We start from the raw sequence: 72089 nt of genomic DNA on the forward strand, positions 1-72089 counted from the left end.
GATACTTGGTCCTTACCAAGATTTATTACTTGCTTCGATTCGGTCACACTTGCCGAGGGTAAAACAAGTTTGTGGCGCCATTTTTCGGTGTTCATGAATTTGTCAACAAGTTTTTGACGCCGTTGTCGGGGACTCTGGTTTAACTAGTATATTTGTGTGATTTTTAATTAATTTTTATTTGTTGTGAATATTTTATTTTTCTGTTTTGATTTTATTTTATATTATTTTATTTTATTTTATTTTATTTTTCTGTTTTTATTTTATTTATTTTATTTTATTTTTCTATTTTTTTATTTTATTTTATTTTATTTTCTGTTTTTATTTTATTTTATTTTTCTATTTTTTATTTTTATTTTATTTTATTTTTTGTTTTTATTTTTTCTGTTTTTATTTTATTTTATTTTATTTTTCTGTTTTTATTTTTATTTTATTTTATTTTTCTGTTTTTATTTTTTCTGTTTTTATTTGATCTTCTCTCTTTCTATCTATTATCTTCTTATTCCTTATTTTATATCTTCTCTATCTTTTATGCTAACAAATTTTTCTAGGGATTTGTTTTCTTGTATATGCAGGAAGCAATTCAAACTAGAAGCAAAGAAACCTCGGAACCTCTCTTGAAGGCTTAGACGAGAGTAGACGGAAGAGAAGATTCCGTACATCTAGAGAACTTTTCCCTCCTCCGGAAGATCTTTTACAACCTTCACCACAAGGTTCTCACCATAGCACTGAGGAGATGGAGAATAATAATAATGTTAGACGGACTCTTGCAGATTACACCAATGTGGTTGGTCCTCAACATTTTAACCGCATAGCAAGACCGAGGGTAAATGCAGCCAACATGGAGGTGAAACCGGCGTTGATCCAGCTGGTTAAGAGTAATCAATTTAATGGGTTGTCACATGAAAGCCCATATGAGCACCTCACAACCTTTAATGAAATTTGCAATACAGTTGAAGATAAATGGGGTGCCTGACGAAGCAATGAAACTTATCTTGTTTCCTTTCTCATTGGGAGGCAATGCTAAGCTTTGGTTGAACTCTTTTCCAGAAGGGAGCTTTACAGAGTGGGAAGCTGTTGTGACAAAGTTTTTGAACAAATACTTCCCACAATCCAAGGTCAACAAAGGGAAGCAAGAGATCTCTTCTTTCAGGCAAGGCATGGAGGAATCACTAGGTCATGCATGGGACAGGTACAAAAGCTTATTGAGAAAGATTCCCACGCATGGATTTGACGAAGTAGAAGTAGTCCTATTCTTTCTTGGAGGACTTGGTTCACAAACCAAGTTGATGCTAGATGCCTCAGCTGGAGGCAATATTAAATGGAAGACTCCAGAGGAAGCAACAGAAATAATTGAAAATATGGCTACTAATGATAATGAGCTGAACAGTGAAAGAGGATCTCCTATTCAACCGAAAGGGGTTCTACAATTGCAGTCAAATAATGCCTTGCTTGCTCAGAATAAAATTATAACTCAACAGCTAGAAAATATGGCAAAGACACTTACTCAATTGCCAAAGGAATTCAAAACAGTTGCTCAAGTTCAACAACAAATGTGTGAGCTATGTGGTGGTGACCATATTAATGGTCAATGTGCTTTGCCAATGGAGGCCTTAGAAGATGTAAATTTCATGAATAATCAATTTTCATACTGTCAAGGTAATTTCAACCAAGGTTGGAAATCTCACCCAAGCATGGGTCAAGGTCAGGGACAAACTGGGCAAGCAGGACAATTAAATAAGCCACAACAACAACCATCATTATGGCAACAGGTGGCTACACTCACTGAAAAACAATCAAAGACGGAAGAAATTCTTAATCAGTTTATGAAGGTAACCCTCTCCAGCCTTGATAGCATGCAAACATCTCTTAGAACTATGGGGATGCAAATCAGACAATTAACTAAGAAGTTGGAAGAAAGGTCTGATAAGAGTTTAGGGGCTAATACTGAGGTTAACCCTAGAGAAGAGTGTAAAAGTTTAGTGAGTGTAGATGTTGAAAAAGTTGAGTTAGAGAGAAAAGAAGAAAAAGAAGAGAGAGTGGAGGAAAAAGAAAAGAGAGTGGAGAGAAAAGAAAAAGAAAGAGAGGTGGTTGAGAGAGAAAAGAGAAAGAGGGCGAGAGGAAGAGAGAAAGAATCATATGAAAAACCTCGACCTCATCCAAAGAAATATCATAGGAAAGAAAAGAAATCTGAGCACTTTATGGAAATCTTCAAGAAATTGGAGATTAAAGTTCCTATGATTGAGACACTACAACAGGTTCCTAGGTTGATCAAATTTCTGAAGAAGTTCAGTAGAAAGAAGAAGAAAAAGAAGATGGAACATGAGCTTTATTGGGTCAAGCTAGTGACGTTAAAAGAGCGCTTGCTGGGAGGCAACCCAGTGATTTAAGAACTTTTAATTTTGGTTTGATGATGTAATTTTGAACTTTTGGGTATTTTTGTTTTTGTTATAAGTTTGTTACAGGGTTTACATCTACTGATGGATGTTAGGCGGAAGAGTATCTACTGAAGGATACTAGGTTTATTGACAGGTTTGTTACACCTACTGATGGTTGTTGGTAAGAAAGATTTGCACCTACTGATGGGTGTTGGTGTATTTTGGGTCAGGCTCGTGACGTTAAACAAGCGCTACCTGGGAGGCAACCCAGTTGATTTAATTTGTCTTTATTGTTTATTTTGATCTTGCTTTAGTTGCATGGGAGGAAGATACAGATGACAGCACAGGCTAATGAGGAGTTGAGATAGCATTTATTGATGGATGCTATCAGCATTAGAGCAGGATTTTTCTTATCTTTTGTTTTGTTGAACTTATTTGCTTCTGTTTTTAGAATAGGGTTTGATGTACTTAATTGGAAACTTTATCTGTTTTGGTGGTTTACTTGTGACTATTGTGTGATAAGTATTGCTTGATGATGCTTTGATCTTGATTGATGTTGAGATTGTGCACATTATATGCTTATACAGGTGGTTCACGAACTATGTGAACAAATGCATTATGTTATGATTGTGATTATGATGCTAAGCAGGATATGTATGTGGAATATGGATGAGCTTATTTGTGAGGTTTTGAGCTCCAGAGTTGTTGTGATTGAATGCTATTACTTTGAAAGCATGAATGACTTTGCCCAAGTTTTCTATAATTGAATCAATTGCTTGTTTGCATCATATGATCAAGGCCATTTGTTGGTAACCCTTTTGTTAGCCAAATGCATGAATAAAGCCCACAAAAAGAGAACATTATGTGTTCTATCCTTTGAACCCTTAGCCTTGAACATGATTTGAAACCCTTTGAAAATCTTTACTTTGAGTTAAGTAGAAAATATTCTGTGGTATTGATAATTGTTCAAGTTTGGGGTTGTTCAGAAGTTTTGAAAGGGAAAATTGAACGCATTGAGCTAAGAGCTAAGCATGTGAAAAAGAAAAGAAAAAGAAAAAGGAAAGAAAAGAAGAAAAAAAAAAAGCTCAATGCAAAGGAAAGTTGGGAATAATTAAGAATGATTGTGTTTAGATGATTCTCTTAACTCAAGGGTTTTGTGATCCAGAAAAACCAATTTTCTTGTTAGCCCGGCCACATTATAAGCCATTGAAAAGTCCTTGTGATGATGCTTACTTGTGAATGCATTTGATTGTGGTTAAATGAAAGGCTAAGTCGATTCATGTGACATTGTGATAGTAGAGTGAATGAGTGAATACCTCTTATACACTTGTGTGTTTGAGTGAAACACTTTATCTAAGGAGGAAAGATTACATGAACACATAAGAACATCCATGCTTAGTTGATTGATCATTCATGCAAAGTAGCATTTGTTGGATATTAGGTGATTGTGTGAACACTAAAGCATGTGCATGTCTTGATTGAAGTCTTTGTCATGAGCTTAATTGAGTACTTACTTATCTTGAAAAGAGGATTTTGAATGTGGTGAACCATCATAGTGATTGGTTGAAGATTGAGTTACATCTTATTTGCTTGAGGACAAGCAAAGTTCTAAGTTTGGGGTTGTGATAACAGTTGAAAAACTGTTATTTTTATACCTAAAATTGACTTCAATTACAACCTTTATGCCTTAGAAATTAGCTTGAACTCATGATTTTGTTGAATTCTTGGAAATAATAGAGTTGGACAGGTTTTATGCTTGATTCTCTTGTTTTTGCAGGTTTTTAGATGAAATTGATGAAAGAAGTGAAAAGGGAAAGAGAAGGAATCAGAAAAGGGCACAAGTAGTGCATAAAAGGAGAAGCCGTAAGTACCGCTCAGGGGCACTTTCCCCCTGAGCGGCGGCACCGCTGAGGGGCGTTTTCCCCCTCAGCGCCAATTTCAGAATGCGTTAGAACCGCTGAGGGGCAGAAATGCAGTTGAGGAGAAGAATTGACTACGCACTGGTACCGTTGAGCGGTATTTTACGCTGAGCGGCATTATTTTGGGGCTTGGGCCTACTTTTCTGTAAATTTTAGAACTCTATATAAGGTTTTTGGAATGATTTGGAAGAAGGATTGAAAATCAAGGAGTTGCAGTGCAGAAAAGTCAACAGAATGCAGAAAATTCAACCAGAATGCAGAAAAGTCAATCAGTCAACCAGAAAAGTCAACCAGTCAACCAGAATGCTGAAAAAGTCAACCAGAGCGAGTTTGGGCCAGTTTTATGTGAATTTATGATCTGTTTGGGCCTGGACTCGTTTTCTATTATTTTAATGTCCTATTTAAAGACCCAGATGTCTTAGGGTTTGTATCTTTGGCTGGGAGGAAGCAGAAACACACTTTTCACCCCTTGGGGTAGATTGGGAGATGGTGACGGACTCTCCTCTTCTCTTTCCCGGGTTTTTCTATCTCTTCCATTCTTTCATTCCATTGTTCATCTAGTTCTTCCATGACGATGGAGAACTAAACTTCTTGTTGTTGGGGAATCAATGTAAATCTTTAGAAACTCTCTTGTATGGAATTTTGTTCTTCAAGATCATATATATGATACATGCTTTCTTTTCATTAATAGTTAGGGTTTTTCCTCTTTGCTCATAGCATGCATAGTTTAACTCATTCGATGTCATGATTATTGATTTTGTCGATACGGAGACGTACGGGGAAGTCTAGATTGGGGAATCTTCCCAAAAGTATATTACCAACCTAGAGATAGGAGTATGATAGTTGGTTGCCTTTAAGCTTCTGTTCACTATAATGCATGATTGATTGCTAGGGAGACAAGAGATTGTAAACTAGTAATTATGATTAGGCTTTCTTCGCCGAGAGATCGGGTTTAAAGTAAATTAGAAAGTGACATTAACATTAATGAAAAGATTGATGAATTCCTAAATACAAGAGAGTGGAAAAGATTTACTTGATAAACCCCAACAACATATTCATCCATACAATTCAACTCACATTTGTTTCTTTTTGTCATTGATCATATTCATATGCATTCATATTTAATTTTCTGTCTTTTGCATTCTAAACACAAAATACTTTGTTTCTTTTCAAGTCTTAATTAATTGATTAATCACATAGATCTCTAGGCCTTGAGTCTTTTGAAACGATACTTGGTCTTACCAAGATTATTACTTGCTTCGATTCGGTCACACTTGCCGAGGGTAAAACAAGTTTGTGGCGCCATTTTTCGGTGTTCATGAATTTGTCAACAAGTTTTTGACGCCGTTGTCGGGGACTCTGGTTTAACTAGTATATTTGTGTGATTTTTAATAATTTTTATTTGTTGTGAATATTTTATTTTTCTGTTTTGATTTTATTTTATATTATTTATTTTATTTTATTTTATTTTTCTGTTTTATTTTATTTTATTTTATTTTATTTTTTATTTAGTATTTTTTTTTTTTCTGTTTTTATTTTATTTTCTTTTTTATTTTTTATTTTATTTTATTTTTTTTTTTTAGTTTTTTCTGTTTTATTTTATTTTATTTTGATTTTTTTTGTTTTTTTATTTTTATTTTATTTTATTTTTTTTTATTTTTTTTTTTCTTTTTTTTTGATCTTCTCTCTTTCTATCTATTATCTTCTTATTCCTTATTTTATATCTTCTCTATCTTTTTATGCTAACAAATTTTTCTAGGGATTTTTTTTCTTGTATATGCAGGAAGCAATTCAAACTAGAAGCAAAGAAACCTCGGAACCTCTCTTGAAGGCTTAGACGAGAGTAGACGGAAGAGAAGATTCCGTACATCTAGAGAACTTTTCCCTCCTCCGGAAGATCTTTTACAACCTTCACCACAAGGTTCTCACCATAGCACTGAGGAGATGGAGAATAATAATAATGTTAGACGGACTCTTGCAGATTACACCAATGTGGTTGGTCCTCAACATTTTAACCGCATAGCAAGACCGAGGGTAAATGCAGCCAACATGGAGGTGAAACCGGCGTTGATCCAGCTGGTTAAGAGTAATCAATTTAATGGGTTGTCACATGAAAGCCCATATGAGCACCTCACAACCTTTAATGAAATTTGCAATACAGTTGAAGATAAATGGGGTGCCTGACGAAGCAATGAAACTTATCTTGTTTCCTTTCTCATTGGGAGGCAATGCTAAGCTTTGGTTGAACTCTTTTCCAGAAGGGAGCTTTACAGAGTGGGAAGCTGTTGTGACAAAGTTTTTGAACAAATACTTCCCACAATCCAAGGTCAACAAAGGGAAGCAAGAGATCTCTTCTTTCAGGCAAGGCATGGAGGAATCACTAGGTCATGCATGGGACAGGTACAAAAGCTTATTGAGAAAGATTCCCACGCATGGATTTGACGAAGTAGAAGTAGTCCTATTCTTTCTTGGAGGACTTGGTTCACAAACCAAGTTGATGCTAGATGCCTCAGCTGGAGGCAATATTAAATGGAAGACTCCAGAGGAAGCAACAGAAATAATTGAAAATATGGCTACTAATGATAATGAGCTGAACAGTGAAAGAGGATCTCCTATTCAACCGAAAGGGGTTCTACAATTGCAGTCAAATAATGCCTTGCTTGCTCAGAATAAAATTATAACTCAACAGCTAGAAAATATGGCAAAGACACTTACTCAATTGCCAAAGGAATTCAAAACAGTTGCTCAAGTTCAACAACAAATGTGTGAGCTATGTGGTGGTGACCATATTAATGGTCAATGTGCTTTGCCAATGGAGGCCTTAGAAGATGTAAATTTCATGAATAATCAATTTTCATACTGTCAAGGTAATTTCAACCAAGGTTGGAAATCTCACCCAAGCATGGGTCAAGGTCAGGGACAAACTGGGCAAGCAGGACAATTAAATAAGCCACAACAACAACCATCATTATGGCAACAGGTGGCTACACTCACTGAAAAACAATCAAAGACGGAAGAAATTCTTAATCAGTTTATGAAGGTAACCCTCTCCAGCCTTGATAGCATGCAAACATCTCTTAGAACTATGGGGATGCAAATCAGACAATTAACTAAGAAGTTGGAAGAAAGGTCTGATAAGAGTTTAGGGGCTAATACTGAGGTTAACCCTAGAGAAGAGTGTAAAAGTTTAGTGAGTGTAGATGTTGAAAAAGTTGAGTTAGAGAGAAAAGAAGAAAAAGAAAGAGAGTGGAGGAAAAAGAAAAGAGAGTGGAGAGAAAAGAAAAAGAAAGAGAGGTGGTTGAGAGAGAAAAGAGAAAGAGGGCGAGAGGAAGAGAGAAAGAATCATATGAAAAACCTCGACCTCATCCAAAGAAATATCATAGGAAAGAAAAGAAATCTGAGCACTTTATGGAAATCTTCAAGAAATTGGAGATTAAAGTTCCTATGATTGAGACACTACAACAGGTTCCTAGGTTGATCAAATTTCTGAAGAAGTTCAGTAGAAAGAAGAAGAAAAAGAAGATGGAACATGAGCTTTATTGGGTCAAGCTAGTGACGTTAAAAGAGCGCTTGCTGGGAGGCAACCCAGTGATTTAAGAACTTTTAATTTTGGTTTGATGATGTAATTTTGAACTTTTGGGTATTTTTGTTTTTGTTATAAGTTTGTTACAGGGTTTACATCTACTGATGGATGTTAGGCGGAAGAGTATCTACTGAAGGATACTAGGTTTATTGACAGGTTTGTTACACCTACTGATGGTTGTTGGTAAGAAAGATTTGCACCTACTGATGGGTGTTGGTGTATTTTGGGTCAGGCTCGTGACGTTAAACAAGCGCTACCTGGGAGGCAACCCAGTTGATTTAATTTGTCTTTATTGTTTATTTTGATCTTGCTTTAGTTGCATGGGAGGAAGATACAGATGACAGCACAGGCTAATGAGGAGTTGAGATAGCATTTATTGATGGATGCTATCAGCATTAGAGCAGGATTTTTCTTATCTTTTGTTTTGTTGAACTTATTTGCTTCTGTTTTTAGAATAGGGTTTGATGTACTTAATTGGAAACTTTATCTGTTTTGGTGGTTTACTTGTGACTATTGTGTGATAAGTATTGCTTGATGATGCTTTGATCTTGATTGATGTTGAGATTGTGCACATTATATGCTTATACAGGTGGTTCACGAACTATGTGAACAAATGCATTATGTTATGATTGTGATTATGATGCTAAGCAGGATATGTATGTGGAATATGGATGAGCTTATTTGTGAGGTTTTGAGCTCCAGAGTTGTTGTGATTGAATGCTATTACTTTGAAAGCATGAATGACTTTGCCCAAGTTTTCTATAATTGAATCAATTGCTTGTTTGCATCATATGATCAAGGCCATTTGTTGGTAACCCTTTTGTTAGCCAAATGCATGAATAAAGCCCACAAAAAGAGAACATTATGTGTTCTATCCTTTGAACCCTTAGCCTTGAACATGATTTGAAACCCTTTGAAAATCTTTACTTTGAGTTAAGTAGAAAATATTCTGTGGTATTGATAATTGTTCAAGTTTGGGGTTGTTCAGAAGTTTTGAAAGGGAAAATTGAACGCATTGAGCTAAGAGCTAAGCATGTGAAAAGAAAAGAAAAAGAAAAAGGAAAGAAAAGAAGAAAAAGAAAAAGCTCAATGCAAAGGAAAGTTGGGAATAATTAAGAATGATTGTGTTTAGATGATTCTCTTAACTCAAGGGTTTTGTGATCCAGAAAAACCAATTTTCTTGTTAGCCCGGCCACATTATAAGCCATTGAAAAGTCCTTGTGATGATGCTTACTTGTGAATGCATTTGATTGTGGTTAAATGAAAGGCTAAGTCGATTCATGTGACATTGTGATAGTAGAGTGAATGAGTGAATACCTCTTATACACTTGTGTGTTTGAGTGAAACACTTTATCTAAGGAGGAAAGATTACATGAACACATAAGAACATCCATGCTTAGTTGATTGATCATTCATGCAAAGTAGCATTTGTTGGATATTAGGTGATTGTGTGAACACTAAAGCATGTGCATGTCTTGATTGAAGTCTTTGTCATGAGCTTAATTGAGTACTTACTTATCTTGAAAAGAGGATTTTGAATGTGGTGAACCATCATAGTGATTGGTTGAAGATTGAGTTACATCTTATTTGCTTGAGGACAAGCAAAGTTCTAAGTTTGGGGTTGTGATAACAGTTGAAAAACTGTTATTTTTATACCTAAAATTGACTTCAATTACAACCTTTATGCCTTAGAAATTAGCTTGAACTCATGATTTTGTTGAATTCTTGGAAATAATAGAGTTGGACAGGTTTTATGCTTGATTCTCTTGTTTTTGCAGGTTTTTAGATGAAATTGATGAAAGAAGTGAAAAGGGAAAGAGAAGGAATCAGAAAAGGGCACAAGCAGTGCATAAAAGGAGAAGCCATAAGTACCGCTCAAGGACATTTTCCCCTTGAGCGGCGGCACCGCTGAGGGGCGTTTTCCCCCTCAGCGCCAATTTCAGAATGCGTTAGAACCGCTGAGGGGCAGAAATGCAGCTGAGAAGAAGAATTGACTACGCGCTGATACCGTTGAGCGGTATTTTACTGCTGAGCGACATTATTTTGGGGCTTGGGCCTACTTTTCTGTAAATTTTAGAACTCTATATAAGGTTTTTGGAATGATTTGGAAGAAGGATTGAAAATCAAGGAGTTGCAGTGCAGAAAAGTCAACAGAATGCAGGAAAGTCAACTAGTTAACCAGAAAAGTCAACCGGTCAACCAGAATGCTGAAAAAGTCAACCAGAGCGAGTTTGGGCCAGTTTTATGTGAATTTATGATCTGTTTGGGCCTAGACTCGTTTTCTATTATTTTAATGTCCTATTTAAAGACCCAGATGTCTTAGGGTTTGTATCTTTAGCTGGGAGGAAGCAGAAACACACTTTTCACCCCTTGGGGGTAGATTGGGAGATGGTGACGGCTCTCCTCTTCTCTTTCCCGGGTTTTTCTATCTCTTCCATTCTTTCATTCCATTGTTCATCTAGTTCTTCCATGACGATGGAGAACTAAACTTATTGTTGTTGGGGAATCAATGTAAATCTTTAGAAACTCTCTTGTATGGAATTTTGTTCTTCAAGATCATATATATGATACATGCTTTTTTTCATTAATAGTTAGGGTTTTTCCTCTTTGCTCATAGCATGCATAGTTTAACTCATTCGATGTCATGATTATTGATTTTGTCGATACAGAGACGTACGGGGAAGTCTAGATCTGGGGAATCTCTCCCAAAAATATATTACCAACCTAGAGATAGGAGTATGATAGTTGGTTGCCTTTAAGCTTCTGTTCACTATAAATGATTGATTGCTAGGGAGACAAGAGATTGTAAACTAGTAATTATGATTAGGCTTTCTTCGCCGAGAGATCGGGTTTAAAGTAAATTAGAAAGTGACATTAACATTAATGAAAAGATTGATGAATTCCTAAATACAAGAGAGTGGAAAAGATTTACTTGATAAACCCCAACAACATATTCATCCATACTATTCAACTCACACATTTGTTTCTTTTTGCCATTATCATATTCATATGCATTCATATTTAATTTTCTGTCTTTTGCATTCTAAACACAAAATACTTGTTTCTTTCAAGTCTTAATTAATTGATAATCACATAGATCTCTAGGCCTTGAGTCTCTTGGGAAACGATACTTGGTCCTTACCAAGATTTATTACTTGCTTCGATTCGGTCACACTTGCCGAGGGTAAAACAAGTTTGTGGCGCCATTTTCGGTGTTCATGAATTTGTCAACAAGTTTTTGACGCCGTTGTCGGGGACTCTGTTTTAATAGTATATTTGTGTGATTTTTAATTAATTTTTATTTGTTGTGAATATTTTATTTTTCTGTTTTGATTTTATTTTATTATTTTATTTATTTTATTTATTTTTTTTTTTCTATTTTTATTTTTATTTTATTTTATTTTTCGTTTTTATTTTATTTATTTTATTTTTCTGTTTTTATTTTATTTATTTTTCTATTTTTTATTTTTATTTTATTTTATTTTTTTGTTTTATTTTTCTGTTTTTATTTTATTTTATTTATTTTTCTGTTTTTTATTTTTATTTATTTTATTTTTTCTGTTTTATTTTTCTGTTTTATTTGATCTTCTCTCTTTCTATCTATTATCTTCTTATTCCTTATTTATATCTTCTCTACTTTAATGCTAACAAATTTTCTAGGGATTTGTTTCTTGTATATGCAGGAAGCAATTCAAACTAGAAGCAAAGAAACCTCGGAACCTCTCTGAAGGCTTAGACGAGAGTAGACGGAAGAGAAGATTCCGTACATCTAGGAACTTTTCCCTCCTCCGGAAGATCTTTTACAACCTTCACCACAAGGTTTCACCATAGCACTGAGGAGATGGAGAATAATAATAATGTTAGACGGACTCTTGCAGATTACACCAATGTGGTTGGTCCTCAACATTTTAACCGCATAGCAAGACGAGGGTAAATGCAGCCAACATGGAGGTGAAACCGGCGTTGATCCAGCTGGTTAAGAGTAATCAATTTAATGGGTTGTCACATGAAAGCCCATATGAGCACTCACAACCTTTAATGAAATTTGCAATACAGTTGAAGATAAATGGGGTGCCTGAGAAGCAATGAAACTATCTTGTTTCCTTTCTCATTGGGAGGCAATGCTAAGCTTTGGTTGAACTCTTTTCCAGAAGGGAGCTTACAGAGTGGGAAGCGTGTTGTGACAAAGTTTTTGAACAAATACCTTTCCACAATCCAAGGTCAACAAAGGGAAGCAAGAGATCTCTTCTTTCAGGCAAGGCATGGAGGAATCACAGGTCATGCATGGGACAGGTACAAAAGCTTATTGAGAAAGATTCCCACGCATGGATTTGACGAAGTAGAAGTAGTCCTATTCTTCTTGGAGGACTGGTTCACAAACCAAGTTGATGCTAGATGCCTCAGCTGGAGGCAATATAAATGGAAGATCCAGAGGAAGCAACAGAAATAATTGAAAATATGGCTACTAATGATAATGAGCTGAACAGTGAAAGAGGATCTCCTATTCAACCGAAAGGGGTTCTACAATTGCAGTCAAATAATGCCTTGCTTGCTCAGAATAAAATTATAACTCAACAGCTAGAAAATATGGCAAAGACACTTACTCAATTGCCAAAGGAATTCAAAACAGTGCTCAAGTTCAACAACAAATGTGTGAGCTATGTGGTGGTGACCATATTAATGGTCAATGTGCTTTGCCAATGGAGGCCTTAGAAGATGTAAATTCATGAATAATCAATTTCATACTGTCAAGTAATTTCAACAAGGTTGGAAATCTCACCCAAGCATGGGTCAAGGTCAGGACAAACTGGGCAAGCAGGACAATTAAATAAGCCACAACAACAACCATCATTATGGCAACAGTGGCTACACTCACTGAAAAAACAATCAAAGACGGAAGAAATTCTTAATCAGTTTATGAAGGTAACCCTCTCCAGCCTTGATAGCATGCAAACATCTCTTAGAACTATGGGGATGCAAATCAGACAATTAACGAAGTTGGAAGAAAGGTCTGATAAGAGTTTAGGGGCTAAATACTGAGGTTAACCCTAGAGAAGAGTGTAAAAGTTTAGTGAGTGTAGATGTTGAAAAAGTTGAGTTAGAGAGAAAAGAAGAAAGAAGAGAGAGTGGAGGAAAAAGAAAAGAGAGTGGAGAGAAAAGAAAAAGAAAGAGAGGTGGTTGAGAGAGAAAAGAGAAAGAGGGCGAGAGGAAGAGAGAAAGAATCATATGAAAAACCTCGACCTCATCCAAAGAAATATCATAGGAAAGAAAAGAAATCTGAGCACTTTATGGAAATCTTCAAGAAATTGGAGATTAAAGTTCCTATGATGAGACACTACAACAGGTTCCTAGGTTGATCAAATTTCTGAAGAAGTTCAGTAGAAAGAAGAAGAAAAAGAGATGGAACATGAGCTTTATTGGGTCAAGCTAGTGACGTTAAAAGAGCGCTTGCTGGGAGGCAACCCAGTGATTTAAGAACTTTTAATTTGGTTTGATGATGTAATTTTGAACTTTTGGGTATTTTTGTTTTTGTTATAAGTTTGTTACAGGGTTTACATCTACTGATGGATGTTAGGCGGAAGAGTATCTACTGAAGGATACTAGGTTTATGACAGGTTTGTTACACCTACTGATGGTTGTTGGTAAGAAAGATTTGCACCTACTGATGGGTGTTGGTGTATTTTGGGTCAGGCTCGTGACGTTAAACAAGCGCTACCTGGGAGGCAACCCAGTTGATTTAATTTGTCTTTATGTTTATTTTGATCTTGCTTTAGTTGCATGGGAGGAAGATACAGATGACACACAGGCTAATGAGGAGTGAGATAGCATTTATTGATGGATGCTATCAGCATTAGAGCAGGATTTTTCTTATTTTGTTTTGTTGAACTTATTTGCTTCTGTTTTTAGAATAGGGTTTGATGTACTTAATTGGAAACTTTATCTGTTTTGGTGGTTTACTTGTGACTATGTGTGATAAGTATTGCTTGATGATGCTTTGATCTTGATTGATGTTGAGATTGTGCACATTATATGCTTATACAGGTGGTTCACGAACTATGTGAACAAATGCATTATGTTATGATTGTGATTATGATGCTAAGCAGGATATGTATGTGGAATATGGATGAGCTTTTGTGAGGTTTTGAGCTCCAGAGTTGTTGTGATTGAATGCTATTACTTTGAAAGCATGAATGACTTTGCCCAAGTTTTCTATAATTGAATCAATTGCTTGTTTGCATCATATGATCAAGGCCATTTGTTGGTAACCCTTTTGTTAGCCAAATGCATGAATAAAGCCCACAAAAAGAGAACATTATGTGTTCTATCCTTTGAACCCTTAGCTTGAACATGATTTGAAACCCTTTGAAAATCTTTACTTTGAGTTAAGTAGAAAATATCTGTGGTATTGATAATTGTTCAAGTTTGGGGTTGTTCAGAAGTTTTGAAAGGGAAAATTGAACGCATTGAGCTAAGAGCTAAGCATGTGAAAAAGAAAAAGAAAAAGAAAAAGGAAAAGGAAAAGAAGAAAAAAAGAAAAAGCTCAATGCAAAGGAAAGTTGGGAATAATTAAGAATGATTGTGTTAGATGATTCTCTTAACTCAAGGGTTTTGTGATCCAGAAAAACCAATTTTCTTGTTAGCCCGGCCACATTATAAGCATTGAAAAGTCCTTGTGATGATGCTTACTTGTGAATGCATTTGATTGTGGTTAAATGAAAGGCTAAGTCGATTCATGTGACATTGTGATAGTAGAGTGAATGAGTGAATACCTCTTATACACTTGTGTGTTTGAGTGAAACACTTTATCTAAGGAGGAAAGATTACATGAACACATAAGAACATCCATGCTTAGTTGATTGATCATTCATGCAAAGTAGCATTTGTTGGATATTAGGTGATTGTGTGAACACTAAAGCATGTGCATGTCTTGATTGAAGTCTTTGTCATGAGCTTAATTGAGTACTTACTTATCTTGAAAAGAGGATTTTGAATGTGGTGAACCATCATAGTGATTGGTTGAAGATTGAGTTACATCTTATTTGCTTGAGGACAAGCAAAGTTCTAAGTTTGGGGTTGTGATAACAGTTGAAAAACTGTTATTTTTATACCTAAAATTGACTTCAATTACAACCTTTATGCCTTAGAAATTAGCTTGAACTCATGATTTTGTTGAATTCTTGGAAATAATAGAGTTGGACAGGTTTTATGCTTGATTCTCTTGTTTTTGCAGGTTTTTAGATGAAATTGATGAAAGAAGTGAAAAGGGAAAGAGAAGGAATCAGAAAAGGGCACAAGTAGTGCATAAAAGGAGAAGCCGTAAGTACCGCTCAGGGGCACTTTCCCCCTGAGCGGCGGCACCGCTGAGGGGCGTTTTCCCCCTCAGCGCCAATTTCAGAATGCGTTAGAACCGCTGAGGGGCAGAAATGCAGTTGAGGAGAAGAATTGACTACGCACTGGTACCGTTGAGCGGTATTTTACCGCTGAGCGGCATTATTTTGGGGCTTGGGCCTACTTTTCTGTAAATTTTAGAACTCTATATAAGGTTTTTGGAATGATTTGGAAGAAGGATTGAAAATCAAGGAGTTGCAGTGCAGAAAAGTCAACAGAATGCAGAAAATTCAACCAGAATGCAGAAAAGTCAATCAGTCAACCAGAAAAGTCAACCAGTCAACCAGAATGCTGAAAAAGTCAACCAGAGCGAGTTTGGGCCAGTTTTATGTGAATTTATGATCTGTTTGGGCCTGGACTCGTTTTCTATTATTTTAATGTCCTATTTAAAGACCCAGATGTCTTAGGGTTTGTATCTTTGGCTGGGAGGAAGCAGAAACACACTTTTCACCCCTTGGGGGTAGATTGGGAGATGGTGACGGCTCTCCTCTTCTCTTTCCCGGGTTTTTCTATCTCTTCCATTCTTTCATTCCATTGTTCATCTAGTTCTTCCATGACGATGGAGAACTAAACTTATTGTTGTTGGGGAATCAATGTAAATCTTTAGAAACTCTCTTGTATGGAATTTTGTTCTTCAAGATCATATATATGATACATGCTTTCTTTTCATTAATAGTTAGGGTTTTTCCTCTTTGCTCATAGCATGCATAGTTTAACTCATTCGATGTCATGATTATTGATTTTGTCGATACAGAGACGTACGGGGAAGTCTAGATCTGGGGAATCTCTCCCAAAAATATATTACCAACCTAGAGATAGGAGTATGATAGTTGGTTGCCTTTAAGCTTCTGTTCACTATAATGCATGATTGATTGCTAGGGAGACAAGAGATTGTAAACTAGTAATTATGATTAGGCTTTCTTCACCGAGAGATCGGGTTTAAAGTAAATTAGAAAGTGACATTAACATTAATGAAAAGATTGATGAATTCCTAAATACAAGAGAGTGGAAAAGATTTACTTGATAAACCCCAACAACATATTCATCCATACTATTCAACTCACACATTTGTTTCTTTTTGCCATTTATCATATTCATATGCATTCATATTTAATTTTCTGTCTTTTGCATTCTAAACACAAAATACTTTGTTTCTTTTCAAGTCTTAATTAATTGATTAATCACATAGATCTCTAGGCCTTGAGTCTCTTGGGAAACGATACTTGGTCCTTACCAAGATTTATTACTTGCTTCGATTCGGTCACACTTGCCGAGGGTAAAACAAGTTTGTGGCGCCATTTTTCGGTGTTCATGAATTTGTCAACAAGTTTTTGACGCCGTTGTCGGGGACTCTGGTTTAACTAGTATATTTGTGTGATTTTTAATTAATTTTTATTTGTTGTGAATATTTTATTTTTCTGTTTTGATTTTATTTTATATTATTTTATTTTATTTTATTTTATTTTTCTGTTTTTATTTTATTTTATTTTATTTTATTTTTCTATTTTTATTTTATTTTATTTTATTTTTCTGTTTTTATTTTATTTTATTTTTCTATTTTTTATTTTTATTTTATTTTATTTTTTTGTTTTTATTTTTTCTGTTTTTATTTTATTTTATTTTATTTTTCTGTTTTTATTTTTATTTTATTTTATTTTTCTGTTTTTATTTTTTCTGTTTTTATTTGATCTTCTCTCTTTCTATCTATTATCTTCTTATTCCTTATTTTATATCTTCTCTATCTTTTTATGCTAACAAATTTTTCTAGGGATTTGTTTTCTTGTATATGCAGGAAGCAATTCAAACTAGAAGCAAAGAAACCTCGGAACCTCTCTTGAAGGCTTAGACGAGAGTAGACGGAAGAGAAGATTCCGTACATCTAGAGAACTTTTCCCTCCTCCGGAAGATCTTTTACAACCTTCACCACAAGGTTCTCACCATAGCACTGAGGAGATGGAGAATAATAATAATGTTAGACGGACTCTTGCAGATTACACCAATGTGGTTGGTCCTCAACATTTTAACCGCATAGCAAGACCGAGGGTAAATGCAGCCAACATGGAGGTGAAACCGGCGTTGATCCAGCTGGTTAAGAGTAATCAATTTAATGGGTTGTCACATGAAAGCCCATATGAGCACCTCACAACCTTTAATGAAATTTGCAATACAGTTGAAGATAAATGGGGTGCCTGACGAAGCAATGAAACTTATCTTGTTTCCTTTCTCATTGGGAGGCAATGCTAAGCTTTGGTTGAACTCTTTTCCAGAAGGGAGCTTTACAGAGTGGGAAGCTGTTGTGACAAAGTTTTTGAACAAATACTTCCCACAATCCAAGGTCAACAAAGGGAAGCAAGAGATCTCTTCTTTCAGGCAAGGCATGGAGGAATCACTAGGTCATGCATGGGACAGGTACAAAAGCTTATTGAGAAAGATTCCCACGCATGGATTTGACGAAGTAGAAGTAGTCCTATTCTTTCTTGGAGGACTTGGTTCACAAACCAAGTTGATGCTAGATGCCTCAGCTGGAGGCAATATTAAATGGAAGACTCCAGAGGAAGCAACAGAAATAATTGAAAATATGGCTACTAATGATAATGAGCTGAACAGTGAAAGAGGATCTCCTATTCAACCGAAAGGGGTTCTACAATTGCAGTCAAATAATGCCTTGCTTGCTCAGAATAAAATTATAACTCAACAGCTAGAAAATATGGCAAAGACACTTACTCAATTGCCAAAGGAATTCAAAACAGTTGCTCAAGTTCAACAACAAATGTGTGAGCTATGTGGTGGTGACCATATTAATGGTCAATGTGCTTTGCCAATGGAGGCCTTAGAAGATGTAAATTTCATGAATAATCAATTTTCATACTGTCAAGGTAATTTCAACCAAGGTTGGAAATCTCACCCAAGCATGGGTCAAGGTCAGGGACAAACTGGGCAAGCAGGACAATTAAATAAGCCACAACAACAACCATCATTATGGCAACAGGTGGCTACACTCACTGAAAAACAATCAAAGACGGAAGAAATTCTTAATCAGTTTATGAAGGTAACCCTCTCCAGCCTTGATAGCATGCAAACATCTCTTAGAACTATGGGGATGCAAATCAGACAATTAACTAAGAAGTTGGAAGAAAGGTCTGATAAGAGTTTAGGGGCTAATACTGAGGTTAACCCTAGAGAAGAGTGTAAAAGTTTAGTGAGTGTAGATGTTGAAAAAGTTGAGTTAGAGAGAAAAGAAGAAAAAGAAAAGAGAGTGGAGGAAAAAGAAAAGAGAGTGGAGAGAAAAGAAAAAGAAAGAGAGGTGGTTGAGAGAGAAAAGAGAAAGAGGGCGAGAGGAAGAGAGAAAGAATCATATGAAAAACCTCGACCTCATCCAAAGAAATATCATAGGAAAGAAAAGAAATCTGAGCACTTTATGGAAATCTTCAAGAAATTGGAGATTAAAGTTCCTATGATTGAGACACTACAACAGGTTCCTAGGTTGATCAAATTTCTGAAGAAGTTCAGTAGAAAGAAGAAGAAAAAGAAGATGGAACATGAGCTTTATTGGGTCAAGCTAGTGACGTTAAAAGAGCGCTTGCTGGGAGGCAACCCAGTGATTTAAGAACTTTTAATTTTGGTTTGATGATGTAATTTTGAACTTTTGGGTATTTTTGTTTTTGTTATAAGTTTGTTACATGGGTTTACATCTACTGATGGATGTTAGGCGGAAGAGTATCTACTGAAGGATACTAGGTTTATTGACAGGTTTGTTACACCTACTGATGGTTGTTGGTAAGAAAGATTTGCACCTACTGATGGGTGTTGGTGTATTTTGGGTCAGGCTCGTGACGTTAAACAAGCGCTACCTGGGAGGCAACCCAGTTGATTTAATTTGTCTTTATTGTTTATTTTGATCTTGCTTTAGTTGCATGGGAGGAAGATACAGATGACAGCACAGGCTAATGAGGAGTTGGGATAGCATTTATTGATGGATGCTATCAGCATTAGAGCAGGATTTTTCTTATCTTTTGTTTTGTTGAACTTATTTGCTTCTGTTTTTAGAATAGGGTTTGATGTACTTAATTGGAAACTTTATCTGTTTTGGTGGTTTACTTGTGACTATTGTGTGATAAGTATTGCTTGATGATGCTTTGATCTTGATTGATGTTGAGATTGTGCACATTATATGCTTATACAGGTGGTTCACGAACTATGTGAACAAATGCATTATGTTATGATTGTGATTATGATGCTAAGCAGGATATGTATGTGGAATATGGATGAGCTTATTTGTGAGGTTTTGAGCTCCAGAGTTGTTGTGATTGAATGCTATTACTTTGAAAGCATGAATGACTTTGCCCAAGTTTTCTATAATTGAATCAATTGCTTGTTTGCATCATATGATCAAGGCCATTTGTTGGTAACCCTTTTGTTAGCCAAATGCATGAATAAAGCCCACAAAAAGAGAACATTATGTGTTCTATCCTTTGAACCCTTAGCCTTGAACATGATTTGAAACCCTTTGAAAATCTTTACTTTGAGTTAAGTAGAAAATATTCTGTGGTATTGATAATTGTTCAAGTTTGGGGTTGTTCAGAAGTTTTGAAAGGGAAAATTGAACGCATTGAGCTAAGAGCTAAGCATGTGAAAAAGAAAAGAAAAAGAAAAAGGAAAGAAAAGAAGAAAAAGAAAAAGCTCAATGCAAAGGAAAGTTGGGAATAATTAAGAATGATTGTGTTTAGATGATTCTCTTAACTCAAGGGTTTTGTGATCCAGAAAAACCAATTTTCTTGTTAGCCCGGCCACATTATAAGCCATTGAAAAGTCCTTGTGATGATGCTTACTTGTGAATGCATTTGATTGTGGTTAAATGAAAGGCTAAGTCGATTCATGTGACATTGTGATAGTAGAGTGAATGAGTGAATACCTCTTATACACTTGTGTGTTTGAGTGAAACACTTTATCTAAGGAGGAAAGATTACATGAACACATAAGAACATCCATGCTTAGTTGATTGATCATTCATGCAAAGTAGCATTTGTTGGATATTAGGTGATTGTGTGAACACTAAAGCATGTGCATGTCTTGATTGAAGTCTTTGTCATGAGCTTAATTGAGTACTTACTTATCTTGAAAAGAGGATTTTGAATGTGGTGAACCATCATAGTGATTGGTTGAAGATTGAGTTACATCTTATTTGCTTGAGGACAAGCAAAGTTCTAAGTTTGGGGTTGTGATAACAGTTGAAAAACTGTTATTTTTATACCTAAAATTGACTTCAATTACAACCTTTATGCCTTAGAAATTAGCTTGAACTCATGATTTTGTTGAATTCTTGGAAATAATAGAGTTGGACAGGTTTTATGCTTGATTCTCTTGTTTTTGCAGGTTTTTAGATGAAATTGATGAAAGAAGTGAAAAGGGAAAGAGAAGGAATCAGAAAAGGGCACAAGTAGTGCATAAAAGGAGAAGCCGTAAGTACCGCTCAGGGGCACTTTCCCCCTGAGCGGCGGCACCGCTGAGGGGCGTTTTCCCCCTCAGCGCCAATTTCAGAATGCGTTAGAACCGCTGAGGGGCAGAAATGCAGTTGAGGAGAAGAATTGACTACGCACTGGTACCGTTGAGCGGTATTTTACCGCTGAGCGGCATTATTTTGGGGCTTGGGCCTACTTTTCTGTAAATTTTAGAACTCTATATAAGGTTTTTGGAATGATTTGGAAGAAGGATTGAAAATCAAGGAGTTGTAGTGCAGAAAAGTCAACAGAATGCAGAAAATTCAACCAGAATGCAGAAAAGTCAATCAGTCAACCAGAAAAGTCAACCAGTCAACCAGAATGCTGAAAAAGTCAACCAGAGCGAGTTTGGGCCAGTTTTATGTGAATTTATGATCTGTTTGGGCTTGGACTCGTTTTCTATTATTTTAATGTCCTATTTAAAGACCCAGATGTCTTAGGGTTTGTATCTTTAGCTGGGAGGAAGCAGAAACACACTTTTCACCCCTTGGGGGTAGATTGGGAGATGGTGACGGCTCTCCTCTTCTCTTTCCCGGGTTTTTCTATCTCTTCCATTCTTTCATTCCATTGTTCATCTAGTTCTTCCATGACGATGAAGAACTAAACTTATTGTTGTTGGGGAATCAATGTAAATCTTTAGAAACTCTCTTGTATGGAATTTTGTTCTTCAAGATCATATATATGATACATGCTTTCTTTTCATTAATAGTTAGGGTTTTTCCTCTTTGCTCATAGCATGCATAGTTTAACTCATTCGATGTCATGATTATTGATTTTGTCGATACAGAGACGTACGGGGAAGTCTAGATCTGGGGAATCTCTCCCAAAAATATATTACCAACCTAGAGATAGGAGTATGATAGTTGGTTGCCTTTAAGCTTCTGTTCACTATAATGCATGATTGATTGCTAGGGAGACAAGAGATTGTAAACTAGTAATTATGATTAGGCTTTCTTCGCCGAGAGATCGGGTTTAAAGTAAATTAGGAAGTGACATTAACATTAATGAAAAGATTGATGAATTCCTAAATACAAGAGATTGGAAAAGATTTACTTGATAAACCCCAACAACATATTCATCCATACTATTCAACTCACACATTTGTTTCTTTTTGCCATTTATCATATTCATATGCATTCATATTTAATTTTCTGTCTTTTGCATTCTAAACACAAAATACTTTGTTTCTTTTCAAGTCTTAATTAATTGATTAATCACATAGATCTCTAGGCCTTGAGTCTCTTGGGAAACGATACTTGGCCCTTACCAAGATTTATTACTTGCTTCGATTCGGTCACACTTGCCGAGGGTAAAACAAGTTTGTGGCGCCATTTTTCGGTGTTCATGAATTTGTCAACAAGTTTTTGACGCCGTTGTCGGGGACTCTGGTTTAACTAGTATATTTGTGTGATTTTTAATTAATTTTTATTTGTTGTGAATATTTTATTTTTCTGTTTTGATTTTATTTTATATTATTTTATTTTATTTTATTTTATTTTTCTGTTTTTATTTTATTTTATTTTATTTTATTTTTCTATTTTTATTTTATTTTATTTTATTTTTCTGTTTTTATTTTATTTTATTTTTCTATTTTTTATTTTTATTTTATTTTATTTTTTTGTTTTTATTTTTTCTGTTTTTATTTTATTTTATTTTATTTTTCTGTTTTTATTTTTATTTTATTTTATTTTTCTGTTTTTATTTTTTCTGTTTTTATTTGATCTTCTCTCTTTCTATCTATTATCTTCTTATTCCTTATTTTATATCTTCTCTATCTTTTTATGCTAACAAATTTTTCTAGGGATTTGTTTTCTTGTATATGCAGGAAGCAATTCAAACTAGAAGCAAAGAAACCTCGGAACCTCTCTTGAAGGCTTAGACGAGAGTAGACGGAAGAGAAGATTCCGTACATCTAGAGAACTTTTCCCTCCTCCGGAAGATCTTTTACAACCTTCACCACAAGGTTCTCACCATAGCACTGAGGAGATGGAGAATAATAATAATGTTAGACGGACTCTTGCAGATTACACCAATGTGGTTGGTCCTCAACATTTTAACCGCATAGCAAGACCGAGGGTAAATGCAACCAACATGGAGGTGAAACCGGCGTTGATCCAGCTGGTTAAGAGTAATCAATTTAATGGGTTGTCACATGAAAGCCCATATGAGCACCTCACAACCTTTAATGAAATTTGCAATACAGTTGAAGATAAATGGGGTGCCTGACGAAGCAATGAAACTTATCTTGTTTCCTTTCTCATTGGGAGGCAATGCTAAGCTTTGGTTGAACTCTTTTCCAGAAGGGAGCTTTACAGAGTGGGAAGCTGTTGTGACAAAGTTTTTGAACAAATACTTCCCACAATCCAAGGTCAACAAAGGGAAGCAAGAGATCTCTTCTTTCAGGCAAGGCATGGAGGAATCACTAGGTCATGCATGGGACAGGTACAAAAGCTTATTGAGAAAGATTCCCACGCATGGATTTGACGAAGTAGAAGTAGTCCTATTCTTTCTTGGAGGACTTGGTTCACAAACCAAGTTGATGCTAGATGCCTCAGCTGGAGGCAATATTAAATGGAAGACTCCAGAGGAAGCAACAGAAATAATTGAAAATATGGCTACTAATGATAATGAGCTGAACAGTGAAAGAGGATCTCCTATTCAACCGAAAGGGGTTCTACAATTGCAGTCAAATAATGCCTTGCTTGCTCAGAATAAAATTATAACTCAACAGCTAGAAAATATGGCAAAGACACTTACTCAATTGCCAAAGGAATTCAAAACAGTTGCTCAAGTTCAACAACAAATGTGTGAGCTATGTGGTGGTGACCATATTAATGGTCAATGTGCTTTGCCAATGGAGGCCTTAGAAGATGTAAATTTCATGAATAATCAATTTTCATACTGTCAAGGTAATTTCAACCAAGGTTGGAAATCTCACCCAAGCATGGGTCAAGGTCAGGGACAAACTGGGCAAGCAGGACAATTAAATAAGCCACAACAACAACCATCATTATGGCAACAGGTGGCTACACTCACTGAAAAACAATCAAAGACGGAAGAAATTCTTAATCAGTTTATGAAGGTAACCCTCTCCAGCCTTGATAGCATGCAAACATCTCTTAGAACTATGGGGATGCAAATCAGACAATTAACTAAGAAGTTGGAAGAAAGGTCTGATAAGAGTTTAGGGGCTAATACTGAGGTTAACCCTAGAGAAGAGTGTAAAAGTTTAGTGAGTGTAGATGTTGAAAAAGTTGAGTTAGAGAGAAAAGAAGAAAAAGAAGAGAGAGTGGAGGAAAAAGAAAAGAGAGTGGAGAGAAAAGAAAAAGAAAGAGAGGTGGTTGAGAGAGAAAAGAGAAAGAGGGCGAGAGGAAGAGAGAAAGAATCATATGAAAAACCTCGACCTCATCCAAAGAAATATCATAGGAAAGAAAAGAAATCTGAGCACTTTATGGAAATCTTCAAGAAATTGGAGATTAAAGTTCCTATGATTGAGACACTACAACAGGTTCCTAGGTTGATCAAATTTCTGAAGAAGTTCAGTAGAAAGAAGAAGAAAAAGAAGATGGAACATGAGCTTTATTGGGTCAAGCTAGTGACGTTAAAAGAGCGCTTGCTGGGAGGCAACCCAGTGATTTAAGAACTTTTAATTTTGGTTTGATGATGTAATTTTGAACTTTTGGGTATTTTTGTTTTTGTTATAAGTTTGTTACAGGGTTTACATCTACTGATGGATGTTAGGCGGAAGAGTATCTACTGAAGGATACTAGGTTTATTGACAGGTTTGTTACACCTACTGATGGTTGTTGGTAAGAAAGATTTGCACCTACTGATGGGTGTTGGTGTATTTTGGGTCAGGCTCGTGACGTTAAACAAGCGCTACCTGGGAGGCAACCCAGTTGATTTAATTTGTCTTTATTGTTTATTTTGATCTTGCTTTAGTTGCATGGGAGGAAGATACAGATGACAGCACAGGCTAATGAGGAGTTGAGATAGCATTTATTGATGGATGCTATCAGCATTAGAGCAGGATTTTTCTTATCTTTTGTTTTGTTGAACTTATTTGCTTCTGTTTTTAGAATAGGGTTTGATGTACTTAATTGGAAACTTTATCTGTTTTGGTGGTTTACTTGTGACTATTGTGTGATAAGTATTGCTTGATGATGCTTTGATCTTGATTGATGTTGAGATTGTGCACATTATATGCTTATACAGGTGGTTCACGAACTATGTGAACAAATGCATTATGTTATGATTGTGATTATGATGCTAAGCAGGATATGTATGTGGAATATGGATGAGCTTATTTGTGAGGTTTTGAGCTCCAGAGTTGTTGTGATTGAATGCTATTACTTTGAAAGCATGAATGACTTTGCCCAAGTTTTCTATAATTGAATCAATTGCTTGTTTGCATCATATGATCAAGGCCATTTGTTGGTAACCCTTTTGTTAGCCAAATGCATGAATAAAGCCCACAAAAAGAGAACATTATGTGTTCTATCCTTTGAACCCTTAGCCTTGAACATGATTTGAAACCCTTTGAAAATCTTTACTTTGAGTTAAGTAGAAAATATTCTGTGGTATTGATAATTGTTCAAGTTTGGGGTTGTTCAGAAGTTTTGAAAGGGAAAATTGAACGCATTGAGCTAAGAGCTAAGCATGTGAATAAGAAAAGAAAAAGAAAAAGGAAAGAAAAGAAGAAAAAGAAAAAGCTCAATGCAAAGGAAAGTTGGGAATAATTAAGAATGATTGTGTTTAGATGATTCTCTTAACTCAAGGGTTTTGTGATCCAGAAAAACCAATTTTCTTGTTAGCCCGGCCACATTATAAGCCATTGAAAAGTCCTTGTGATGATGCTTACTTGTGAATGCATTTGATTGTGGTTAAATGAAAGGCTAAGTCGATTCATGTGACATTGTGATAGTAGAGTGAATGAGTGAATACCTCTTATACACTTGTGTGTTTGAGTGAAACACTTTATCTAAGGAGGAAAGATTACATGAACACATAAGAACATCCATGCTTAGTTGATTGATCATTCATGCAAAGTAGCATTTGTTGGATATTAGGTGATTGTGTGAACACTAAAGCATGTGCATGTCTTGATTGAAGTCTTTGTCATGAGCTTAATTGAGTACTTACTTATCTTGAAAAGAGGATTTTGAATGTGGTGAACCATCATAGTGATTGGTTGAAGATTGAGTTACATCTTATTTGCTTGAGGACAAGCAAAGTTCTAAGTTTGGGGTTGTGATAACAGTTGAAAAACTGTTATTTTTATACCTAAAATTGACTTCAATTACAACCTTTATGCCTTAGAAATTAGCTTGAACTCATGATTTTGTTGAATTCTTGGAAATAATAGAGTTGGACAGGTTTTATGCTTGATTGTCTTGTTTTTGCAGGTTTTTAGATGAAATTGATGAAAGAAGTGAAAAGGGAAAGAGAAGGAATCAGAAAAGGGCACAAGTAGTGCATAAAAGGAGAAGCCGTAAGTACCGCTCAGGGGCACTTTCCCCCTGAGCGGCGGCACCGCTGAGGGGCGTTTTCCCCCTCAGCGCCAATTTCAGAATGCGTTAGAACCGCTGAGGGGCAGAAATGCAGTTGAGGAGAAGAATTGACTACGCACTGGTACCGTTGAGCAGTATTTTACCGCTGAGCGGCATTATTTTGGGGCTTGGGCCTACTTTTCTGTAAATTTTAGAACTCTATATAAGGTTTTTGGAATGATTTGGAAGAAGGATTGAAAATCAAGGAGTTGCAGTGCAGAAAAGTCAACAGAATGCAGAAAATTCAACCAGAATGCAGAAAAGTCAATCAGTCAACCAGAAAAGTCAACCAGTCAACCAGAATGCTGAAAAAGTCAACCAGAGCGAGTTTGGGCCAGTTTTATGTGAATTTATGATCTGTTTGGGCCTGGACTCGTTTTCTATTATTTTAATGTCCTATTTAAAGACCCAGATGTCTTAGGGTTTGTATCTTTGGCTGGGAGGAAGCAGAAACACACTTTTCACCCCTTGGGGGTAGATTGGGAGATGGTGACGGCTCTCCTCTTCTCTTTCCCGGGTTTTTCTATCTCTTCCATTCTTTCATTCCATTGTTCATCTAGTTCTTCCATGACGATGGAGAACTAAACTTATTGTTGTTGGGGAATCAATGTAAATCTTTAGAAACTCTCTTGTATGGAATTTTGTTCTTCAAGATCATATATATGATACATGCTTTCTTTTCATTAATAGTTAGGGTTTTTCCTCTTTGCTCATAGCATGCATAGTTTAACTCATTCGATGTCATGATTATTGATTTTGTCGATACAGAGACGTACGGGGAAGTCTAGATCTGGGGAATCTCTCCCAAAAATATATTACCAACCTAGAGATAGGAGTATGATAGTTGGTTGCCTTTAAGCTTCTGTTCACTATAATGCATGATTGATTGCTAGGGAGACAAGAGATTGTAAACTAGTAATTATGATTAGGCTTTCTTCGCCGAGAGATCGGGTTTAAAGTAAATTAGGAAGTGACATTAACATTAATGAAAAGATTGATGAATTCCTAAATACAAGAGATTGGAAAAGATTTACTTGATAAACCCCAACAACATATTCATCCATACTATTCAACTCACACATTTGTTTCTTTTTGCCATTTATCATATTCATATGCATTCATATTTAATTTTCTGTCTTTTGCATTCTAAACACAAAATACTTTGTTTCTTTTCAAGTCTTAATTAATTGATTAATCACATAGATCTCTAGGCCTTGAGTCTCTTGGGAAACGATACTTGGCCCTTACCAAGATTTATTACTTGCTTCGATTCGGTCACACTTGCCGAGGGTAAAACAAGTTTGTGGCGCCATTTTTCGGTGTTCATGAATTTGTCAACAAGTTTTTGACGCCGTTGTCGGGGACTCTGGTTTAACTAGTATATTTGTGTGATTTTTAATTAATTTTTATTTGTTGTGAATATTTTATTTTTCTGTTTTGATTTTATTTTATATTATTTTATTTTATTTTATTTTATTTTTCTGTTTTTATTTTATTTTATTTTATTTTATTTTTCTATTTTTATTTTATTTTATTTTATTTTTCTGTTTTTATTTTATTTTATTTTTCTATTTTTTATTTTTATTTTATTTTATTTTTTTGTTTTTATTTTTTCTGTTTTTATTTTATTTTATTTTATTTTTCTGTTTTATTTTATTTTATTTATTTTTCTGTTTTTATTTTTTCTGTTTTTATTTGATCTTCTCTCTTTCTATCTATTATCTTCTTATTCCTTATTTTATATCTTCTCTATCTTTTTATGCTAACAAATTTTTCTAGGGATTTGTTTTCTTGTATATGCAGGAAGCAATTCAAACTAGAAGCAAAGAAACCTCGGAACCTCTCTTGAAGGCTTAGACGAGAGTAGACGGAAGAGAAGATTCCGTACATCTAGAGAACTTTTCCCTCCTCCGGAAGATCTTTTACAACCTTCACCACAAGGTTCTCACCATAGCACTGAGGAGATGGAGAATAATAATAATGTTAGACGGACTCTTGCAGATTACACCAATGTGGTTGGTCCTCAACATTTTAACCGCATAGCAAGACCGAGGGTAAATGCAGCCAACATGGAGGTGAAACCGGCGTTGATCCAGCTGGTTAAGAGTAATCAATTTAATGGGTTGTCACATGAAAGCCCATATGAGCACCTCACAACCTTTAATGAAATTTGCAATACAGTTGAAGATAAATGGGGTGCCTGACGAAGCAATGAAACTTATCTTGTTTCCTTTCTCATTGGGAGGCAATGCTAAGCTTTGGTTGAACTCTTTTCCAGAAGGGAGCTTTACAGAGTGGGAAGCTGTTGTGACAAAGTTTTTGAACAAATACTTCCCACAATCCAAGGTCAACAAAGGGAAGCAAGAGATCTCTTCTTTCAGGCAAGGCATGGAGGAATCACTAGGTCATGCATGGGACAGGTACAAAAGCTTATTGAGAAAGATTCCCACGCATGGATTTGACGAAGTAGAAGTAGTCCTATTCTTTCTTGGAGGACTTGGTTCACAAACCAAGTTGATGCTAGATGCCTCAGCTGGAGGCAATATTAAATGGAAGACTCCAGAGGAAGCAACAGAAATAATTGAAAATATGGCTACTAATGATAATGAGCTGAACAGTGAAAGAGGATCTCCTATTCAACCGAAAGGGGTTCTACAATTGCAGTCAAATAATGCCTTGCTTGCTCAGAATAAAATTATAACTCAACAGCTAGAAAATATGGCAAAGACACTTACTCAATTGCCAAAGGAATTCAAAACAGTTGCTCAAGTTCAACAACAAATGTGTGAGCTATGTGGTGGTGACCATATTAATGGTCAATGTGCTTTGCCAATGGAGGCCTTAGAAGATGTAAATTTCATGAATAATCAATTTTCATACTGTCAAGGTAATTTCAACCAAGGTTGGAAATCTCACCCAAGCATGGGTCAAGGTCAGGGACAAACTGGGCAAGCAGGACAATTAAATAAGCCACAACAACAACCATCATTATGGCAACAGGTGGCTACACTCACTGAAAAACAATCAAAGACGGAAGAAATTCTTAATCAGTTTATGAAGGTAACCCTCTCCAGCCTTGATAGCATGCAAACATCTCTTAGAACTATGGGGATGCAAATCAGACAATTAACTAAGAAGTTGGAAGAAAGGTCTGATAAGAGTTTAGGGGCTAATACTGAGGTTAACCCTAGAGAAGAGTGTAAAAGTTTAGTGAGTGTAGATGTTGAAAAAGTTGAGTTAGAGAGAAAAGAAGAAAAAGAAGAGAGAGTGGAGGAAAAAGAAAAGAGAGTGGAGAGAAAAGAAAAAGAAAGAGAGGTGGTTGAGAGAGAAAAGAGAAAGAGGGCGAGAGGAAGAGAGAAAGAATCATATGAAAAACCTCGACCTCATCCAAAGAAATATCATAGGAAAGAAAAGAAATCTGAGCACTTTATGGAAATCTTCAAGAAATTGGAGATTAAAGTTCCTATGATTGAGACACTACAACAGGTTCCTAGGTTGATCAAATTTCTGAAGAAGTTCAGTAGAAAGAAGAAGAAAAAGAAGATGGAACATGAGCTTTATTGGGTCAAGCTAGTGACGTTAAAAGAGCGCTTGCTGGGAGGCAACCCAGTGATTTAAGAACTTTTAATTTTGGTTTGATGATGTAATTTTGAACTTTTGGGTATTTTTGTTTTTGTTATAAGTTTGTTACAGGGTTTACATCTACTGATGGATGTTAGGCGGAAGAGTATCTACTGAAGGATACTAGGTTTATTGACAGGTTTGTTACACCTACTGATGGTTGTTGGTAAGAAAGATTTGCACCTACTGATGGGTGTTGGTGTATTTTGGGTCAGGCTCGTGACGTTAAACAAGCGCTACCTGGGAGGCAACCCAGTTGATTTAATTTGTCTTTATTGTTTATTTTGATCTTGCTTTAGTTGCATGGGAGGAAGATACAGATGACAGCACAGGCTAATGAGGAGTTGAGATAGCATTTATTGATGGATGCTATCAGCATTAGAGCAGGATTTTTCTTATCTTTTGTTTTGTTGAACTTATTTGCTTCTGTTTTTAGAATAGGGTTTGATGTACTTAATTGGAAACTTTATCTGTTTTGGTGGTTTACTTGTGACTATTGTGTGATAAGTATTGCTTGATGATGCTTTGATCTTGATTGATGTTGAGATTGTGCACATTATATGCTTATACAGGTGGTTCACGAACTATGTGAACAAATGCATTATGTTATGATTGTGATTATGATGCTAAGCAGGATATGTATGTGGAATATGGATGAGCTTATTTGTGAGGTTTTGAGCTCCAGAGTTGTTGTGATTGAATGCTATTACTTTGAAAGCATGAATGACTTTGCCCAAGTTTTCTATAATTGAATCAATTGCTTGTTTGCATCATATGATCAAGGCCATTTGTTGGTAACCCTTTTGTTAGCCAAATGCATGAATAAAGCCCACAAAAAGAGAACATTATGTGTTCTATCCTTTGAACCCTTAGCCTTGAACATGATTTGAAACCCTTTGAAAATCTTTACTTTGAGTTAAGTAGAAAATATTCTGTGGTATTGATAATTGTTCAAGTTTGGGGTTGTTCAGAAGTTTTGAAAGGGAAAATTGAACGCATTGAGCTAAGAGCTAAGCATGTGAATAAGAAAAGAAAAAGAAAAAGGAAAGAAAAGAAGAAAAAGAAAAAGCTCAATGCAAAGGAAAGTTGGGAATAATTAAGAATGATTGTGTTTAGATGATTCTCTTAACTCAAGGGTTTTGTGATCCAGAAAAACCAATTTTCTTGTTAGCCCGGCCACATTATAAGCCATTGAAAAGTCCTTGTGATGATGCTTACTTGTGAATGCATTTGATTGTGGTTAAATGAAAGGCTAAGTCGATTCATGTGACATTGTGATAGTAGAGTGAATGAGTGAATACCTCTTATACACTTGTGTGTTTGAGTGAAACACTTTATCTAAGGAGGAAAGATTACATGAACACATAAGAACATCCATGCTTAGTTGATTGATCATTCATGCAAAGTAGCATTTGTTGGATATTAGGTGATTGTGTGAACACTAAAGCATGTGCATGTCTTGATTGAAGTCTTTGTCATGAGCTTAATTGAGTACTTACTTATCTTGAAAAGAGGATTTTGAATGTGGTGAACCATCATAGTGATTGGTTGAAGATTGAGTTACATCTTATTTGCTTGAGGACAAGCAAAGTTCTAAGTTTGGGGTTGTGATAACAGTTGAAAAACTGTTATTTTTATACCTAAAATTGACTTCAATTACAACCTTTATGCCTTAGAAATTAGCTTGAACTCATGATTTTGTTGAATTCTTGGAAATAATAGAGTTGGACAGGTTTTATGCTTGATTCTCTTGTTTTTGCAGGTTTTTAGATGAAATTGATGAAAGAAGTGAAAAGGGAAAGAGAAGGAATCAGAAAAGGGCACAAGTAGTGCATAAAAGGAGAAGCCGTAAGTACCGCTCAGGGGCACTTTCCCCCTGAGCGGCGGCACCGCTGAGGGGCGTTTTCCCCCTCAGCGCCAATTTCAGAATGCGTTAGAACCGCTGAGGGGCAGAAATGCAGTTGAGGAGAAGAATTGACTACGCACTGGTACCGTTGAGCAGTATTTTACCGCTGAGCGGCATTATTTTGGGGCTTGGGCCTACTTTTCTGTAAATTTTAGAACTCTATATAAGGTTTTTGGAATGATTTGGAAGAAGGATTGAAAATCAAGGAGTTGCAGTGCAGAAAAGTCAACAGAATGCAGAAAATTCAACCAGAATGCAGAAAAGTCAATCAGTCAACCAGAAAAGTCAACCAGTCAACCAGAATGCTGAAAAAGTCAACCAGAGCGAGTTTGGGCCAGTTTTATGTGAATTTATGATCTGTTTGGGCCTGGACTCGTTTTCTATTATTTTAATGTCCTATTTAAAGACCCAGATGTCTTAGGGTTTGTATCTTTGGCTGGGAGGAAGCAGAAACACACTTTTCACCCCTTGGGGGTAGATTGGGAGATGGTGACGACTCTCCTCTTCTCTTTCCCGGGTTTTTCTATCTCTTCCATTCTTTCATTCCATTGTTCATCTAGTTCTTCCATGACGATGGAGAACTAAACTTCTTGTTGTTGGGGAATCAATGTAAATCTTTAGAAACTCTCTTGTATGGAATTTTGTTCTTCAAGATCATATATATGATACATGCTTTCTTTTCATTAATAGTTAGGGTTTTTCCTCTTTACTCATAGCATGCATAGTTTAACTCATTCGATGTCATGATTATTGATTTTGTCGATACGGAGACGTACGGGGAAGTCTAGATTTGGGGAATCTTTCCCAAAAGTATATTACCAACCTAGAGATAGGAGTATGATAGTTGGTTGCCTTTAAGCTTCTGTTCACTATAATGCATGATTGATTGCTAGGGAGACAAGAGATTGTAAACTAGTAATTATGATTAGGCTTTCTTCGCCGAGAGATCGGGTTTAAAGTAAATTAGAAAGTGACATTAACATTAATGAAAAGATTGATGAATTCCTAAATACAAGAGAGTGGAAAAGATTTACTTGATAAACCCCAACAACATATTCATCCATACAATTCAACTCACATATTTGTTTCTTTTTGTCATTGATCATATTCATATGCATTCATATTTAATTTTCTGTCTTTTGCATTCTAAACACAAAATACTTTGTTTCTTTTCAAGTCTTAATTAATTGATTAATCACATAGATCTCTAGGCCTTGATTCTCTTTTGAAACGATACTTGGTCTTACCAAGATATATTACTTGCTTCGATTCGGTCACACTTGCCGAGGGTAAAACAAGTTTGTGGTGTCGTTTTTCGGTGTTCATAAATTTGTCAACAATGACTTAAGATGGCCTAAGAGAAAGAGTCTAGGCCCATCTTCCATAGATGCCTCCAACACTTCATTAATGTCCTAGGTTATGGCAAGGGGTATGCCATCATCCCCTCCCTCCGAAAAGGATTTGCCCTCAAATCTTCAACATAGGCTAAAGGCAACTTCCTTTTCTTCATAATCTTCAATTCTTCCTTAGTTTTCCACCAGAGTCAAATACCTATTTTATAACACAAGTTAGAACAAGTGTTATAATAGAGAGTATGTGAAGGATGTAGCTCCCAATAAAGATACACCTTAAATCAAGTGAATGATTAAGGTCTTGAAAAGAAGGAACATTTTTCTTGAAAATTTTATTTCCTACACAATGATGCTTTAGATCTTTTCTTGCCATGCTTTTAGAGGAAGATGGCAAGGAGACCTTTACACTTTTACTCAAGCTTTTGGCCCTTAACATCATAATTTTCTTGTTGGGGCATTCTTGAGACTTGTGCACCATGCTTTGACACTTAGAACAAAAGGTGTCTTTTATTTTCTTTTTACCTTCTTATTTTTCTCTTTCTTTTTCCATTTTCTTTGTCATTTGTGCTTGATCCTCTTCCACTTGAGAAGGTGTGAGAGGATGAAGTACAAACTTCTTTTTATTGTGAGTGATGGTTATTTCATTGGTGTGGCCATTATGTAGAGATTCTCTATCAAAAAGCCAAGGCCTTCCTAATAAAATGTGATAAGCATCCATAGGTACTATATCACATAGCACACTATCTTCATAATTCCCTATGGATAGCTTGACCATCACTTGTTGATTAACTTCTAATTCCTTGTCCTCATTGATCCATTGGAGTTTATAAGATTGAGGATGAGGAAAAGCAGCTAATCCAAGCTTGTTAACCAACCTAGTGCTACAACAATTTGAACATGAGCCACTATCCACAACAAGGGAACATGTTTTGTCTAAGATTTTACATCTAGTGTGGAAGATGTTATCTTTTTGTGTGTGCTCTTGTGAACTAGGTTGATTATGGAGAACCCTTCTTAACATAAGAAGTTCTCCCTCACAAGGATGGGCATCCTCACTTGGGCTTTCTTCTTCTTTCTTTGCACCACTTCTCTCACTCTCACTATCACTTTCCTCATCTTGGCTACTATATAAATCAATACCCCTTAAGATCATGGTCTTTTTGGTGGGGCATTGTGATGCAATGTGACCTCTACCAAGACACTTGAAACACTTAATTTCACTAGTGTGAGTGTGAGATGATGTTCCCACCCTTGGCCTTTCTTTTTCTTTCTCTTCTCTCTTCTCCCTCCCTAGATTCCTATAGGGTTCTTCTTCTACCACTTGCTTACCCTCCCTCTTGTAGTCTTTCTTAACACTAGAGTTAGAGTGGAAAGCTTTCAAACTTTTTCTTAAGAGTTGTTGCTCTACCTTAATGCAAATTTGTACGAAGTCATTTAAGTCTTGGTAGGGCAACAATTCCACTATATCCCTAATCTCAAGATTAAGACCACTTAGAAACCTAGAGATGGTGGTCTCTTCTTCCTCCCTAATTCCCGCCCTCAACATGTAGAGCTCCATATTTTGCCTATAGCTCTCAATGCTTGATAACAGTTGAAAAACTGTTATTTTTATACCTAAAATTGACTTTAATTACAACCTTTATGCCTTAGAAATTAGCTTGAACTCATGATTTTGTTGAATTCTTGGAAATAATAGAGTTGGACATGTTTTATGCTTGATTGTCTTGTTTTATCAGGTTTTTAGATGAAATTGATGAAAGAAGTGAAAAGGGAAAGAGAAGGAATAAAAAAAGGACACAAACAGTGCAAAAGAAGTGAAAGCCGAAAACACCCCTCAAAGGCATTTTCCCCCTGAGCGACAGTACCGCTGAGGGGCATTTTCCCCCTCAATGCCAATTACCAAATTGCGTTAGAACCGCTGAGGGGCAACTTTGCAGCTGAGGGGAAGAACCGTGGTGCACTAGTACCGCTGAGGGGCGTTTTCCCCCTGAGCGGTATTATTTTGGGCTTGGCCTTGATTTTCTGTATTTTTTAGAATAGTATATAAGTTCTAGGACGTTTTAGGGTTTGGATCTTTGGCTAGGAGGAAGCAGAAACACACTTTTGACCCCTTGAGGGTAGAACTGGAGATGGTGACAACTCTCCACTTCTCTTTGTCGGGTTTTTCAATCTCTTTCATTCCATTATTCATCTAGTTCTTCCATGATGATGGAGAACTAAACTTTTATTGTTGTTGGGGAATCAATGTAAATCTTTAGAAACTCTCTTGTATGGAATTTGTTCTTCAAGATCAGTTATATGATACATGCTTTCTTTCATTAATAGTTAGGGTTTTTCTTCTTTGCTCAAAGCATGCATAGTTTAACTCATTCGATGTCATGATTATTGATTTTGTCGATACGGAGACGTACGGGGAAGTCTAGATTTGGGGAATCTCTCCCAACAGTATATTACCAACCTAGAGATAGGAGTATGATAGTTGGTTGCCTTTAAGCTTCTGTTCACTCTAATGCATGATTAATTGTTAGGGAGACAAGAGATTGTAAACTAGTGATTATGATTAGGCTTTCTTCGTCGAGAGATCGGGTTTAAAGTAATTTAGAAAGTGGCATTAACATTAATGAAAAGATTGATGAATTCCTAAATACAAGAGAGTGGAAAAGATTAACTTGATAAACCCCAACAACATATTCATCCATATAATTCAATTCATGCTTTTGTTTCTCCTTGCCATTGATCATCACATGCATTCATGTTTACTTTTCAGTATTTTGCATTCTAAACCTATAATAGTTTGTTATCAAGTCTTAATTAATTAACTAATCACATAAGTGTCTAGGCCTTGAGTCTCTTGGGAAACGATACTTGGTCTTTCCAAGATTATTACTTGCTACGATTCGGTCACACTTGTCGAGGGAAAAACAAGTTTGTGGTGCCGTTTTTCAGTGTTCATAAATTTGTCAACAATGCTCAATGCTCTTTGTTAGAGTCTTTGGAGTTTGTCCATTAGCTCCCTATGATAGTATGAGGGAATGTGCCTTCTTCTTATGGCACTTTTCAAGTCATTCCAATAGGTGACTTGGGGAAAATTAGATAGTCTTCTCTCTCTCACAAGGGAGATCCACCAATACATGGCATTCCCTTGGAAACTCAATGTGGCCAATGTGACCTTTCTCCCCTCACTCACTTGATGACACTTAAAGAGTTGTTCAACTTTCATCTCCCAATCTAAGTATGCCTCAACATCTTCTTTACCATGGAAATGGGGGAGGTCTACTTTAATCTCTCTTGGAGTGTTCTCTCTATCATGAATTCTATGTGGGTGAGGTTGATAGTATTGGTTTGCAAGCGTACGATCTACCTCATGGTGTGTGAGTTGAGTTGGAGTTTTAGAACTCCTCCTTGTATGAATCCTACTTCTCTTTATTTCCTCTTTGGCTTTTTGTTGTTTCTCATTAAGGACTCTAAGTTCTTCTTCTAACTTAGCAAGATACTTTTCTCTTTCAATTCTTTCTTTTTCTTTGAGAAGGGTTTCTTGCCTTTGCCAAATTTTAAGTGACTTTAGCTCTTTTGCTAAATTTTTCAAAGTGGGTTTTACATCCTCACTAGAGTCACTTCCAATTTCATAGAAATTAGTCTTAGAAATCCTTAAAGGTTTTCAAAAATATGCAATGCAACAAACAAATACTTAAATTTCAATGAAAGATCCTTAAGAGACTTAAGGAGGAAAAAGACACCTAAGTTCACTTCCAGGAAAGGGAGGTGAATCACAATGGATTTCTTAAATACCAAGTCTTTCCTAGCCAAAGTTTACCTTAAGCACTCTTGAACCAAATTTCTCAAAGGGAACTAAAGATGAAATTAAAGTTGACACACACTAAGTTATCACAATTAAAGAAAGCAAATAAACTAGCTATGCGGCCTAATGATTAAGTTAGAAGAACTTTGGTTCCTCCAACCAACCAACTAAAAAAAAACGAAAATTACTAAGAAATAAAGGTTCTTGTTAGGAGATGAGATTGAGCACCAAAGACTCCCCCAAGACACCTAACAAGGCCATGAGTTACAAGAGAAAAAAAAAGAAGAAGAAAGATTACAAAGCCAAAAATTACAAGCAAATCAAAGCTACCTCCCAAGGTGTTTCTCTCCTTTTTTTTTTTTGGCTACCACTCTAGACTTCAAGCTCCCTTTGGGTCTCCACCACCTAGAAGGCTACCTCTAAGATATTGGATCACCTCACAAAGAGAACCTACACCACACAAAGTAACCAAAGCCGAAATTGTGCTAGAAGAAACAAGGGATAAAAGCAATAAAAAGGTCCAAAAACAAGAAAGGCTTTGCAAAAGGAATTTAATTATGAAAAAACTAAGAAATCCAAGAAGGCAAGCAAGAAATTAAAGATTAATAAACAAAGGTTAGCACTCAAAAGAAATCCTAATGAAAGGTGTAGAATAGATTCACAAAACAAAAACTACTAGAAGAAAAGTGGGTGTTTCTTGTCTTTTGGCAACTTTGAGCAAATGAGGCACTAAGGCCACTCTTTTAACATCATAGCCAAGACTTTTAGCCACTTCAAAGTGAATATAAAAACCCAAAACAGTGAGCAAAACACTTTCCAAAACAGATTGCACAAAAACAATGGTAGTGGTCTAAGCACAAAATATTTTTCAGTACTTTTCTAGACTCTCTTTAGTACTCTTTTGAGGCCTTTTGCTTAAAAGCTTTTAGCACTTTGTTTTCACTCTTTTAAGGTGCAAAAGAAGACCACCACACACTTGTAGCAGAGGTGATATATGGATTTTAAAAGCCACAAAGACAAGAAACACAGAATAGAAGAGAATCCTACTAGAATCAAAATGGAGTTGAAAACTAAAAACATCAATAGAGATTTTTTTTTAAGAGCTTGCCAATGATCTAATGGCAAGTATGAACCCAAAACATCAAAGATAAGACCCTCAAATGGTTGTATATGGTGCAGTTTTGCAAACTAAGTTATATATTTTTTTTGAAGATTTTTCAAAGTTACTAGAGAAAATGGACAAGAAAAGAACTACACATGACTCTAGACAAACATGGATGGATTAAAAACTTAAAATGACCCAATCAATGAAATGCACCAAATATAAAATCAATAAAAGACCCAACAAAAAAGTAAGGAATGACTCAAAAAGGAAAAGGAACAAAAGAGTAGCCAAAACTAACAAAATATAACTTGAAAAACGCTATGACAACATTCTGGCAGATTTGACCTTTGCTGCGTGTTTTACTTATAACTTTTTGCACATAACTCCAAATGAAGTGATTCTTTTTTTGTTGAAAAACTAGACTCAAAGGGCTTTCATTTGTATATTTTTACTTATTTTTAGGACAACTGGGCTAGATGCAGTTTAAGTTTCAAAATCGTTCCAGTTTACTGCCAGAAAAAAAATGATAGATGAAAAAGAAAAAAACACAACAAGACAAGTAAGGAAAGCATTAAACAACAAGGAAATAACAAAGGATCAAGACCAAAAAACTTAGATCTTTGAAGAACCAAGGCTCTTGATACCAAATGATGGCAATGCTCTAACTAGGACAAGCCAAATCTAGAAGCAAATCAAGCCATAAGTTCATGGATGAAGATTGCGGAATTTGGTGGTGGTGAAAGGTGTTGATAGCTCATGGTTTTGGGTGTTTGAATGGTGATGGAAGGTGTGTTTGGTGGTTCTCTAAGAGAGGTTGGGCCAACTCTTGGAGGAAGGTGGCTAGAGGAGGCCACTTGGGTTGCTCTAGCCTAGGGTGACCTTAAAAGAGTAGTATGGCACAAAAATGACAGCATAACTTTACTCTAAATCAAAGGTGATTACATGATGGAGAACACCTCTATTTATAGGCTAAGGTGTCTCAAAATGGGCTGAAATTTTAACCTAAAAGATCCACCTTGGTTGTCTTGGAGAGCAAGGAGAAATCCTCTCCAATAGGAGGGAGACAAGTGGCAAAAATCCTCTCAAATGAGAGAGTGACATGTGGCCACTACCTATGGAAAAACTCTCCATTCCTAGAGTGACACATGACCACTAACTAGGAGGAAAACTCTCCAATGGGAAGCTTCCACATGTCTAAAACGAAATTATTTTCCTTTGTTCTCCAAGCTTAGCCAAAATGTTGACCCCTTGGTCAACACACTCATTTTGGAGGTCCAAGCATAGTCAACTTTGGGCCTTGACCCTTTGTTGACTTGTTTGGTCAAAATCCTATTCTACTTGGCCCAAAATACAAGGCCCAATTGAAATGCTACACTACTAGGCCCATAATACCAAGCCCAAATAAAATCTAGACTACTTAGCTCATAATACAAAGCCCAAATAAAATCTAAACTACTTGACCCAAAATACAAGGCCTAAAATTATTCTTACTCTACTAAATCTTCATGATGACTTAAGATGGCACAAGAGAAAGAGTCTAGGCCTATCTTCTATAGATGCCTCCAACACTTCATTAATGTCCTAGGTTATGGCAAGGGGTATGCCATCAAACCATATATCCCTTAGTGCAAGGATAAGGTAATTGTGACAAAGCAATACCACAAACATTATTGAAAACATGAGCAAATGTACGTTTCTGTATCCACATAGTTGAAGATAATTTAGAGGAATATGATTGTCCCTAATCATGTAGACAATCCCAAGGGATATGAAATTCGAAGATGAAACCATCTCAAAGCTAAATAACCAAACAACTATTGGGGTACACTACAACATTAAACACTAATAAGCTTCGTCTTCACTTAGAATCACTCAGCAATATCAAGAACATAAAGTGTCATGATCTAGAGAAGTGTAAGATTGGGAAAGAAACACTAAAAGGAAAAAGCACGACTTAATTACTTTTTAAGTCCCTCATAAATTTATGTATTTTTAATTGAGTCCTATTAACATTTTCTTGTCTATTATTGGATACTATACTTTTTTATTTTTCAATTGAATCCTATCATTTAATTTTTTTCGTTAATTGGGTGGCATGAATGTTATCTTATTCTATCATCATCTAACTTTCCTATCTCCATGTTTTAATGTGAGATTTAATGGTTAATATGAAACAATATTTGAATAAAATAAAAGTTACTTATTGTTCTACATTAATAGTAATATTTTTTTATAATTAATCACAAAACCTAATATTTTTATAGCATATGAAGACTAAGAAAATGATGAAATAAGATAATATGAGACTCAATTGAAAAATATAAAAATTAAAACACTCTAAATATAAAAAATTAATAGGGATTCAATTGAAAATATCTAAATTTAAAGCATTAAAAATTTAATTAAGTAAATAAATAACATATATCTGATAATGTCTTAGAGGAAAAAAGTTGTTACAAACTTTAGTAGTTGGGTTATGTTTGGTTTTATATTTTGGATATTTAAAATTCACTTTGAAGAGTAAACTTTGTTTCTTAGTATATTTGATTATTCTCAATGACACTTTTATATGTTCAATTGAAAATGGGCCCTTTGAATTTTATTGGGCGTGCTTGGTCTAGGTATAATTGGGAACAAAGTTCAAGCATGTTATAATGATTTTGGTGTAATTATAATGTCATTTAAATCTTCTAAAAATATAAGAGAAACTGGTAACAACTTATTTTAGCATAATTCCACCACTAAATAGAGTATTATATACTTGGTATTAAGTATGAATATACATTGAAAAATAAAGTTCACATTTATAATTCTTCAATGCTTTTCAAAATAGAAAAGAAACTATTTCTCAAAATGTAAATTTAATCTAATATGAAGAGGAATATATAATATAAACTATATATATAATCAGTAGAGAAAACTTTTATCGACCCAATATCCATCACTCCCACTTGTATCATCATCTACTCATATATAACATACAATAATAGCATGTGAATAATGTAACACCCTAGTATTTGGGATGCCCTCTGTATCGGATATTGTGTTTACCGAACGGTTACTAATTATTAACCGTTCGATCAACACCAAATCTAAAATATCTAGTTAAAGATATTAGATATGCTGTTTATGAGAAACCGACCGGATTTTAAGGTAAGTTTGTTTATATTTTATTGGGCCTGTGTTAGTTTAGGGTCCATGAGGTAAATTATAAATATAAGGTCAAGACCAACTGCTAGGTACGTTCCATTCACATTCTACTCATGCTCTACCGAGTTCATAATACTCAATTATCATAATATTCATTTGTGAGCAACAGCTACTTCAACAGACGCCTAACTTGAGCATCAGAGTGCCTTTGCAAGTACCTCCCCCCCTCTGTCCAAAAGGCAACCGTGTGGTTCCCACTAAAGGTCGAGCGGTTGTAGCGGAGCGAGCGGCTCGGATTGAAGGAAAGCGAACGACTTCGACAATCAGGCGTTCGGAGGCAAGGAAAATACGTTAGAAAGGTCAATGTCTTGGTCCCACAAAATATCTACCGAAACATTTTGGCGCCCACGTGGGGCCGGGGGGCATCCCTTATAACCATAAGGAACCGTACAAGGATGCAATCTCACCATCAACGTCAACAAGCTTCTACAGCTTTACAGATAATTATTTTGATATAGATTCATTTTATTATTTAATTTACATAATTTAATTTAAATATCTTAATTCCATATTATAATATTGTTCAAGATTTATTAAGGGTCCAATGATGCCACTAGTACAAAAAATATGACCGGTTGCATTTTTGTAAATAAATGCAATTATTTAACGTTGTTTAGAATTGTAATTCGATGTAAAAGGATATAAAACGTCGAATGCCCCAGCGTTAAACGTCAAAAGGTTAGTGAATTCAATAAAAATTTGAGCGGGAGATTGAAAATTTATTCGCTTTATCTTAGCGCGCAAGACACTCTTCTCTGCTTAAACTTTTCTCGAATGAAGTTTGACGACCATCACATGTAATCTTTCTTTCATTTGATACAAATGCATGTTAATTTACTAACTTAGGTATGATTTTCATTTGTTTTGACCGATTATTTTCGTGTTCTTGTCCTTCATAGGCGCATTCTTTTTTCTCTCTCACTTGTGGCAACTCTTTATTCCGATGAACCAAGGTTAGTTTTCGTTTTCGTTTTGAAGAACTTATTTGTTGAACTTGTTTGTTGTTATTTTTTGTTGAACTTGTTTGTTGTTGTTGTTTGGTTGAACTTGTTTGTTGTTGTTTGATTGAACTTGTTTGTTGTTTGTTATTGTTGTTGATACTATATTACACATTCATAGTTTATGCTTTACAAAATACCAAAAACTGAAATTTGTTGTTTTTCTGCTTTTCAAATCTCGTAGAGTTGTAAAAAAGGATCATAATTAATTAAAAAAATAAAAAATTGATTAACTTCGTTTATTGATAAAATTTAACGTTAAATTTAACGTCGAATTTTTAAAATTTGATGTCAATTTAACGTCTCCCGATATGACGTCATTATCGAATTCGACGTGAAAGACCCAAAATATTTGACTTTGTACGCTGTTTTTGTACTAGTGTGAACTCACCACTTAGCCAAATTTGGCATCAAGTGTTCAACCATGTCATAGGAATTCGGCCATTCGGCCTCACAAGTATTAGGCCGTTTGGCCTCACAGGAATTTCGCCATTCAGCCTTGCAGGTATTAGGTTGTTCGGCATCACAGGAATTTGGTCATTCGGCCTCACAGGTATTCGACCCTTCGGCCTCACAGGTATTCGACCCTTCGGCCTCAACTATTAGGGCATTTGGCCTCACAAGTATTCGGCCCTTCGGCCTCAACTATTAGGCCATTCGGCCTCACAGGTATTTGGCCCTTTAGCCTCAACTATTAGGTCACTCGGCCTCACAAGTATTAGGCCATTCGGCCTCACAGGTATTAGGCCATTCGGACTCACAAGTATTCGGCCCTTCGGCCTCAACTATTAGGCCATTCGGTCTCACAGGTATTAGGTCAGTATTAGGTCATTCGGCCTCACAGGTATTCGGCCTTTCGGCCTTAACTATTAGACTATTCGGCCTCACAGGTACTCGGCCAATCGACCTTACAGGACTATAAATCAAAGACAGTTCCCCATGGACTATAAATCAAAGACAATCCCCCATGGACTATAAACTGAGTGGTAAAGACAGTCCCCCATGGACTATAAACCGAGCGATAAAGACAGTCCCCATGGACTATAAACTGAGCGGTAAAGACAATCCCCCATGAACTATAAAGTGAGTAGTAAAGACAGTCCCCCATGGCCGAACGGAAAATAAAGTCCCCCATGGACTATAAATCGAGCGGTAAATACAGTTCCCCATGGACTATAAATCGAACGATAAAGACAGTCCCAAGATGAAGGCTCACTCACAGGTATTCAACCCTTTGGCTTCTCAAGTATTTGGTCATTCGACCTTCATATGTATTCGGAAATTCGGCTTCAGGTATTTGGCCATTCAGCCTCAACTGCTCGGCCTTCCATGACCTCAAGTGTTCAAACATTTGGTGATCCGACTTCATAACCAAAATTATTTAATTGGTTGACTACATTTTTCTAACCACATGCAGATTCAAATTGTTTTTCCTCTTCAGTATAGGTGACAACATCCTACACACAAACCGACCGGCCTGTTTCAAGCTCATAAGTCCTATAGTTAATCATAGATAAAAGTCGAACGATTAACTCAGACTTGGGAGGCATGTATCAGATATTGTGTTTACCGAACGATTACTAATTATTAACCGTTCGGTCAACACCAAATCTAAAATATCTAGTTAAAGATATTGGATATGCTATTTATGAGAAATCGACCAAATTTTAAGGTAAGTTTGTTTAGATTTTATTGGGCCTGTGTCAGTTTAGGGTCCATGAGGTAAATTATAAATATAAGGTCAGGGCTAACAGGAAGGTACGTTCCATTCACATTCTACTCACGCTCTACTGAGTTCATAATACTCAATTATCATAATATTTATTTGTGAGCAACAGCTCCTTCAACAAACATCTAACTTGAGTGTCAGAGTGCCTTTGCAGGTACCTCCTCCCCTCTGTCCAGAAGGCAACCGTGCGGTCCCCACTAAAGGTCGAGCGGTCCTAGAGGAGCAAGCAGCTTAGATTGAAGGTAAGCGAGCGACTTCGAAAATTCAGGCGTTCGGAGGCAAGGAGAATACGTCAGAAAGGTCAATGTCTCGGTCCCACAAAATATCTATCGAAACACCCTGGGTTTACATAAACTTTTGAAAACTTAACTCTGATACCATTGCAATATACAAATTAAATAAAAACTTTTATTTACTATAACTGAATTTAGAAAACTTCATAAATGAAATGTAACTATAAAGAATTCATGGAATCTGGTTACAAAACTATTAGCATTGAAATTAAAATCCCATAGTTCTCCCATGTATATCGTTGCTCCACTCCGCTTTAGCTACATTTGTTACAACATCTACTCTCGTACACATATGATCATCGTAGGGGGAAACCACAACCACAATATGCAAGGGTGAGCTAAAAAAAATAAGTCATATAAAGATACATATATATTAAAGATCAACTTATAATAAGGATTCAGAATAATACATATATCCATACACCTACACACATCTATGTTAACACTCCAGAAAGTGTACTGAATCATATCAAGTACTAATAAAATGTTAAGACCAAGTATCGTTTCCCAAAGGACTCACGGCCTAAACAATTATGTGACTTCTTGATTAAATTAGACTTGTAAACAAAAGCTTTTAGGTTTAGATGCAAATACTGAAAAATAAATATCAATGCATGTATTGATCAATTGGATTGAAAGATCCAAAAGTGATTGATGTAAAATATGAATGATTATGTTGTTGGGGTTTCCGACTCATCCTATCCACTCTCATGTATTCAAGAATTCATCTTTCTTCATTAATGTTAATGTCACTTTCTAATTTACCTTAAACCCGATGTCTCGGTGAAGAAATCCTACTCCTAATCACTAGTTTACAATGTCTTGTCTCCCTAACAATTATTCATGCATTACATTCGCACAGAAGCTTAAAGGCAACCAATCCTCCTATCCCTATGTCTAGGTAATATTGCTCTTGGGAGAATTTCCTCAGTTCTAGATGTACCTATATGTGTCCATATAGATAACATCAATGATCATGCAATTGATTGAGTTAAACAAAGCATGCATAGAGTATAGAAGAAAAACCCTAACAATTAATGAAGCAAAGCATATAAAATATAGAACCAATTCAATACATGAGAGTTTCAAAGGATTACATCAGTTCCCCAACAACAATGGAGGTTGGTGGAACTAGATGAAAAACAATGAAAGAATGAAAGATAAAACCCTAGAATTTGAAGAAAGGAGCTTCCGCATCCAAAATCCTCCTCCAAGGGGTGAAAACCAATCTGGAGTTACAATCACGGGGGCCGAAACCAATTTACTTTCCAAGATGTCAAAGGCTTTCAAACATTCTTCATCCATCACAAAAGGTACATCTTTAACAAGCAGATTACTCAATGGTTTTCCAATTCTCGAGAAGTCTTTATTAAATCATTCATAAAATTCAGCATGGCCTAAAAAGCTTCTGATTCCCTTCACATTTGTTGGTGGTGGATGTAACACCCCGATTTTCGGAATGTCACGATGTAAAAAGTTTTTCGCAAAATATTTCCATAAATTTTTTTTTAATACAATTAAACTTTATTTGATTAAAATGTGGAAGCTAAACATAATTATAAACGTTTCCGGTTCAAATCGAAAATCTCAAATAATCTCTTTTACAATAAGAATATCAAGTATAGAAACTTTTAAATAGATAAATAATTATTCCCAAAATAAAAGATCTCAACTCTCACGTCATCTACTTCAATCCAGTGTTTATCTGCAACGCTATCTACTCCCGTACATGTAAGATCATCGTAGGTGGAAACCACAACCACAACATTTCAGGGTGAGCAACCAAAAATTATCATATCACACAATATACAATAATCATATTAACTACAATAATAACCAAACATAAACATATATCATCACAACATTAATATCACAACAATAACATCACAAAATTAACATCACAACTCAATGGTCTATTTCCTCTACACTACCACACCATCTAATCACCATAACCAATTCATTACGAGTCACACGACATCCTCCTTCTGAATCACCCGACAAAAATAGAACCTCTTTCCCGTATCACCCGGACGAAGAATCATTACTACTAAACCACTCTCTTCCCGCATCACACGACCGAAGAAACATGACCACCAAAACATCTCTTCCCTCATCACACGGCCGAAGAGTCATCACTATCAAACCATCATCTTCCCGCATCACACAGCCGAAGAGTCATACTATCAAACCATCATCTTCCCGCATCACACGACCGAAGAGAATTTCTTTCCAACATCACACGGCTGAAAGACTTATTACTATCAAATCATCATCTTCCCGCATCACACGGCCGAAGAGAATTTCTTTCCCGCATCACACGGCCGAAAGAGTTATCACTCCCAAATCATCATCTTCCCGCATCACACGGCCGAAGAGTCATCACTATCAAACCATCATCTTCCCGCATCACACGCCAAGAGTCATCACTTCGAAATCATCATCTTCCAGCATCACACGGCCGAAGAGAATCACTACCAAATCATCATAATCTTTCCGCATCACACAACCGAAGAGAAGTTCTTTCCCGCATCACACGGCCGAAAGAGTCATCAATACCAAATCATCATCTTCCCACATCACATGGCCGAAGAAAATTTCTTTCCCGCATCACACAGCCGAAAGAGTCATCACTACCAAATTGTCATTATTATTTAATTCAATTAAATAACATCGTAACACAACTCTCGCTCTCAAATGCTTTGCGTCTACTATTTCAAAAGAAAGAACCCTCACTCTCCTTTATTTTATACCACGTTTGAGTAGAAAAAGAATAAACCATTCACAGGGTTAATATTTTAACACCTGAAACTCCAAATACAAAAATCAAAGAACATCACCCACTGATTACACTTATTTTTCTAAACTCATTCTTCTCTCCACTCAAGTCGTGGGTCCCACCTATATTCTTTAAATTTCAAACCAAAAGCCAAACCAATTCCTCTCTCTCTAACGTAACCCTTAATATACATACATATAAATTTATATTATATTAATATAATGGATCTCGATATTCTAACAAAATTTTAACACATTTTTAACAACGCCAGGTGTCAGTAGTGCATTGGTCCAATTTTTTTTCTTTTATTTCTGAAATTGTGACATCGAAATTGATGAGAGCTTCAGAAAATTTGGGATTTCAAATATACCCCTTGCCCTATTTCGTTAGAAATCACCGTTCTCTTTCTTCCTTATCGTTCACCATCTTCGTTCTAGCTCTCCCTTTTGGTTTTCGGTCTCCTTCTTCCTTGTGGTTGTCGCTCTTCCTTGTCGTTCTCCTTCTGTGTTTTCGTTACATCTCTTTGTTTTGGTCAATGTCGTCCTCTTTGTTGAGTGTATTGTGCAAAATGGCAAGTTCCGGTAACCATGGTCCTTCGACGAGCAAGGAAAATGCATTCTTCCTTCATTTTGTATATTGCGTTTTCGGTTTGGATTTTGGGTTTTCCCTATTAAGTTTTTTGTTGTTTTTGTTTTAGGGCTTTTATGTTTTGGTTATTTTGTTTGTTGTTGATGTAGTTGAAGGTTAGTCACTCCTTTTTAACAAAGTATATTTCTACTTTGAACCAGCATTTGACGGAGGAGCACCGGTCACTGATTGCGAAGATGGTGGACAGAGTGTTTTATGTGAAGAACCGTCCATGAACACTGGATTTTTTTCCCCGGGAGGCATGTCCACCAATCCACCTCCAATGAAGACTTATGTGAGGATGAGGTCACGAAGGCGTTACAAGAGCAGAGTGCTTAGGACTCCTTACACTCGATTTCTTAGAATAAAATATGAGTGATATTTGTATAGATTTCTTAAGAGAAAGTAATACAAAATTGTACATAGATGACAAATGTTTGTAATTTGGAATATATTTTGTTTAATGTTAAGAGAAAGTAATACAAAATTGTACATATTATTAATGTTAATTGAATTTCCTTTGTTATTGTCATTGTGAAATGAGGTTTTGTTTGAATTGTTAATGAATAAAATGGCCACTTTGATTAGTATTGATGTATTTGATGGAGGAATGAAACAATGCTTGTGACATGATGAAGTTAGGTGAAGTCCTAGAACTTCTGCACCAAAAAACACACTTGTAATCGATTACAACTCATTGGTAAACGATTACACGAACAAAATCCAGGCTTTGTACAGAAACTTGTACTGTAGGAGTCAGCTGTGATAACCTAGGTGACCACAGTCAAAATTTTTAATTTTTTGACATAAGTCCACTAGTTTTCACTTGATTTTGGTGTTTAAGTGTGAGTAGAGGCTGGAAAGTCATGTTTGGGCACCCCATGATTGAGGAAAGGAACAATGTTTATGAGATGAACAACTTAGATGAAGTCTTGAAACTTCTGCACCAAAAAATACACTTGTAATCGTTTACAGAGGCTTGGTAAACGATTACACGAACAAAATCCAGGATTTGTACAGAAACTTGTACTGGAGGAGTCAGTTGTGGTAACCTAGGTGACCATAGTCAAAATTTTTAATTTTTTGGCATAAATCCACTAGTTTTCACTTGATTTTAGTGTTTAAGTGTGAGTAGATGTTGTAAAGTAATGTTTGGGCACCCCATGATTGAGGAAAGGAATAATGTTTATGAGATGAACAACTTAGATGAAGTCTTGAAACTTCTGCACCAAAAAATACACTTGTAATCGTTTACAGATGCTTGGTAAACGATTATACGAACAAAATCCAGGATTTGTACAGAAACTTGTACTACAGGAGTCAACTGTGGTAATCTAGGTGACCACATTCAAAATTTTTAATTTTTTAACATAAATCCACTGGTTTTCACTTGATTTTGGTGTTTAAGTGTGAGTAAAGGCTGGAAAGTCATGTTTGGACACCCCATGATTGAGGAAAGAAACAATGTTTATGAGATGAACAACTTAGATGAAGTCTTGAAACTTCTGCACCAAAAAATACACTTGTAATCGTTTACTGATGCTTGGTAAACGATTACACAAAATCCAGGATTTGTACAAAAACTTGTACTGGAGGAGTCAGTTGTGGTAACCTAAGTGACCATAGTCAAAATTTTTAATTTTTTGGCATAAATCCACTGGTTTTCACTTGATTTTAGTGTTTAAGTGTGAGTAGAGGCTGGAAAGTCATGTTTGGACACCCCAGTATTCACAAAAGTAATAATGCTTTATAGTCGATTTTTTTGTTCAGAAGTCTATTACAGAACTTATTCAAGTACGTATTTATCAACAATAATTCGCAAAAGGTTGATGTATACATTCATAATGAGAACTTTAAATTTCCATAAAGCACTTGAGTATTAAAAACATTACAATAGTAAAGTAGCAACATAGTAATCCATGCCTCGCTGGTGTGTGCGGAAAACCAACTTCCACCTCGCCGGTGTGTACGAAATACCAAAACGTCACCACCGACGAACTTCCAAATAGGGGGAAATGATAGAACTCAGACATTGCGAAAACACAATACGAGTGTTTCTGAATAATTTTTGAAAGTCGAAAAAGAGTGGCGGAGATTCTCAAAAGAGTGGAGAGCGAAGAACGACTTCGCAAAAGTGCTTAACTTTGAAAGAAGAAGACTCAAACAGGAGATTCGAAAGAGTGGCAGAGAGCGGAGACCGACTTCGCAAAAGTGCAAAACTTTGAAAGAAGAAGACTCACACCGGAGAATCGAAAGAGTGGTAGAGAACGGAGACCGAGTTCACAAATGTGCTAAACTTGGAAAGAAGAAGACTCAATCCGCAAAAAGGGTTTCTGAATATTGTTTCTTTCCAAAAAAGCCCTCTTGGACAAGCCGGTTCCATTTAAAAATTAAGCTAATCATTTCGCGACACGTGGCATTGTCAAATAGTTGGCAAAAATTTGTTGTCAAATAACATTTTCCTAATATAATATATATATATATATATATATATATATATATATATATATATATATATATATATATATATATATATATATATATATATATATATATAACTTACGTAACCTCCACTTTCTTTTATATATATATACACTATATTAGTATTAATATACGTAACTCCTTCCTTCCTCGTGAATCTTGAAATCACGTAACCTTTCCCATGCAGAGCCTCACTCCCCTCTTTATTATTATTATTTTTTTTTCATTTAAACACTAAATCCCTCAGCACTTCTGCACTTACTGAATCCCATAATTTCACCCGTTCTTTCCCTAGTTTAGATAGTGTAGAACTGTGACTCATTATGGATGTAAAAAGAAGAGAAAAGAACCCCATGGTCCCATACAGAGCACGCATAAAACAACTGATTTTAAAAGTATAACATATATACTATCACCTCACCTTCCAAGACCAATCAAAGAGTTCAAGAAAAATGGACATACATCCAATACCCCAAGCGTTACACCATAGCACAAAACATTCAACCAAAACACAAACATTACGCATGACCAAATCAACAACAGTATTAAATCCAACACCACCCAATCCCTATACCCATATGATAAATTCTTGGCGACTCCCCTTACACGTAAAAGCAATAAGGATATATATACCATGCAGAAACCTCCTTCACTCATTACATTACCCAACTATACCCCAAGAACCCATGAACCCGTCACACATCATTTACTACAAAGGCACAGCCCCAACACACCCTGTCTAGAGGGTGTAGGTTTCGAAACTCCTAAGAGCACAACCCAAACATTCCCTAGGGTCTCAAACAAAACACCTAACATATGTATCTATTACCTCCACACTGTCCACCATCAAAGTAGTGAGAGCAAGCAATAATAAGCATACAACCACACGTAAAGATAAATCTAGCTACTCCCCTTACCTGGCTTCTAGAGTTGCTCACAAATTGTTTGGTTCCCGGTAGTTGAAGGGTTTCTCCTTCTTTCCATTAATGCCTTAGATCGAATGAAAGCCACTAGGGTTCCTCTCACCCTCACGGTGCAGCTAACAGATGTAGAAACAAGACGTTCTCTCTCGCTCTAGCACGATCTACTACTAGGTTTCCACACTCACGGATGCTTTTAGGGAATCCTCAAGTTTAGGGTTAGAGTTCTCTCTTTACTCTTCACGCCCATTAGATATTTTTCCCTAGATTTACCCTAATACAATTTATAAACATACTATTAAACCCATTAACCTATCTCGGCCCAAAATTCTCCTCCCTTATTTCTTCAAATAAAACTAGAGCTGTCGAAATGGGTTACAATCCGTGAACCAACCCTGCCCACCACGGGTTTGACCCGGGTTGAGTTAGAAAAAATTGTATTTTTTTTATGCGGGTCAGATTTCAATCCGGCTCGTTTAAACCCGGCTCATGCGGGTTGAACCCGTGGTGGGCCGAGTTGGTCCACCAACCCACCTACATAATTTTATTTTATTAAAATTTGATTTTAATTTTATAAAAAAATATTTACTATTTTATTTTTGCTTGAAAAAGTTAGTTACGTTCTTTATTTTCAAAATTAATTAAACACCCATGTTGGGAGTGAAATTTGTTTAGATTTGTATTATAGAAAGTTTGTAATTTTATTTTATTTTAAAAAATTGTAATTAAGTGAGCCAGTGAGTCAACCCGTTTACCCACCAACCTGTGGTGGGTCGAGCCGGGTTTGAATTTTTCTGACTCTCTAATAAATGAACCAGATTGGGTTGGCTCCCTAAGTGACCAACCCGTGGTGGGCCGGGTCTAGTCTGGCTCGGTAGCCCGTTTTGAAAGCTCTAAATAAAACTGTTAATATACTTCGCTTACTGGGCTTTGTTACCGAAATAGGCAAAAATGAATGGTATATTACGAAAATAGGTAAATTCAATTCAAAATACCAAAATGGGGAAGTCATGGGGGGTCAGAACGACTTCAAATGAAGAAGTCGTGGCCCCTTACACGACTTCACACTGTTCATTTGACCAGTGGTGAAGTTGTGCACCCCAAAAACGACTTCAGGGTCTTGTAATCGATTACAAGATCATGTAATCGATTACAAGATCCGGTAACCGATTACAAAATGTTGAAGTCGTGCCCACCCTGCATGACTTCAGTGTAGTAGGCAAAAATGATACTGGTAATCGATTACTACACTTTTGTAATCGATTACCAGTGTTTTAAGTGTGCAAGAAGCACCCTGGTAAGCGATTACAAGTTTGTTGTAATCGATTACCAGAGTGTTTTGGTTGGTTTATGAAAATTTGTATTGTCTGTTTACATATTTTATGTGTTGTTTGTGTTATAAGACAAAATAAATTGTGGTTATTATTTAATTAATGGAGACAAATTTAATAAAAACAGAAAAGAAAATTGATATGAAATATTAATAAGAAATATTAATAGTAATATATTAATAATCAATTGGATTACAAAAGGGTAAGATTAATAAATAACTAATGACGAAATGGACAATTTCCCCTATGATGACCTTCGTTGCGGCAGTAAAAGCATTTTTTTGGCTTATCTGGATTGGATTGATCCATTTCATTATGAATCCTATTTGTAGAAGTTCTTCCGGATGCCTTGCGTCGCATTTTAGGATATGGTATGAAGTTTGGACCTGTATACGCAAACCAATAATCTTGATTTTGGATTGGGTGAAATTGTACTTCATATGCCTTGAAAATGTTGTTAAGATTGTACACTGGATCGATTACTTGGTTTAGTGGGATATGCAAAAATGCACAAACGGCAATGACATGATGACATGGGAGACGAGTAGCCTGGAAGTGACCACAATCACACCACCATTCATTTAGCCTGACCTTATAGGAAAGTGGAACAGGGCGATATTGGTGAGGTGTTGAAATCTCTTGAACATCAAATTCAGAATTTTCACGGTTGTAGCGATGAACATGACAAAATGCGGATTGTTGTTGATTTTTCCTAATGATGTCGGGGATTTGTTCAGGAAATTGGTGGCCTGCTTATAGCATATAGTTCTCCTTTAATCCTCGTTCAACAAACCAGGATTGTGTCCTCTCAAATGTTGTTCTGATGAGAGCACATATTGGTAATGAACGTGCTCCCTTTAAAATGGAGTTGGTGCACTCAACAAGATTAATGGTCATATGTCCATATCTTCTCCCTCCATCAAAAGCCTGAGACCATTTTTTTAATGGGATTTTATCTATCCAATCAACTTGTGGGTATTGGATTTTATCTATCCAATCACCTTCTACAATGACAAAGGCCAATGGAAAAAGATTTCTATTGCCATCCTGAGCTATGGTGATGAGCAAAGTTCCATGATATTTACCCGTTAGAAATGTACCATCAACTTGGAGAATTGGTTTACAGTATTTGAATCCTTGTATTCAAGGACCGAAAGACCAGAAAACTCTTTCTATAATGTAGCAATTATTGTCAATTTCTCCATCAATCTCCACTGGAGAACCAGTGCATTGTAAAATTGTACCTGGATTTGCATCCTTCACGGCACGCAACCACCTCGGCATGTGGTTATAAGAGTCTTCCCAGTCTCCAAACTCCATAACAAGAGCCTTTTGTTTAGCAATCCAAGCTTTTCTGTATGACACAGAATATCCAAATCGAGCTTTAATATCTGCAATCAAACTCTTGATTGGAATGGATGGGTTTGTCCGGAATGAATTTGATACGATTGTGGCAATGTGCGTACTATCAAGATTTGTATGATCTTGAGATAGTATGGTTGACAAACTAAGGTGAACAATGCAAAATGATTATCAAACCCAACATATTTGCTTCCATAGCCAACCTCCCATCTGTTGGGTTGAACTTTGAAGGTAAATTATTTGAGGATTGGGCCGATAAATACAATATGGACGTAACAAGACAATTGATTTGTTTGCCACACAATCCTCCTACGAGTAGAATTCTAGCCGGCAATATATGACAGTTGAGACTAGAATATTACATTATGTTATATGCCGTGTTTTGTTTCCACGTGTTTCTAACTTTGCACAGGCAACCGAGGAAGATATTCTCTTAATGTGGATAATAATGACGGCAAACCAGATAAACTGGACCCATCTCATCTGACATAGGATGATGAAGGCTTTGAGGCTAGGTGCTCCTTTACCATATCCAATTTTGGTCACCCGGATCCTAAAACATTTTTAAATTCAATTGGAGGATGAAATATCTGTCCCACCTAGTAGGCATACCACAATATCAGGAGGAGTAATACAGTCATTTGGATTGACCAGAAACGCTGACAACAAATGGGTTCACAGAAATTCTCCTCCTCCACCTCAACGTCAAAATCAAGCACCTCCTCAACTACAACAACCACCACCCCTTGTTCAACAACAAACTACTTCATTTGATGACGTCATGAGGGGGATCAATGATCTCCGAACATTTGTTGAGGACAGATTCAACACAATGAATGAAAGCATGAATGCAAGATTTGAACAACTATAGTTAAACATGGGTGACCACTTTGATACTATTGATGCTCGAGTTGAGCATGTGGAGCACGACCTTGACTATCTGCGTCGTCATTTTGGTCCACATGGTGGATCATCTTCCTAGATACATTTCAATGTTATTGTACTCTTGTTTTGTTTTTATTTAAGGTTCTTGCTTTTGTAATGCATTTTGAATTCAATAAAAGACTACAAATTTCATTTATGATTTTGCCTTATGATTTTACTTTCTTTGTTCTATTTAGATTAAATTAGTTACTCTTCCTACACATAACAATAGATCACAATGTCATCAACAACAATGTGTGCTTACAAATATTCAAATCATTACACATCTCCCATGCTTGACCTAGCGTCTCCTCCATGCCTTGTCTAAAAGAAGAAATCTCTTGCTTCCCTTTGTTGATTTTGGATTGTGGGAAGTGCTTGTTTAGAAACTTTGAAACCACGGCTTCTCACTCAGTAAAACTATCTTTCGGGAAACAATTCAACCATAGCTTAGCATTCCCTCCCAATGAGAAAGGAAACAAGCTTAGCTTTATTGCATCATCCGGCACACCATTGATCGTCACAGTGTATCAAATCTCATTGAATGTGGTTAGATGCTCATATGGACTTTCATGTGATAGCCCATTAAATTGTTTACTCTTCACCAATTGTATCCACGCCGGTTTCACCTCCATATTTGTAGCATTGACCCTCGGCCTAGCAATGCTATTAAAGTGATGAGGGCCAACAACATTAGAGTAATCCGCTAGAGTACGTCAACCATTGTTCTCTCCGGCCATCTCTTCAGTACTCTGGTTAGATCTTTGTGGTGAGGGTTGTAGAAGTGTTTCTGAAGAAGGAAATAATTCTCTAGAAGTTCGGATCCTCCTTCTCCTTCTACTTTCATCGAACCCTTCAAGAGAGGTTCTAAAATTTTCTTGCTCCTAGTTCGAATTGTATCCTGCATACACAAAAACACAAAACCCAAGAAACAATTGTTAGCACAAAAGCATAGAAAACATAAACTAAAAAGATAAAAAGATAAAACAAAAGGATAAAAAGATAAAAAATCAAGTCAAAGCTAATCAATAATCACACAAATAGAATAGTTAAACCACGAGTCCCCGGCAACGGCGCCAAAAACTTGTTAACACTCGGCAAGTATACCGAATCGTATTAAGTAATAATAAAATGGTAAGACCAAGTATCGTTTCTCAAAGGACTCACGGCCTAAACAGTTATGTGACTTCTTGATTAAATTAGACTTGTAAACAAAAGCTTTTAGGTTTAGATGCAAATATTGAAAAATAAATATGAATGCCTGTATTGATCAATTGGATTGAAAGATGCAAAAGTGATTGATGTAAAATATGAATGATTATGTTGTTGGGGTTTCCGACTCATCCTATCCACTCTCATGTATTCAGGAATTCATCTTTCTTCATTAATGTTAATGCCACTTTCTAATTTACCTTAAACCCGATGTCTCGGTGAAGAAAGCTTACTCCTAATCACTAGTTTACAATGTCTTGTCTCCCTAGCAATTATTCATGCATTACATTCGCATAGAAGCTTAAAGGCAACCAATACTCCTATCCTTATGTCTAGGTAATATTGCTCTTGGGAGAATTTCCTCAGTTCTAGATGTACCTATATGTGTCCATATAGATAACATCAATGATCATGCAATTGAATGAGTTAAAAAAAGCATGCATAGAGTATAGAAGAAAAACCCTAACAATTAATGAAGCAAAGCATATAAAATATTAAACCAATTCAATACATGAGAGTTTCAAAGGATTACATCAGTTACCCCAACAACAATGGAGGTTTAGTTCATCATAGACATGGTGAAACTAGATGAAAAAAAATGAAAGAATGAAAGATAGAACCCTAGAATTTGAATAAAGGAGCTTCCGCATCCAAAATCCTCCTCCAAGGGGTGAAGAAAGTGTGATTTCGCCTCTTTCTGTCCAAAGATACTAACCCTAAGTCGACTAAACCCTTATATAGTTTATTAAGAATTACAGAAAATAGGCCCAAGCCCAATTAAATGACGCTCAGCGGCACTTTTTCCGTTCAGCGGTAAGTCTGGCTTTTCAAGAAGAAGCTCAACTACAGTTTTAGCCTTCAGCGGTGACTGCGGTGCTTCAGAACGCCGCTCAACAGTAAAAGTTGCGCTCAGCGATGAATGCGACTCTTCTTTTGTGCACTTTTACTTCCTTTCTTGAGTCCAGGTCCTTAGTACTTCAAATTCTTTCATCTAATTCATCTTAATTCCTGCCATAACAATGAAAATCAAGCATAAAAACCCATCCACTCTCTTATTTCCAAAATTTAAGTAAAACCATGATTCCAAGTTAGTTCTAAGTCATAAAGGTTGTTTTTAATGTCAAAATTAAGTATAAAAATAACGGTTTTTCAACCGTTATCACATTCTAGTAGGTTTGAGTTCCAAACCTTCAATTCTTTTGAACATAGCAAGCGACATCAAATTAATGCTCGCTCCCAAATCAATAAATGTTCTTCCAACTTCCAATTCTCCGATGGTACATGGAATAGTGAAGCTTCCTAGATCTTTAAACTTAGAAGGTAATTTTTGTATGATTGCACTGCAATTACCTTGCACTTCAATGGTCTCCTTCTCAATGTATTTTCTTTTCTTTGTAAGGAGCTCCTTCAAAAATTTTGCATATGACGACATCTGTTGCAATGCTTCAGAGAAAGGTATAGTAATCTCCAGGTTTTTAAACATCTACATGAACCACTCAAGCTGTTTTTCTTTCTCCTTCCTTAAATAGATCTTTGGATAAGGAAGTGGTTGTTCAACATATTTTTCTTTTTTTCTCTCTTCTACCTCTTCTTTCTTTTTTTCTCCCTCAATCCTCTCTTTCCACTTAAGTGTTTCTTTCTCACTCCCATTTTCTTTCTCTTTTCTCTCTATTTTTTTCTCATCTAACACTCTGCCACTTCTAGTAACAATGGTCTTACACTCTTTCCTAAGATTACTTTTTGCATTCCTCTCACAAATCTCCACCTTATTGACCAATTGCCCAATATGCATTTTCATACTTTTAAATGCAACCTCCACATTCTTACAATAAGATACGCTCATCTTCATGAATTGCTGGAAAGTTTCCTCAAGCTTTGTGGTTTTTTTAGATGGAGTAGGTTGTTGTTGCCATTTTAGCTGTTGCCACTAAAGCAGTGAAGCATTATGTATCTCTTGTGGCAATAGAGAAAGTTTCTTCGTCACTTCTTCCAACTGTTATGTGATAATTTTGTTTTGTGCAAGCAAGGCATCTTGAGATTGCAAAATGTAACATCCCAGATTATATAGTAGCATATAATATAGTAAGTCCACATTATAATAAAGGAGAACAGTGAGAGTAAACTGTAAATAAAGTTAAGCTTACAGTCATCCCAAAACGAGTCAGAATTTAAAACTTAAAGCAAATGGAGTATTTCAAAAGGGGGTAGAAATCACAGGGAAAATCCATAACAATTGAATAATTCGAAATGCAAGAAACACACTAAGAGAACCCTAAGGAGACTAAGCAACAACATCGTCTTCCTCTAAAGCCTGCTCCAATGGCACCTCATCCACCTCTGCTCACATCCAAGTGGATGATCATTGCAAAAGAAAAGCATACCCAAGCAACACAAACACACAAGCAAGGGTGAGCTAGAGATAAAATCATGTTATAGCAATCACACACAATATACAAATAAATACAGATATACTAGACTATACAAACTTGACTTGTTGCACTTAAACTTGACTCGTCTGGACTAGAATGATTGTCGAGCTATGGCAGGTTATGCAATCATGGTGGCCTCTACTGCTTTGCAAAGTCATTGCCAATGGGTTTCACCCTACCACACTCACGAGATTAGTCCGTTATCACTCACCTTGGGCCGTACTGGAAGCACCCAAGACTAGGACCTCCTGCTACTCCTCACCACATCGATCGATCCTCTCTACTTGAAAATGAAAGACCATTGGAGCGTCAAGAAAACCCCCAAGACTGAGCTACCATGCAAATTATTCTAAAAATTAACGGCACCACAATGAATTTTCTCCTTGAAGATCATGGAATTACGTTCAACCCTATAGGGCACCACCATGGGAGTTTGAGATCCATGGAATTACGTCCATTAACCATACTTGTTGCACTTACACCAATCACAACTTTGTTTCATACATACTTCCAAACTATAATTCACACACAATACAACATACTCTCAATCATGTTGCAAAATCAAGCCACCCAAATCAGTTATATAGACATATATACACCCTGGCAGTCAAACAACATCAAACAGCTCAAACAGATGAGGAAAAATGTGAAACTCACTAAATCAGGTCGCACAGCGCACCAAGGTGCAAGGCAAGACAGCAAAAATTCGCACAGCGCACCACCCTTGGTGCGCTGAGCGAATTTTCCTGACGGAGGGAGTGTTTTTCAGCTAAAATTCGCATAGCGCACCACCCTTGATGCCTTGGGCGAAATTTAGTTGTCCCCCTTCTGTTGAGGTGGAGCTCCTCTTTCACTATGCATCTCTTTGTCATTAGTAGCCATGTTGTCTATCAGTTCAAAAGCTTCCTCTATAGTCTTACATTTAATATTACCTCCAATTGAGGCATCTAGCATCAATTTAGTTTGTGAACCAAGACCTCCAAGGAAAAGAATGACTAATGTTGCTTCATCAAAGCCATGAGTGGGCGTCTTTCTCAACAAGCTCTTGTATCTATCCCATGCTTGACATAGCATCTCCTCCATGCCTTGTTTGAAAGAAGAAATTTCTTGCTTCCCTTTGTTGATTTTGGAATGTGGGAAGTATTTATTAGAAACTTTGAAACCACGGATTCCCACTCAGTAAAGCTATCCTCCGGGAAAGAATTTAACCATAGCTTAGCATTGCCTCCCAATGAGAAAGGAAACAAACTAAGCTTTATACCGTCATCCGACACACCATTAATCTTCATAGTGTTGCAAATCACGTTGAATGTGGTTAGATGTTCATATGGACTTTCATGTGATAGTCCATTAAATTGGTTGCTCTTCACCAATTGTATCAACTCCAGTTTCACCTCCATGTTTGCAGCATTGACCCTCGGCCTAACAATGTTGTTAAGGTGATGAGGGCCAACAACAGTGGTGTAATCCGCTAGAGTACGCCTACCATTATTTTCTCCAGCCATCTCTTCAGTACTCTGGTTAGATCTTTGTGGTGAGGGTTGTAGAAGTTTCTCCGGAGAAGGAAATAATTCTCTAGATGTTCGGATTCTCCTTCTCCGTCTACTCTCATCCAATCCTTCAAGAAGAGGTTCCGAAGTTTTCTTGCTTCTAGTTCGAATTGTATCTTGCATACACAAGAAAACAAAACCCTAGAAACAATTGTTAGCACAAAAAGATAAAACGATAAAAAAAATAAAAAGACAAAAAAGACAAAAAGATAAAGAAAAAGATAAAAAAATCAAGTCAAAGTTAATCAATAATCACACAAATAGAATAGTTAAACCACGAGTCCCCAACAGCGACGCCAAAAACTTGTTAACACTCCGACAAGTGTACCGAATCGTATCAAGTAATAATAAATGGTAAGACCAAGTATCGTTTCCTAAGAGACTCAAGCCCTAAACAGTTATGTGATTTATTGATTAAATAAGACTTGTAAACAAAATTGTTGTGTTTATAATACGGAAAGTAATTGATGTAAAATATGGAATGATTATGTTGTTGGGGTTTCCGACTGATCCTATCCACTCTGATGTATTTATGAATTCATCTTCATTAATGTTAATGCCACTTTCTAATTTACCTTAAACCCGATGTCTCGGTGAAGAAAGCCTAATCCTAATTACTAGTTCACAATGTCTTGTCTCCCTAGCAATTAATCATGGATTACATTCGCATAGAAGCTTAAAGGCAACCGATCCTCCTATTCCTATGTCTAGGTAATATTGCTTCCGGGAGAATTTCCGCAATTCTAGATTTTCTCATATGTGTCCATAGTGACAAAATCAATAATCATGCAATTGAATGAGTTAAACAAAGCATGCATAGAGTATAGAGGAAAAACCCTAACAATTAATTAAGTAAAGCATATATAATCAAGAATCAATTCAATACATGAGAGTTTCAAAGGATTACATTGTTTCCCCAACAACAATGGAGGTTTAGTTCACCATAGACATGGTGAAACTAGATGAAAATAATGAAAAGAACGAAAGATAGAACCCTAAAAGTTGAAGATCGGAGCTTCTGCATCCAAAATCCTCCTCCAAGGGGTGAAAGGAGTGTATTTTCGCCTCTTTCTGTCCAAAGATACCAACCCTAGGTAGACTAAACCCTTATATAGTTTATTAAAAATACAAAAAATTGGCCCAAGCCCAAGTTAATAGCGTTGAGCGGTAAAATGGCGCTGAGCGGTGAGTGCGGCACCCAGAATCAGCCCTCAGCGATGACGCTTAAGCGCGAGACAATGTAGTCAACAAGCAAGCTTGGCGCTCAGCAGTGCAATGGCACTGAGCGGTGACTACGATACTTGAAGTTGTGCACTGTTCCTTCCTTTCCTGAGTCCAACTCCTTGCTATTTCTACTTCTTTCATCCAATGCTTCTAAATTCCTCCCAAAACAAGGAAAACCAAGCATAAAACCCATCCAACTCTCTTATTTCCACAACTTAAGCAAAAACATGATTTCAAGCTAGATTCTAAGTCATAAAGGTTGTTATTGATGTCAAAATTAAGTATAAAAATAACAATTTTTCAACTGTTATCAATCTCAATACGTTACAAATCATCAAATTATTAACAACCGCATTATGAGAATCCAAAATCACCAGCATATAACCACATAATTATTTCGTCAAGTAACCAATTCACACCCAGACTCACTCAATCATTCACCAACTCATACCCTAATTTTTTTGAAACCACTAACTATATATTGAATCACCATCGGGCTACTCACATACCTCATAAGGTCGAGTGTCACCTCCTAGCACACTTATACCCTAATTTGTTTGAAACAGCTAACTATACATTGAATCATCATCGAGCTACTCACATACCTCCTAAGGTTGAGTGTCACCTCCCACCATTCTCTTAAAGAGCTTCATCAGGCTGGTACACCTTATGACACCATTACACCACGACATTTCCAACCACTCTATGGAAGGCTTCACCGGCAAGTAACCCACTTTCCACCACTCTCTTAGAGTTTTACCGAGCAAGTATATCACTTCCCACCACTCTCGTAGCGCTTCACCAGACAAGTATACACTTTCCACCACTCTCTTGGAGCTTCACCGAACAAGTATACACCCCTCACCACGCTACCCTCAAAGAGCTTCACCGAGAAAGTACAAGGGCTACTTTCACCACTCTTCCAAAGTCATTCAACATTCAAACACTATAGCCATAATTTAAAATCACACCTAACATCATAACATCAATCCGAAAACTATTTCAAACAGACACATATCAGCATGTTATCTCAATCACACTACAAAACTCTACAATTTCTTGTAAAATAATACATCCCCACAGGTAAAATTAATTTAGTCGCATACGCAATATCATTATAAAATCTAAACCATCATTTCATTAAGACTATGGGCCCCACGCTAAATCTTCTTCACTAATTCATTTCATGCACCTGATTATGTTAAACATGCAAAACCATTTGGTTTCTCTTACCTCTACAACAACATATTACATTACGTGAAACATTTAAACCCATTCTATGATCCCACGAACGTCACAAAAACCAGATTCATGGACGAAAAAAAAACATCCAGGACAAGCATATACATAACCAATATCTTTCTAAGAGAGCTAAAACGATGAATGTAATGAACAAGACAACAAACATTATCATATAACAGCTTAACATCGTTACCATATAGCTCACGAAAACATTCTTCAAATAACCCAATGAAGACTAAACAAGGCTAAAAGAAAGCCTAACCGAACTCTCCAAGTAGCAAAGATGTGTGAATCACAACACTCATGCAATTAACCAGAGATACATTAAACCATCCAACCAAACAAGCAGAGTTATCTCCCCTTACTTGGGATTCCTTAAAGTGTTTCAGACTTCAAAGATGTTTAGCAAGATTCCCTTCCCTCACGTCCTCTTCTTTTGTCCCATTTGAAAAACCAAGCCAACCCCAAGGATCCTTCACTTTCTTCTCAAACGCATAAGGTATGTGTGGAGGTGGGTTCAAGGGTTTTCTTTTCCTTCTAACGTGACTATGGTGTTATCCTTCCAAATCTAACCTATAACCCTTAAATTCCTCTCAAAATTGGGCCCTAACACTTGGACTCTAAATCTTGCTGAAATACCCAACTTAAAGGGTGTTAGTTACCCTGTTAAACTTCCACACTAAACTAAGATTTCCCACTTTTAAACTTAAAATAAAAGTGAGTAACTTACTGATAACAGTTGAAAAACTGTTATTTTCATGCTTAAAAGTGATACTAAAAGCAACCTTTAGACTTAGAAACTAGCTTGAAATCATGCATTTTGTTTATATTTTCATAAATAAGAGAGCTGGACAGGTTTATGCTTGATTTGAGTGTTTTTGTGCAGGTTTTGAGGTGAATTTGGTGAAAGAAGTGAAGAATGAGAGAGAGGACATTAGAAAAGACAAGAAAGAGTGCAAAAAGAGAAGTCGAAGGCACCGCTCAGCGGCAAACTACCGCTAAGCGGCACTCAAGAGGTGGCGTTGGAACCGCTGAGGGGCAAATGGCCGCTGAGGGGAAGAAAGAAGACGCGTAACCACCGCTGAGCGGTAAATGGCGCTGAGCGGCACTTTTTGGGCTTGGGCTTTTGTAATCTTTTGTAACTCTAGATTAGTATATAAGGGCTTGCACGTCCTTTAGTTGGAGATCTTTGGCAGAAACGAGGAAAACACTCTCTCTTTCACACCTTTGAAGGAGGATCTTGGATGCTCAGGCTACCTCTTCCACTTTATTGGGTTTATTCTTTCATACTTTCATTGTTATTCATCTAGGTTCACCATGAATATGGTGAACTAAACCTTGTATGTTTGTTGGGGAATCAATGTAATCTCTTGAAGCTCTCATATATGGAATCTGTTGAGTACATCTTTGAATTAAGACATATGCTTTCTTTCATCATTAGTTAGGGTTTTTCCTCTTTGCTCAATGCTTGCATTGTTTAACTCATTCTAATGCATGATTATTGGTTTTGTCGATACGGACACGTACGGGGAAGTCTAGATCCGGGGAATTTCTCCCAATATTATACTGACAATATTCTATTGGTTGCTTTTAAGCTCCTGCACTCATGAACTAATCATTAGGAATGCTAGGAATTGTATGAACTATTTGATTAGGGAGAAGCCATCTAGAATGGTACATTAGAGAGTGGCATTAACAATGATGATTTGAATGTTGAATTCCTAAAATATATGAGAGTGGATGAGATGAAATTGACCCCCAACAACATATTCATTCATATATTCCATTGAAAGTGTTTATCTTTTGTCTTTGCCATTGATCAAAATTCATGCATACATGTTTATTTTCTGTCTTGCATTTTAAACCCAAATATTTCGTTTGTAAGTCTTAGTTAATCAAGAAACCACATAACTAAACTAGGCCGTGAGTCCTTTGGGAAGAACGATACTTGGTCTTACCAAGTTTTATTACTTGAACGATTCGGTCATACTTGCCGATTGTAAAACAAGTTTGTGACATCATATTTTGGTGCTTACAAATTTGTCCATCAAGTTTTTGGCGCCGTTGCCGGGGATTCATGGTTTAACTGGTTAATTTGTGTGATTATTGATTACCTTTGACTTTAATTTTGAATTTCTGTTTTTATTTTTTCTGTTTTTATTTTTTTTATCTTTTTAGATTTGATTTTTATCTTTTTAGATTAGATTTTATTTTAATTTCGAATTTTTATTTTATTTTTCTGTTTTCTGTTTTTCTGTTTTCTGTTTTTTTTTATTTTTCGGTTTTTATTTGATTTTATTTTATCTTTTAGATTAGATTTTATTTTATTTTATTAGATTTTATTTTTTTATCTTTTTAGGTTAGATTTTATTTTATTTTTATTCTATCTTTTAGGTTAGGTTAGATTTTATTTTATTTTATCTTTTAGATTAGATTTTATTTTTTAGATTAGGTTTTATTCTATTTTATTTGATTCGATTCTATCTTCTAAATCTTTTATCTTCTTATATCTTTTCAATCTTTATTTTCTTCTATATCTTTTTGTGCTAACAAATCTGTTCTAGGGTTTTGTTTTCTTGTGCATGCAGAAGGCAATTCGAACTAGAAGTAAGAAAACAACAGAACCACTACTTGAAGGGCTAGACGAGAGTAGAAGGAGGAGAAGAATCAGAACGTCCAGAGAACTTTTCCCTTCTCCTGAAACTCTCCTACAATCATCACCACAAGGTTCTGTTCATAGCACAGGGAGTATGGAGAACAATAATAATGCTAGAAGAACTCTTGCAGATTACACTAATCTTGCTGGACCTCAGCACTTCAATAGCATAGCTCGGCCTAGAGTCAATGCAGCCAACATGGAGGTCAAACCAGCATTAATTCAACTGGTAAAGAGTAATCAATTTAATGGGTTATCACATGAAAGCCCATATGAGCACCTTACAACATTTAATGAGATCTGTAACACGGTCAAGATTAATGGGGTGCCAGACGAAGCTATCAAACTTAGCTTGTTTCCTTTCTCATTGGGAGGCAATGCTAAGCTTTGGTTGAACTCTTTTCCAGAAGAAAGTTTCACGGAATGGGAAGCAGTGGTTGCAAAGTTTTTGAATAAATACTTCCCACAATCTAAAGTGACTAAGGGAAAGCAAGAGATATCTTCATTCAAGCAGGGCATGGAAGAATCACTTGGACATGCATGGGATAGGTATAAAAGCTTGTTACGTAAAACTCCCACGCATGGCTTTGCAGATCAAGAAGTAGTCCTAACTTTCCTTGGAGGGCTTGGTTCACAAACCAAGATGATGCTAGATGCCTCAGCTGGAGGCAATATCAAATGGAAGACTCCAGAGGAAGCAACTGAAATCATTGAAAATATGGCTACAAGTGATAATGAGCTGCACAATGAAAGAGGAGCTCCTATGCCACAGAAAGGGGTTCTACAATTACAAACGCATGATGCTCTGCTAGCACAGAATAAAATTCTAACTCAACAGCTAGAGACTCTGACAAAAACTTTGGCTCAATTACCTAAAGAGTTGAAGTCTGCTGCCCAGATACAAACCCAGTTGTGCGAACTATGTGGAGGTGATCACATAAATGGCCAGTGTGCTTTTCCAGTGGAGGCCTTGGAGGATGTTAACTTCATGGCTAATCAGTTTCCATACCGTCAAGGGAATTATAATCAGGGTTGGAAACCACATCCAAGCATTGGCCAAGGACAAACTGGGCAGGCTAATCAGTTTAATAAGCAGCAGCAGCAACCAACCTTGTGGCAACAATTATCTATGCTTAATGACAGATCAACAAAGTTGGAAGAAACTCTTCAGCAATTCATCCAGAAAACTGAATCTTCTCAAAAGAGCACTGAAGCTGCTATAAAGAATCTGGAGATTCAGATGGGTCAGATCACCAAGCAATTGGAAGAAAGACCCAACAGAAACTTTGGGGCTAATACTGAGGTTAACCCCAGAGAAGAGTGCAAAGTGGTCAAGAGTGTAAATGAAGAGATCATTGAGTTGGAAGAAGATGAAACAGAACAGAGAAGAGAAGAAGAAAGAAAGGACACTTTTCCTTTTCTAACAAATCAGGAGAAACCAATGGATTTCACAGATTTATTCAAAATGGTTGATAATGAAGCTCCTTGGGAACAAATTCTACAGAAAATAGCAGTTTACACCAAATCAGATGAAGGAACCTCTACAAAAAAAAGACGTAGAGAGGATGAGGAAGAAAAGTGTATAACTGTTAAGAAAGAATCATTCCCACCAAAAGCAGCAGATCCAGGCAGTTTTTCTATCCCTTGCATTATAGGGAAGAAAAAGGTAAAGAAAGCTCTCCTTGATTTAGGCTCAAGTGTTAACTTGATGCCTTATTCTCTATTGGAGCAAATTGGCCATGTTGAAATAAAACCTGTAAAGGTTAATCTTGTAATGGCTGATGGATCTTCAAAGGAGCCATGTGGGATTGCAGAAGACATTGTAGTTTGTGTTGGCAAACTTCAGTTCTTGGCAGACTTTGTGGTGATGAAGATGGAAACTGAGAAAATACCTTTCATACTTGGAAGGCCGTTTATGAAAACGGCTAGGGCTATCATTGATGTGAATGAAGGTATAGTGGTTCTCCAAGACAGAGAGGAGAGAGTGGTGGTGGATGTGTTCAAAGATGAGATACAAGCAAAGGAGGAAGAAGCCAGTTATAAAGCTGCATTTCGAGATGCACCCATAACTAGAGGTAAAAATAAAAATCTTAAGGTTTCTGATAACCATTGTTTGTATTTTCAGGCACCCAAGGTAGAAGAGATTGGAAAAGGAGAAGAAGTTCCTAGAGACTGGAAAAAATTAAGACTCCAACTTGGCACACCTGTAAGACTCAAGAACAAGTTGTGGGTTATTAAAGGCTTTAAAGAGAAGGAGATGATAGAGATAGAGTCTCCATATTCTAGAGAATCTAAGACAGTCCAAAGGAAGCAGTTGAAAGGTTGGTGGAAGGACTACGTCAACTATAAAGAAGATGGAACGTGAGCTTTAACAGGGTCAAGCTAGTGACGTTAAAGAAGCGCTTGCTGGGAGGCAACCCAGTGGATTTACAAACTTTTGATTTGGTTTTGTAATTTATAATTTGTGAACATTATTCTGGACATTATTTTGTTGGATCTAGCATCTACTGAAGGATGCTAGGTGATTAAGTATCTACTGAAGGATACTAAGTTTGTAACACCTACTGATGGGTGTTGGTGAGAAGATTTTGCACCTACTGATGGGTGTTGGTGGATTTTGGGTCAGGCTCGTGACGTTAAACAAGCGCTACCTGGGAGGCAACCCAGTTGATTGATTGTTTTCTGTTTGTCTATTTTAGTTAGGGTTTGCATAAGCATTTTTAACATTGAATTGCAGGGAACCTATGAGGGGTATGCTAGGAAGGCACGTAGGTCAAGAAAAGAAGGAGAAGGGCACATCACGAAAGTGCCGCTGAGCGGCATTTACCGCTGAGCGGTACTAACGCAGATGGGCTTAAGTTCCCCTTAGCGGAACCCGAGCCCATTGGGGTATTTTTAAACCCTAAGCTGCACGTTTTTACACTTTTTCAAGTTCTTCTCTGCATAAACACTTCCACACCTCTTCTCCTAGGTTTTCCACATCTTTCTACTCTTCCCTCTTTAGAAGATTTCTCTTCCACTCACTTTTATACTAGTGTGCCATCAAAGTTTGGGGTTGGAAGAGAGCATTCTAGTTTGGAAGCATTCTCATATCATCTAGCATCTCCACCCAAGTAAGTAAAATGCATTTTGTTCATTCTAGGGTTCTTGAATTTGAATGTGATTGTCAAAGCATGAATACTTAGGGGTTTTAGTTTCTATGCATGATTTGATGATATATTTGATGTTTGAACCGATTAAACTGCTTGATTATGAACTGGAAAACTGAAAATTGCATTTGGGTGGAGTTAGGACTGTTTTAAAAAGAAGATTTGCAAAAATCTGCAGATCACCGCTGAGCGGCATTTACCGCTGAGCGGCACTTTGCCAGATTTGTTTTTTCTGGTTTATTGCGTGTTTGAATGTGGCACTGGTGGCGCTGAGGGGAAATTCTGGCCCTCAGCGGTGGTTTAGCTTCGAAAGGAGTTGTGTTCTGAGTTTACTAATGATGAACATCATGTTCTGTGGTTTTGGATTTGTGTTTGAATGCAGGAATGGCATCCTCTTCAGGAAAGAGATTGAAAACCATGGCAACCAAGAGAAAGGAAAAGGAACCAGAGCAGCCCCATAATGGCAGGTTCCTCTCTAGGAAACATGAGAAGCACTTTAGGGTGGTTCAGGACAGGAGACTTCTAATGGAGAGAAAGGTTGGAATGATACCTAACTTTGCTCCTCAATTTGGAGAGCAAGTGTTAGGGAATGATTGGGGGAAGCTAGCCACCTATCCAGCACCTGCCAACATAGCTGTGGTCAAGGAATTCTACACCAATGCAAAGAAGATTGGTGATCATCCAGCTGAGAATTATTTGGGCTATGTTAGAGGCCATGCTATCAGGTGATAGCTGATGAGATTAGTGTGTGTGCTAACACCTCAAACAACAAAGCACCACTGGGACATCCATGCATTTGATGAAGATGATGATGAAGAGGAAGAGGAAGATACAGAGAGCTCGGACTGATGAGGAGCTGAGATAGCATTTACTGATGAATGCTATCATATGATTATGCTTTTATGGTTTAAGTTTTCTGAACTTATTTGTTTTTGTTTTTAGATTAGGGTTTGATGTACTCTATTTGAAACCTGGTTTCTTGTGATGGTTTGCTATTAACTGTGATTGTGTGATAAGTAATGCTTGAATGATGCTTATTGATTGATTGATGTTGAGATGATGTGCACATTAAAATGCTTATACAGGTGATTCACAAGCTTTGTGAACAAATGCATAATATCATGATTGTGATTGTGAAATTAAGCAGGATGTGCATGTCAAATGTGAATGAGCTTATATGTGAGGTTTTGAGCTCCAGAGTTATTATTGTTGAATGCTATTACTTTGAAAGCATGAATGATTTTGCCCAGGTTTTCTATGATTGAATCAATTGCTTGTTTTGCATCATATGATCAAGGCCGTGTTGTTGAAAACCATTTTATTGGCCAAATTCATAAAGTTAGCCTATTAAAAGAGAACACGTTGTGTTCTATCCTTTGAACCCTTAGCCTTAAATATACACTGAACACCCTTGATTGAAAATCTTTACCTTGAGTTAAGTAGAAGATCTTGTGTGGTACTGTTAAATGTTCAAGTTTGGGGTTATTGGGGAAACATGAAAAAGGAAAAAGCATTGAGCTAAGAGCTAAAAAGTAAGAATATGCAAAGAAAAGAAAAGAAAAAGAAGCAAAGCTCAATGCAAATGCAAAAGCAAAGGCAAAAGAAAGTTGGGAATGAATAAGAAGATTGTGTTGTTATGATTCTCTTAACTCAAGGATTTTGTGATCCAGAAAAACCAATTTTCTTGTTAGCCCAGCCACATTATAAGCCATTGAAAAGTCCTTGTGATGATGCATGCTTGTGAATGTATTTGATTGTGGTTAAATGAAAGGCAAAGTTGATTCATGTGACATTGTGATAGTGGAGTGAATGAGTGAAACACTTTACCTCTTATACACTTGTGTGTTGAGTGAAACACTTTACCTAGTGAGGAAATATTCCATAAGCACATGAACATCCATGCTTAATTGATTGATCATTCATGAAAAATAGCATTTGTTGGAACTTAAATGACTTTGTGAACACTAAAGCATGTGCACATCTTGAATTAACTCTTGGTCATAAGTTTGAGTGAAGTTATTACTTATCTTGAAAATAGGATTTTGAATGAGTGAACCATCATATGAATTGGTTGGAGATGGAGTTACATTTTGTTTGCTTGAGGACAAGCAAAGTTCTAAGTTTGGGGTTGTGATAACAGTTGAAAAACTGTTATTTTCATGCTTAAAAGTGATACTAAAAGCAACCTTTAGACTTAGAAACTAGCTTGAAATCATGCATTTTGTTTATATTTTCAGAAATAAGAGAGCTGGACAGGTTTATGCTTGATTTGAGTGTTTTTGTGCAGGTTTTGAGGTGAATTTGGTGAAAGAAGTGAAGAATGAGAGAGAGGACATTAGAAAAGACAAGAAAGAGTGCAAAAAGAGAAGTCGAAGGCACCGCTCAGCGGCAAACTACCGCTGAGCGGCACTCAAGAGGTGGCGTTGGAACCGCTGAGGGGCAAATGGCCGCTGAGGGGAAGAAAGAAGACGCGTAACCACCGCTGAGCGGTAAATGGCGCTGAGCGGCACTTTTTGGGCTTGGGCTTTTGTAATCTTTTGTAACTCTAGATTAGTATATAAGGGCTTGCACGTCCTTTAGTTGGAGATCTTTGGCAGAAACGAGGAAAACACTCTCTCTTTCACACCTTTGAAGGAGGATCTTGGATGCTCAGGCTACCTCTTCCACTTTATTGGGTTTATTCTTTCATACTTTCATTGTTATTCATCTAGGTTCACCATGAATATGGTGAACTAAACCTTGTATGTTTGTTGGGGAATCAATGTAATCTCTTGAAGCTCTCATATATGGAATCTGTTGAGTACATCTTTGAATTAAGACATATGCTTTCTTTCATCATTAGTTAGGGTTTTTCCTCTTTGCTCAATGCTTGCATTGTTTAACTCATTCTAATGCATGATTATTGGTTTTGTCGATACGGACACGTACGGGGAAGTCTAGATCCGGGGAATTTCTCCCAATATTATACTGACAATATTCTATTGGTTGCTTTTAAGCTCCTGCACTCATGAACTAATCATTAGGAATGCTAGGAATTGTATGAACTATTTGATTAGGGAGAAGCCATCTAGAATGGTACATTAGAGAGTGGCATTAACAATGATGATTTGAATGTTGAATTCCTAAAATATATGAGAGTGGATGAGATGAAATTGACCCCCAACAACATATTCATTCATATATTCCATTGAAAGTGTTTATCTTTTGTCTTTGCCATTGATCAAAATTCATGCATACATGTTTATTTTCTGTCTTGCATTTTAAACCCAAATATTTCGTTTGTAAGTCTTAGTTAATCAAGAAACCACATAACTAAACTAGGCCGTGAGTCCTTTGGGAAGAACGATACTTGGTCTTACCAAGTTTTATTACTTGAACGATTCGGTCATACTTGCCGATTGTGAAACAAGTTTGTGACATCATATTTTGGTGCTTACAAATTTGTCCATCACTTACCCTAATACTATTACCTATCCAACTTTCAGTTTGTGTAAAATAAATCATTCACTAACTCATATCTACGATCTCCATCTTCCAAAAATAACCCCATGTTCTCTCTTTGCAATAAAACACCTCCACTTTTTCCACGTCTACTTTGCCATTTATTTTTCTTTCTCTTTCCACTACGTGGGTCCCACATGGAAAATTTAGAAAAGGAATGACCAAGCAAGGTAAAACACTCCACAACCAAGACTTAAATCCAAGACATGTGAGTCCCACACAATAGCACATAAAAGATCACCACTAAACCAATTCACTTTGACTGATATATAAATACAAACAACCATATATAATTCCCATCTCATGCATCACATAGAGACAAAATAATATAATTACAATTAAATTTTATCTACCAATTTAGCACTTTTAACACATAAAT

The 72089-nt window shown here is 36.4% G+C and overlaps 1 pseudogene; it reads right to left on the reverse strand.

Annotated features, from left to right (window-relative positions):
* Positions 1-33718: 33718 nt before the first annotated feature.
* On the reverse strand, positions 33719-53781 carry LOC148198533 (uncharacterized; annotated as a pseudogene).
* Positions 53782-72089: the final 18308 nt, after the last annotated feature.

Source organism: Vigna umbellata, chromosome 5 (genome assembly GCF_029865625.1).
Source record: "Vigna umbellata cultivar VRB3 chromosome 5, Vumbellata_1.0, whole genome shotgun sequence".
Taxonomy (NCBI): domain Eukaryota; kingdom Viridiplantae; phylum Streptophyta; class Magnoliopsida; order Fabales; family Fabaceae; genus Vigna; species Vigna umbellata.